General features: G+C 38.9%; 1 protein-coding gene across 1 annotated transcript; it reads left to right on the top strand.

Moving 5' to 3' along the window:
* The first annotated feature begins 303 nt into the window (after nt 1-303).
* On the top strand, nt 304-23,725 carry LOC128735269 (putative aminopeptidase W07G4.4). Its single transcript, XM_053829766.1, has 4 exons — nt 304-445; nt 3,991-4,087; nt 21,995-23,363; nt 23,423-23,725. The coding sequence occupies exons 2-4, from the start codon at nt 4,077-4,079 to the stop codon at nt 23,591-23,593; spliced, it is 1,551 nt and encodes a 516-aa protein (XP_053685741.1). The 5' UTR covers nt 304-445; nt 3,991-4,076; the 3' UTR covers nt 23,594-23,725.
* The last annotated feature ends 37,223 nt before the right edge of the window (nt 23,726-60,948 follow it).

The raw sequence follows: 60,948 nt of genomic DNA, 5'->3' as shown, positions 1-60,948 counted from the left end.
GATCATTATAAATTTGCAGATATTTGCAGTTTTTCTGACTTTTATTGTTTTGGTGCAGATTTTTGTTCGAAGCTCTTTAAACTTTCACAGACTTCCTAAAAAAGTGTGCAGATTTTCGCAGATTATTTCCAAACCAGAAAATTCGAGTAGCCGGAAAACTGCTCGATTTTTTCGGTTTTCGAGCAGTTCCAGACTCCAGTTTTTTTTAGAAAATATGGCATCTCTGCGTACGCTCATAAAGTAAACATTGTCTTGTCAAATCAGACTTCAGAGTTCAGACTGCAACTGCAACGCAACGACTTTATCACTGAGAGACTGCCCACTGCCGTCGAGTGTTTCTGATTGAGGTGTTTTTGCTAGCGTATATATATTTTCCTTGAAGGAAAAAAATAAAAATACTGCCGAGCATAGTGCTGATCTGGCCGAAACACGAAGCTAGGGCAAGGTGAGTGCTGTTTTTGTTTGGCTGGCATTTGTTGTTAAAGTTTAATATAATTTCTAAATGTTTTCATTCTGAAGTGTTCCTGTACAACGGATAACTGCAGCAGACTTATGACTCAGCTGATGCAATATAACCTAATATGTGACCTGCAATATTTTTCTGACGATTTTAGCCCTATTCTGAAGAATTTTTCAAATATAGATAAAGTGCTGTTTGGTGACGGCACTATGATATCTGAAGCCGTGATAAATCAGTATTGCCCAAGCAGCCTCTTCTGGAATTTTTCAGTTCACCGCATGATTTAAAACAAAAGCTATTATCACTTTAAATATTTGCTGTAATAACCCGGAAAATACCTATGCATTTCATAAAGACTCTGCTTGCCTATTCATAATAATTTGGATCGGTGCCTTTGGCGGGGTTTTTAGACCCGAATGATTTAGTAAATTTAAATGCTTTAAAAATGGGGGACTTATTAATGCCTCTAGGAGCTGTAGGATTACGTTTTTGTTTATTGGCAAGATGGACCAACGATGGTCTTAGCCGTCTCAGTGACAACACAAAGCGTTTTTGTTTACTATACATAGCACTTTGTAAAAACCAAAACGAAACTGTAACGCTTCAATGTACACATCAATAACTTATTTATCACTGCATGGGATTTCATCGTAAATATGTCGTAGGTCACCGGCTGCGAAGTCTGTAAAGATAAGTCAAGTTTTAAAGACACTTATGATCCAAGGCCTTGCTTATACAAAGTCGTTGGATAGAAAAAATCTGGCTTTAGTTTTCAAAAGATCGCATAATCAAACCTTTTGCATGGATTATGCGACCTTCTGAAAACTAAAGCCAGAAATGTCTAGCAATTTTTGTAATGTAACCATTGTAACTAATACGCAATTACAGCTTAATTTCGAATTTGGCAACAAATGCGTGTCGCCTATGTTGCCAAAATCGAGAGCCTTTTTTGATATGAAAAATTGAATGCAAATGCGTTAGAAATTGACTAAATGTTAATAATCAACGATTGCAACCTTTTTATGTTCACAAAATCCGCCGAGAGCTATCCGTGTGGTGCAAGTAAGCTTTTGGCGACATGCGGTAAGATGTAGTCCTACGGCAATCAAAATATTGTTCGAAACATTCTATCACCGCAAATTTTTTTTCATGAACACACTTAAGGCAATATTTTTTCGTATTTTTATGTATATTTTATGTATGCGGAAACTGACTGATATTTAAGAATATTTTTGGAAATAAAATATTTTGTGTTGCCAAAAACGAATACAGTGGACTCGCGGAAAAGTTAATCGATTGGGGAATGGGTCGATTAACTTTTGCTAAATATTAACTTTTCTGAGTAGTCCTAAATAGTGACTGAAAATGATAAATACAAAAGCGAAAAATACACATTTTCAAGTATCTGGAACTTGTAATGTAATGAAATATGTAGCATTCCATTCAGTAAATTTAAAATGGTCGGTTATTCTAGTTTACTTTTGATTTTTCGTAGTCTACGACAACATTTTGACAATGTTCGCACTTATTTTTTATTTCATACTGTCCCTTCTCTTGCATTTAAAATTCAATCTGAGTTTGCGCTTTTCCAATTTGTTATCAAAAATCCAGAAGCAACTATGTGCCCTTATTGAACTATTGCTGTCCGGTACAAGAATTTAATTTAATCCTAGTTATGATGAGACTCTGTATGAAATTGTGAAAAGGCGATAATAAACCGAAAAATGAGAAATAATGATAGAAGGAAAACACACGTGTGTAAATGAACGCTTTGGACAACCAACAGCTTCAAACTCTCAGAAAAATTAAGCCAACAATTAACTTTTTAGAGCGTTGCATGAGAGCTAATATTCGCTTAACTTTTCTGAAATATTAACTTTTCAGAGAGTTAACTTTTCCGAGAGTCCACTGTACTTTTGTTGCCAAAATCGAACCATGCCAAATTCGAAATCCTAGTGTACTATATGGTCAAAATTTCTCTGAGGTTTCTCTGAGCTCAGATTGTTTTTCTATGTGTCTGTTTATAGGCTCATAGTATAAACCTGAAATCACCATTTCGTATATCTCTTGTGGATGCGTACCTTGAAGTTTTTTAACCATTCTTTCAATCGAAGTACATTCTAAGAATGAAACAAAGGTAATAACAAATTTTATGAAAAAACTGTGAAGCTTTATGAAATAAATTTGCCCCGCTGTTGATACCGTTCATCGGCCCCCGCTCACCATCTTCAGTTACGGTCTTGGCCAGCTGCTTCCACCAATTTTTCATCTGATCAATGTCACTGGTGCTTTCATCTTCAGCTTTCGCTTTATTATCACCCAATACGTCTCTATTGCAGGGAACTTGGGACAGTTTGCTGGAACTATTCTCACAGTAACCCCACTCACGTCACTTCACTCACGTGCCCTATTCTGGCAGTCACGCTGATTCACCTTGCAGTCCTATTTTGATTTGTATAGTCATCCAGGTGACCGGAGTCATGTACATGACGGTGAGAATAAAGTCGCTGGATTGCATTGTCATTACTCCATTGTAGCCCTTAATGTCTTGGCAACTGACTAGATCTAGCCAAAACGCAACTGGACTATCTTAGTACTTAAATGAGCGGCATGGAACAGAACGGTGATAGGGGCATAATGAGTATGAGCATACGGGGACAAATGGGCCACCGTTCATTTGGGCATATTAGGCAATCAATTTCGCCTATATGTTAAATGAACTTGTTGATAAAGTTCTAAATAAGCATCTCAATTAAATGGTAGCCCATTATGCCTCGTATGCAAAAAGAATCATTTTTTAAACATTTAAATTTGATGGCTGTTCATAGTCTATTTATTTTTTACTACGTCTTCAGAATTAGTACTATACAGACTGAAATCTATAAGTCAATCAATATTCTATACATTGTTAATTTATCAAAGACATACCAAATCGTAAGTTTATAGCAATTATTAGAATTATGATAAGGCACCACATGTTTTATGACGCGTTTGCTTAGGTGGCCCGTATTGAGCCTACCACCCCTAAATAAGTTTTACGACTTTTTCTATAAATAAGGCTTTTTGTTCTTAAAAACCGGTTCTTATGAATTTTAAATTCTTAAGTACCGGCTCCGGTGCATTCAGTACCGAAACCCATCCGAATAGAGCTCCGCCCAAGCCGGTCATCGTATGTTCGAATCACGAGCGACACTGTTAGATTCAGTAGGGTTTTGTGCTAGCCCCGTAGTTGTCCTGTACTCAAATAACCAGCTGCGAAGCTTATATAGAATTTTAATCATGATTAAGTCTTTGTTTAACTTGTCGTGACACAAAATCAAACTCAACGAGCATAGTCTTCGTATAAAGCACCGAAATCTATTTGATGATAATGAGTGTTTTTGCAGCTCTCTTACATCGATCATTGCTTCTGTGGCAGTCAAAGAGAGTGGGATTATACGTGCCTATTTCAACATTGTTCACTGATAGCGTCACTTTGGCCAATGAACTGATAACAAAAGCCAATTCAATATTTTCTTTTTCGATTACAGAGCCAATCGTGCTTCAACAAGGACGGAAGGAATTCATAAAATTGTGAAACACTTCTTTTCTAACTCTTGAGGTGGCATTTTCCAAAATGACGAACAGGTAAGTGACATTTAAGTTACAGTTTAGCACATTCAGTTACGCTTGTGTTGAGAGTAGTGACAAAATCCTTCCATTCTTGCTTGTGGTTGCATGTGTCTCTTATAATAAGTTATAATGTTCTGAATAAAGTTAAGCTAATTAAACAATACAACTGTGACAATAAATCATAATTTTGTATGTGCTTTCAAAGAAGGTCTCTATTAGGAATTATTGTTGAAACAAGTGCATTCAACTAAAAAAAAAATGTAATTTTGCATTAATTTACCTCTAAATAAATTGGTAAATTCTTTATATACTGCAGAACCAATTTAGCAAATAAACCATTCAATATGTCCTGCTGTCGTTGACAGAGCCGGGGTGGCTCGTGCTGTTTCAAGCTGTCGTCTCCATTGAACTTGAACTTGATCCACTTGTCGCCAATTTCTCATGCGTCTGAGAAGTCACGAGTCGCTTTTAACCTGGTCAAGCCTACAGGTCGTGATTTATACGCCTTCGCTACTCTGCACTTTCAGTCTTTTCTCCGCCAAATATCTTCCGCTCGAACGAGGCGAGGGCAGGGATGTCCTCCGTGAGGCGCGTCACAACTTCATGTCCATAAAGAACTATTGGTTTCATATGACGGTGCATGCTTTTGTAATGGTAGTTGTTTCAATCGACGGAGGGACAGTAGAAGAAAGCAATGAAATGGTGCTTATAGTATGCAAACAGATTGGGACAAGACGTGAAAGGGAAAGAGTGAAAAAATGTGTAAGGGAGGATCATGGATGCTACACTTGTTAAGAAGTTTACCGTTCCTCTTTACCCAAGCTGGGGGATCCACTGATCGAACCATGCTATAGTGCAGTGATATAGCCCGCTTTATGCTTATACCGCGGCCACCACTGCTATAATGGAAGCCAATTGTAACCGGATTCGAACTTAACTTCTCCTCTCAGGCCACAGATATTGGTGAACCTTCAAACCACAACGGATTGGATAAAAAGGAGACTCCACAACCCACTTATTAAGTGTGCGACGTATTTCAAACTCCGCCAACACTGGGGTGTTAAGTTATTTTTAAACACAAATTGTGCTTCTTGCTCCACACCCATTTCTATAGATTTACTGACAAAGGCCACATTTGTTTTTAAAATCAGAAATTAACTATTTCCTCAGTGTGCTTCCGGAAACTGTCCTACGGCCATGAAATGGGCATTATCACTTTATTGAGCTGATTTGTAGCCTATTAGCATAGTCATAAAAATCTGAAAACTTTATAAGTTGTTGGTTGGAATCGGCCATTTCCTATAACAAGTTTTTGGCACAACGGAAGCTCTACCCGGAAGTTCATGCACACTAATTTTTTGACGTACGACTACACCTTACGGCAGTATTTAGGATAGGGTGTCATTCCAAAAAATTGAAAAATGTGACGCTCGCAAAATGATTTTGAGCGCTAAAGTTTAACGGTTTCCTGATCGATTTTAAATATTTTTGTGAGAATATATCGGAAAATCTTCTACGCATCAACCCCAATAATGAAACCTATCTAATCTAATCTAATCTCACACTAACGCAGCCAATTCTTGAAGGCATCCTGGAAAATGACGATTACTTGAATCAATCATTTTTCTTTTCAACGGCCAGGCCAACTGCGCAGCATGTACCGCAGAGAGAATTCCAAGGAATCAAGTGGAACCAGAAAAAATATCTAATTCCATTTAACTCCTTGAAATCAAGGGGAAGGAAGAAAGCGTGGACCTCCCGTACCAAACGCTTCCCGTACACATAGATAATGATTTATTTACAATCGTTGGGAGTATCTTTGCTAATAACGGTTAAGTGATACTCCGGACCCTCAGGGATGAACTAATGGTATTTAGACCAGAAGCCAGGCTGCAATTGGCCAAGGATATAGCGCCTTATTTCGCTCTCTGAAAATAGATTAGTTTGCCAAAAATATTAGTTTAAATCATATAATACTTGAAAATAAAGTCGTGTGGTTTAATGGTTGCCTAAAACTACATTTGTAAGGTTAGGAACTGAAAACCGCACGACCCCGCACCTCCTAGCTTGGCTACTCAATTATACAAATTGAAGTATTTCCAGGTATGGCCACGTGGAGGCGCTAGGTAGGGGCTTGGGATGGCTAGAGCTATGTTGGGCGCTTCTTCCTAGTTGCCTTACCCATTTCATACCCCAACCCCAATAATGAAACCTATCGATTTCAAAGTACGCACTATTGAAAAATTGGAAATAATGTAGCATTGTCCAACTGGAAATCCGCGCTTCGTGATTGGTTGCAAAAGATGCCATCATAGTTTTAATGCATTCTTGGAAAAAAAGCGAGAAAATCTCCCCGTTCCAACAGGTCGAAGTTTATTTGCGACGATTGAACCTAGACCAATTTGAAATTTGTGCTTGGGAAGTATGCCGGAAATAGTGACAAAGTCTCCTCGTCCCAACAAAACTCCTTACGAACGCAATTAAACCTAGTCCAATTTAATATCTGTGCTTGGAAAGCACGCCAGAGTGCAAAACCACCCCTTCTTCTTTAACCAATGTTATCGTTTGAACATTGAACCTAGTCCAATTTTAAAGTAGATTGGGACACTATTAACATTCATTTAAAAATAATCGAATTTTCTGAACCCGCAGTTTGTCCCAACAAAAGCTGCATATATACATGAAAAATCGTATTATTACATGCATAGATACATGCTACTGTCGCTACAAAGAGACTTACGTAGTCCTGCGTCTCCTTTGCGATCGTGTCTTGTACACAACCCCTCTGAATTTTTGGTTCTTATTCAAACCAACAACTTTGCTGAACGTTGTTTAATACTGTTGTGTCGTTCAAGCTATATAAAAAAAACCCGGTATAATTTGTATTTGACTAATAGTTATTCTAACTTATACCAGAATCTCTCAAAACTTACATTAAATTGTTCATATCAGAGCTGCCATAAATACAGATTTTTGTGCATGCATAAATTTGGGACCATACCGTTTTCTCCGGAGTATTTTATTTTCTCGATTAAATACCATAAATATTTGAATATCACATAATGTCACTCACATTAGAATTAAGGTACTTAATTAGAAATAACTACCGCTTGATAGTAAGCCTGTTGAGTAAAACAAATTTAACGTACACGACGACATATTTTGCGCATGTTTCGGATGTTAAGAACATAAACTTGACATATAGAGCAGTAGAAATTGATGTATACGCAACTGTCCTGCAGAGTTTGTCAAATATAAAAATAATTCTCTTTGTAGAACGAGTTATTACAGATTTTTATGACTGTGTTACGTACAGCATCTAGAATACCGAATGAAGAGTCGTAACGGTACTGTAGTGCAATTGATTGCCGCTTTCATATCGTAATTTTACACGATTCGATCAGAACACAAGAGCATGGTTGCTTTCTTGCCGGCTGCATCAATCTTTGCTACGACCCGCTAGAATTATTCAATCACAGTTGGACCGGCGGTTCAATTATCAATACAGCTGATCCCGTTTCCCGGGAAGCGGTTCCTTTCTTTCAGCCGGTTATGAAATTGCTTCACTCCGCGCCCATCGCGCCTGGTGGTTGAGCGCGAAAGCAGTGTATTTGCCATTATCCATCGGATTACGTTGCCAGCGTGCGAAATAGATGGCCATTTCTCTTCATTATTTTCTCGTACGAGGCCCGAAATCTTTCCGGCAGGTCTGGTAATGGGAAATGATTTGATTTCCTATTTCCTTCATTTCTCCAACTTATTTGATACTAGGAATGTTTATTGTTGTCGTACTATAACAAAGGTATGAAAATCGATCTAAAAATGTGTAAACCAACGAACGAGGCCGAATTCTATATCGAGCTTAGAAAATCAAAATTTATCAAAATTAGTAACAAAAATTAGCATTTAGAACGACGAACAAGTCTATAAAGTAGGAATAGGTCTAAAAAGTATTTTCGGAAAATAGAGGTACCGTTTTGATTCATACTTCGGACAACTTCAATCTTCGGACACTTAATTATGAAATGGACATTAGCATAATTAATTTAATCAAATCATGTGCTTATTAAACATAATAGTATTTGCTAGAATGACCTTCACCTATGAAGAATATTATACTATGAAGAATATTATTTTAAGGCAAAATTGGTGCACTCAAATATGCTCACCTACACTCTATTGAATGTATTATTGTCAATTGCAAGGAAAATTGTACCATCCAAAGTGCGATATCGCTCATAAAAGTGCTATTTTGCATTAAATCGTTTCGGTATCGAAACGAAAATGTACGCCGAAGATACCGAAACGATTTAATGCAAAATAGCACTTTTATGAACGATATCGCACTTTGGATGGTACAATTTTCCTTGCAATTGACAATAACTTATTTACTTATACATATAAGCAAACTTGCTGATTGCCCAATATCTTACCCGGGCCCCCTATGTCTCTCAGTAACTTGTACATCGGTTATTGTAACCAGGGATGGTCCGATCACTTTGACTAGATTTTGATTCATTTAAGAGTAACGCCTCAGTCGAGGAAAGTTTGACAAAGTAATATATGGAACATTTGTAAAACTAGTTATTATCTGCAATGTTGCTGAATAAAGTTTTGCTGTATCTTTTGTAGTTACGGCGCTACATTGCTAGTAACTCTTTAGTGACTAAATGAACGTTCATAGCTTCTAAAGGGAAAAAGATAGAGCTCTACTATTTTCGACAAAAATGTGCACTTTGATTAGATTAGCAATTTCTTAGAACATTTGCAAGGCATACAAAGCGTTATTAAAGAGCTAGATCGAAAAACAACTATTTTTAGGGTGTCCCTAAGAGTTTGGCTCTATTACTCTTTTCATGTAAGGAATAGAAATCTTCAATATTCAACAAAGTTTCTTAAAATTAGTTATTTTACAAATTTGCTGTACACAACAATCATTTCTGACTTAAAATAGAGAAAATATCTTCTGTATCTGCTTGAAGACACCCTAATGTCCGAATATTTTTTCACAACTAGAAAGTGCTTTTTAAATTAAGAAACTTTTCTGAAGCAACTATTATGGTATGTCTTGAGGTTTTGATGCATTTGATTTTGATACAAGTTACACAATTCAAGATCGATTCATATTGAAGTGTAATCGATGTTGATTGTAATCTTAATCGGATTACAGCATTCAATAAAAGGAAAATTTTCAACATTTTCCGTGCACACCCTCATATATCAAATTATATGGATCCGAACTTCCCATTTATAAGTGCTGCTAAGGAGAAAGAAGCGCCCGTAACATATGAAAATAATTATCAGACGGCACTCGCCAAATGACTCTACGCTAAGCCTGGCCGGTATCGAGTTGAATAGATAGACCGGCAGACCGGCGGGCATGATGTTAATTAACGGGAGTTGTGTTGCGCAATCCTCTCGGTGACTGTGTATGGAAGCGGAAAAGTAGGCAAATGTTGGCCATTCGCACGAAAAAGAGAGCCGCCGGGCAATGACCGACGAAAAATGGCCGAGACATTCAGGCGGAATTAAAATCATTCACGAATAACGGGTTAGAAGCATTACAGCAAAAAGTTAAAGGCGAACAGCAAGTTCTGAGAAGTTTCGTAAGATGGAAAGGTAGCTTCTTCAACTTTTAGTAGACTAGTCGGTTTAAACTTTTTTTTAGGCGTGTAAGGCGCTATATCTCTGCATGTTAGCGTTGATAAGAGGAAATGCTTATCAACTTAGGGATATTGGCTCGTTTCATTATGCCTGATTTTTGTTTTAAAGTATAATAAGTTCAAGTTGTGATACGGTTTTCGCCGTAAATCTCGCATTTGCATAGTATTTTTTGAATATAAATTAACAAATCATGGTTGTTTATGAGTACCATTGGCATTCTATTAGGTTTATAATAAAAAGGATATATTTTATATCTCAATTTTCGTAATTGCCGGCTCTACAAGAAGTTTTTCAAATATCCAGGTTAGTGTTCGACATCGGAACGAAAATTGAGGTCCGGGTTCCGGTCCGGTCCGGTCCGGTAAAAATCGGCACGAATTTTCTTATTTCTTTTTTCCTTTTTTTCGGGTTATCCAACTGGTCGCTTAATAGCGTATAAAACTCTGCGCTGGGCCCTTTTGTGTTGTCAACAAAGTGTCAGGGAGACCTCAAACATCAGTTCTACCTGACGAGACAGGCACTGGCGCCCACTAAAACACAGGTAGAGCCCCAAGCATAGCCGTCACGCCTATACCCGCAGGCGGAGGCGTTTCGGCCCTGCGCGGACTCCACGAACTGACTCTAAGATCTCTCTGCCAAAGGCCGGAATGTCATATTTTAAATATAATGATGATGATGACGATGATGATGATAATGATGATGATGACGATGTTGATGATAATGATGATGATGAGAAGAAAAATAATAGATCGAATTTGTAAATGTGCTTTGGACTTTTTGTACCACTCGAGTTGCAATACGCGGTATAGTGAAGAAGTGGAGAATTCGTCAGCCCCGCCTGACACTGGTCTTCCCGCGCGCCCGCCTTTAATTTTCCAACACAAACAACCACAAATGAACCAATAGATAAGACAAATTTCGGAGCAACTCGGATCAACTTATCAGGGCAAATTTAATCTTTCATCCCCTTCACAATGCATTCCCACGATACAAAGTAAATTGAGCGCAGCACAAGCTGGACGTTCGCGGTAGTCGACAGAAGCTTCAAAATATAGAGACTCGCCCGCCGAGACCAAAGTGCTGTAAAGCTCTGGGCTTAAACGTCTCTTTAAGACTCGACCCCTTCCCATAGACAGAGCCCGCAGGCAGCCATCAGAGCTCAGGACAGCCACGGGGCCAGTGCAAAAATCCTACTCTATCTAGCAGCACCGCCTAGCCGAAACTTGAACACGCGACACGAATTGACCTAATTTTCCCATCTGCTACCTAAGAAGTGCTATTACCCGTAATCATTACAGAGTGGTCCCTCGGCATCCAATCGGATCTGGTATCCCGCTTACATCCCCTTACTAACCCTAAGCCCCCGACCAACTGAATCAATCCGACATTTTTCGGAGATATTTGTGACAGTTGCTATAAATAGGGATGAATCCCAGAAAACTTCATCTATTGTCAGAGATCCCCATACTGGCCTTATTCTTAAACGGAATAAAAGCACTTTCTGAACAACGCAACAATCACATTTGGTAAATTTTTACCCCGAGTCCCACTTGAAATTACAAAAGTATTTTGATATATACCCACATTCAGAAGTAAACGTGACCGCTGTTCATTTACTGATTAGTTAAAAAGCCCTACACCACGACAAGGTTCAGTTTTATCGTAGGGAAAAATCGGCACGAATTTTCTTATTCTGACTTTATTCCGGTCCGATATGGCTCTGTTCCGGTTCCGGAACCTGAACAGAGCCATATCGGACCGGATTATTAGTCTTTATAGTCGGAATAACAAAGTTCGTGCCGCCTTTTAACTGGACCGGACCGGACCGGAACCCGGACTTCAATTTTCGTTCCGATGTCGAACACTAATGCAGGTTAGTTGCATATAACTGGTGCTTACATACTTACATTATCCATCTAGCTCCCCCCATCTACTAACAATTCCTTTGCCGAAATACTTGTGAAGATGGAGAGGATTCCCTGGTCTTTAGTAGGAACAAGTATTGGACAAACATTCCTTCCCATCCCACCAGGACCCGCATTCGAACGTGGCCGGTGTCGGTATTGATCAGTATGCAGGGACCTGATAAGGATGCACAATGAGGAATAGCATGCTGTCCCAAGCCTGCTTTTTCCAGCCATCATTTTGCAATTTTCCTTGGTACTGGTCAATAACGGAGTAGCAGCATACGGGCGGTATCCTATGCTTATGCTAATGCTTACTTCGCTGGCGCGCGCTTTGTTTCAATGGATCATATCATCTACCAAGATGAACCCTGATCTGTACCTTCCCCTACTAACACAAATCCTATCCTGTGATACTTGTGGAGATGCAGTGGTACCCGCGGTCTCTTGCAACAACAAGTATCGGACTAATATTTCTTCCTTTTCCCATGTAGTACAGCCTTTTGGTTGTAGCCGGCGTCGTTATTGGTCAATTTTCAAAGTATTGAATCAGTAGAAGTTGCACAATGAGAATGTCATGCATCATGCTACTCCCAAGCAATCTTACTGGTTCGGCCAATCACGGAGTGCAACTACGGGCAGTCTACCTAAGCTAAGCTAAGCTTTTATGGTATACTTCCCAAGCACAGATATCAAATTAGTATAATTCTAAACGTCGTAAAGAATCTTCGACCTGTTGGGACGGGAAAACTCTGTCACTTTTTTTCCAAACGGAAAGTATTCGAAATCGCAGTAAACAGATGGTGTATTTAACTGTCGTCCCTGCCTGTGAAGCAAGACGATCACGAAGAAAATGTATGGTGATGTTTGACCTTGAAACTTTTCGTTAATTTTTACTAATTAGTGATTGAAAAAGAAAGTCATAACAGTAATCACATAATTGCTACATCTATTATGACTCGATCGGTATCTAAACCATGAAAATTCATTCATAATTGGCATAGCTATGAACGTTCAAACTCTTTCATTTTTTCGTCCCTTCGTGACGCTCACATTTTTTGATTTTTTGGAATGACACCCTATCCCAAACCTTACCGTAAGACGTAGTTCTAGGTCAAAATGGTTATATTAAAATGGCTTGGCTTTAAATATTAAAATTAAATTTATTAAAATGGCTGCTGCAGGTTGAGAAGTTCGAATTTTTGCAAGTCGAAATATTTTTTGCCAACGTTTTGTCCATTTTTATGATTGAAAACTACTATATTAGCAAGTTAGCTTGTTTGCAATAAGTTTTGTGCAATTTAATGCTTTATACTGGGTTAGCGGTCAAATAAACATGGGCGTCCCTACCGGTTGCTATTGACTTGTTTTGCTCATTATTTTCGAAAAAAATGGTCTAAATTTAATGCTTGATGTTCAAAAAATACCACATGTACACATGATAGAATGGATTCTGTTTTCATTATTGTAAAACCGAAAAATTTCTCAACCTGCAGCAACAATTTTTTTATTTCGCAAATTTATGTTCAGAACCATCACGGAAATGGCCATAATTTCGTTATTTTTCGAAAATCAAATATTTTACAATTTTTTCTGTATATATAATAGAAATACCTTTCCAATGATATATTACAGTCATAATTAAACATTCTGAATAAGTTTTATGGACCGAAAACAAAATTGATCTCAGCCTGCAGCAGGCTCCCCTAATTATATAAAGTGACATGTAAAGATTGGATATCGTAAAATAGACAAAAACTTTATCTTAAAAATCTCAGCATGAAAATCTATAATTGCCTAAAAACAATCATGAAATAATAACAGTAACAGATTATATAGAAGATTGCAGTTTTCACTGTATAAGTTTCCTAAACCTAATACTTTCAAACCTTCTTTGGGATAAGAATAAGATCAGAAATGTGTATTTTTTCTTCAGTTGCCTTGGCAAAAATGTGCATTTGTAAACAATTTACAAAACAATTAATGCAAACAAACAATCAAGAACAGAACATTCAGTGACAACAGTGACTCGTCCAATGAAATGACAAACACGCGCATACATAAATATGAACATACAGAAATATATCCAACCGAACCGTACAGCTGTAACATTCCTCCGCTACACAGATATTAAACTGGTCTAGGTTTAATCGCCGTAAAAAGACATAGACTTTGAGATAGAGATTTTGTCACTTTTTCTGGTGCAATTTTCCAACACAGACATCAAATTCGTGTAGGTTCAATCGCCACAGAAAAAGATCATCAATTTGCTGGAACGAACAACGAGCAGACCAGGAGACTTTATCTTTGTTTTTGACGTACTTCCCAAGCACAGATATCAACGAGAAACTAGCTGTCATTAACTTTTCGTCGGAAAGCCCAATTTCGGAAGCAGTTTTTGGGTCCAAAAGCGGGGTTCTATTTATAGAATAGAAATGTATTCACTGCATTCTTCTAGCCAATCTGAACACAGCGAATATATTTTCATGAACAACAAACAAAAAACTGCTTTTGAAAATTTGAAATTTGTAGAATCAATGACGACTAATTTCACCCTAAGAATCTTTGGCCTGTTGAGACCTGTTTTTATGTAAAAGGAAAACACTAAGCAGATGATGTGTTTTACTGTCGTCCCTGCCTATGAAGCAAGGTAATAACGAAGAAAACGTATGGGGAAATTTGACCTTGAAACTTTTCTTTAAGTTTTACTATTTAGCGATTGAAAATTATAATGAAAACCACATAATTGCTACATATATTATGAAGCGATCGGTATTCAAACCATCAAAATCTATTCATAATTGACAGAGTTATTAGCGTTCAAAATCTTTCATTTTTTCGTGACGCTCGCATTTTTTTATTTATTGAAATTGCTCCCTGTACTAACTACCTTCTTAAGAGAGGTAGTCCTACGTCAAAACAGCACCTCAGGCTTTGTTCATATTAATAATGCGTCAGATTTCACGCGAATATTGGGCTTCTGCACTCAAAATTATGATTATTTAAATGGCCCGACCTGTACCTACGCTAAGCGCTTTTGTAGCATTTCGTCTAACCCTATCCAAACACGTTACGTTTAGCCGCTGAATTCGAAACACGTGTTTTGTGTACAAGATTAAATTCCATGAAACTACAAGATTGTGAATTGTGATAATTGTGAAAAGTTAGCTTTCACAGAAAAAACAGTGGTACGAGTTAATAAAACTGAAAAATCGTGGTAGTCCTACTCTCGTGATATTCCCCTACAACTGCAAATCATAACGACAGCATACTACTCAATTTCCTCAAATAAAGCTATTTACAATCCAGCTTAAGTTAGTTTATGTTCATGGCAAACAAGTACAATTATCGTTCTGCGGGCTACCGTAGTCCGAGAAGAAGATCGATCAGCAGACTACTTTGTAAAAAAGAAACAGCATCTCGAAAGATAACTGTTCTCGCGATCGTCTGACCTACTTTTGAAGCAGTGGTTCTTGCAAATCACGTCTCTTTCATCCTTCTGGAGTGAGCTGGAGCTGGAAGCTAACTGCTTGTGCGAAAGGTGTAGAGGGTACAAAACGAAAGACAAGAATCAGCTTCATACATACATACATATACTCTCACATAGCCTAATGCCCCGTTAAGAGCAATGGTCAGACATCCAGTTGTACTAAACATCGACTGAATAATAACAAGAATTACCACCGGTTCGTCGTACTTCTTTGGTGCAAAGGAACTACCATCGTAATAATAAATGCGCGTAAAAGTCAACAAACTCTGAATATCTGACCAAACCTTCGCTACCCGCAACAAGCTGGCGTTTCTTCGCTGAGCAGTGCTCGTGTAAGTTTCTTGTTGGTTGAGCAGCTCACTCGCTTTCAGGAAGAACGAACCACGAAATGTAGGTTAATTAGCATTAAATCGTTTTTTACATTAGTGTATGTGCTGACTTTAGACATTGAATAGACAGATTGACGGTAACTACAGTCCCAAACAGGATTGTGTGTCCGGAAAAAATCAACAGTTCTCATACGGACAGAGTAAAATAGGCGGTTGAGCACATTGTCAAATTAATAATGACTCTAGCATAGATGCCACCGTTCAATCAGGTACCTGTCCAATATAAAAAAATATTGATTCTCAAGATTCCGTAATACAATCAATTTTCTAATTCTGAAAGATCAAAAATTTACAAGATCAAATATGTGTGTCGTTTGATCTTGTCGTTAATTATCTTCGTGAAGATTGTTTAGACGTTGTTTTATTCTAAATAAAAATTTATTTGCACATTTCATGATTTCATTGGTGAGGCATTGCCGTTATTCTACAGCCAGGAAAACTTGCCTGACCTGCAGAAAATTTGCAGAATAACATTTGTCATGCCGTCCTACACAAATACATGCGCGTTAGATTCATAAACATTGTTGTGCTTTTTAGTTCGGACAATGAAAAATTTTGATGGACGGATTTTAAAATGGGACGACGAATTTAAGAAATAAAGTCAGTTGCGTAATTTCAATAATATGCTTTAATAATCGATTTTCAGTGATTTCAAAGTTCACGGATCGGAAGGTAAGTGTGTTTTAGTCAAATCAGTACAAGAACTTTTGGAGTATTCTTTAAATCCATCCAACAAATGGTGAAAATTAGGACGGCTTTACTTACTACGACGAGAATTAGAAATAAACCCTATAAGATTGCCGTTTCGGGCCCGGGAAGAAAAAGCGTGCTTATGCAGTGTGTAAAATAAGCTAATTCATAATTGTGTAGCATGTAAAAGCATCAAACATAGTCACATCCAATAAAATCAAGCGATTATCCGCGATCTCATTCCACATGTGAGAAATCACGGGTTTCTCTTAAGTTTTTACCACTAGTCGGTATGCAAATTTCATAATAAATACAATCTATCTAATTGATATACTGTCATACTCGATGATTCATCACAAAAACGGCATTAACTAAACATGTTTTTCACATAAATTGCAAAAAAAAACTTCAAAATACAAAACAGGGGTAGAATGCATCACAGCGGGATTTAACAGTTCTAAAATATTTTTAATTTGCAATACATCTTTGGTTTCGGATTATTTATTAAAAATGTAGCAATATTATGTATTGTATAGGGCTTAGAATTAGCCTTAAACCTAATTGTACATTGTTTAACTTACAATATTTCATCACACATCAGTTGGAGAAAAGTAGATGATTAAATTTTATTGCCAATTATGTTGAGATATGAACCTATTATATCCCAGCAAACAAGCGTATGTAACAAACGCTATAACGAACGCTTCCGCCATTTCGGCAGCCTAGTTTTAGGAGTTTATGATATTTTGCTTAAGCGGTGCGTTCTGCACCACTTTACCCTACTAATGACGATTACTCGGATTAAAGTAATAACTAATATAATTTGATTACCCCTGCATACTCCAATATCCTTACCCTGATGATATCATACAGTTACACTTCTCATTCACGCACACCTTAGCGATAGAAAAATTTATCTGTAGCTATGTTGATTAACTATCGGAAAATAAAAAGTAAACAAAAACGTTTTGGTCTTTTGGTCAATTCCGGTGTAGTTTTTTCCGGAATTCGATTTTCTTCCAGTAGCAGCAGCGTGAAAGGGCTAAATACAATAGAAGTTACGTCAATATTGGATACCAATATTAGAATATTTCTATGATATCTAAGCAATGGGGGGAAAATCTGCAGAAATTCCGAGGGCAATTGTTTGCAACGTGAAAAAACGTCAGCTAGCATAAAACAGTAGAAAAATATAATATTTTCGCCGGAGCGATTTTGCAAATAATGTAAAAGTATAATACACTTGGCATAGTAAAGCAAAAGTCCGGAAATGAAAGGCTTCGTAAAACCTCAGTTCATACCGATCGCGCTATTTGACGTGCAGCTTGGTCAGATCCCGACAAATCTTGCAGAGAAATCCAGGAATACTTAAATCTCAACAACACCAGCATAACTGTAAGCAACCGAGTTCAAGAAGCGGGGTTACAAAACTGCTTCGAAAGAAGGAACATCTGCTAAGAAACGTCAACAGGCCTTCCGTATGAATAAAACAGTTTTTCCCGTTTAAATCGTATGGGAGCATTTGCTCTAACTCTTTTATTCATACGGCTTAATATCAGAAAACGCCAGGATTTCGCTGAAAAGTATGCTTCCCTCCCTCAGTTCCCTTTCCTTCCCTCAGTTTGAACTGAAAAACACTATGAGGCGTCAGCGAACATGTTATCTGATGAAGTCTGAACGTCTGCGATCCAAATTTACTCAAACAACAGTTAAGCACTACTTGCTTCTCCTGAAGCGGGCTTGGTAATATTGTTAGGATTGATGTAGAGATGACTGGTGAATCATACGTGAAGATCTTGGAAGAACACTTGAAGCCATCACTCAGAAAAATGAATTTGAGTAAGTATACATTCCAACAAAATAACGACCGTAAACACACGTCGAGGGTTGCAAGCGCTATTTCTAGCATAGCATAGCATAGCTTAGCATAGACAACCGTACACATCATGGGTTGCTGATATGATGTACCCGTAAGTACACCATACACCTGGCTATGTCCTTACGATTGTAGAAATGGGTAGGGGAACTGTGGGTAAGACGAACAGGGTGGGTAAGACGGACAGGTGGTTGATTCTACCAGTTAAGCATCAAAATTCGTAAATATTTTGATGGGCATCCAATCATCTTGCTATCTCATGATGTCTGAACGTTTCCATCATCATTTAGAGTTTTCCAATTTTGATAAAGAACAGAAAAACTAAAAATTGGAAATATTCTGCGTCTGGATGTAACTTTTTTTCCATCGAAATTAAGCTTTTTGAGTGGTTTAATTTCAAAATGTTGCTCATAGTATGAAGTATTTCGATTTAATACCTTTTCAAGTAACGTCTGCAATGAAATAATACGTAATTTCATTTGGGAATGAAACATTTTGAACGCTTTAAAAAAATGTATAATGATGGGGTGAAATGGACAACTGCTAGTGTGGGTAAGATGGTCAGTGAACTTATTATAATTAAATTGTTGATTTTTCTTCTTAGTGATATCTCAAGCATATAAATGAAAATTTAACCGGCAAACGTGAACTTCAAACAAATTAGCAGCGGCCGGGTATGAAACAGTTTTTGTAATGCTTAGTCATATTGCCGGTGTCAAACAATTTTCTATTGACTGCCTCTAGTGGGAGGGGGTGGACTGCCCCCTTCATATTTTGCACGCTACACCATCATATTTTACGTATTCAATTTGTTAAGGGTCAAAAATAATAATATGCTCTCAGTTGGGGCGATTTACAATACCTGTCCATCTTACCCCCACACATTGTCCGTTTCACCCGCACCACTAAAAAAGTTCACTTTTTCGGACCATTTTTAATACTCAAACTACACATTGAAAAACATGTTTTGCTAAATATTTCACTAGCTGCTTTTGAAAACAATATATTAAACTGAAGTAAACTGTATTTAGGTTTTATAAATCATAAGCTCTCTGTATTATATTAGCTGTTCTTCTTAACCTGTTCGTCTTACCCACAGTTCCCCTACGTCAGTTTACCACCTACTAGAGAATGCGCAAAAACTCATGCAATCTTCATAGGTGTTCTTGTACCCAGTATATACGATATGAATAAAATATTAAAAATAAAATTAAATGAAGCATATATGGGAAAAACAGGACAATCTCACCTTCAATCCTTCGAATGAAAAAACTACTAAGAGTTGTACGAAAGGGTGACGTAGGACTATATTAGATCATTAGATCAAAGACTAATGCAAATTGGATTTCTGGCATTTGTTTAAGTGAATGTTTGAAAGAGAAGAGCGAAATATTCAGATTCAATTCTTCATTGAACACAATGGTGACTTTGAAAATACGTGGACGGGGGTTCATAAGTACAACGGCTGCATCCTGCAACCATTGAGACTTAGAGATTCCTTTTAAGGTGAGGGGTGAGGGGTCTCAAATCATCATAAAATAAATTCATGCCTCCACATGCGAAATTTGGTTCCATTTGCTTGATTAATTCTGATTAGTTCTGAGTTTTGAGGAAATTTGTGTTTGATTTGTATAGGAGCCCCTCCTCTTACGCCCTCCATGAAATGGCTCTCTTACCCCGTCCATAAAATTGCTGGAAATTTTATCTATCCTACGACACATAAATTGTTCAGTTTCGCTCAGTAATTTAGTAGTAATATTACCATTTGAAATCTTTCATTCAAACGTTACACTTCTATTTTCGATTTCACAAAGTGCTACCCAGTCTCAGTATAGTAAACAAAGACGTAGTCCTACGTCAAAAAATTGCGTCAGTTTCCATCATCTAATATTCAATAATTAATTTAATTTTTCCTTACGATATCCATGTGCATTATTTAAGCTTGTTTCGGTTAGAGTCTTAATTGCACAATAGGAGGTGCTTGAGCTAAAACGAAACAAATAATTAAAATAACATATTATACTTACCTGCTACCAAGGCCGTGTGGCTCAGCCGTCTGCATATGGGAACCACGCGGCATCGCAACTCCCAGCGTAGCTACTCAATAGAGTATTACCGGGTATGGTCACGTGGAGGCGCTAGGTAGGAGCATGGGCTGGCAAAAGCTATGTTAGTCGCTTTCTCGTTTGCCTTCCCCATTTCATACCCGAGGGTTGCAAGCGCTATTTCTTATCCTAAAAAAAGAAAATGCTCGATTGGCCCCCCCAGTCATTAGATCTCAACTCCATTGAGAATCCGTGGGTAATACTGGATAACAAGAACCTGTGGATTCGCGGAGAAACCTGAACGATTTCTAGCAGGGTATCCAAGCAGCATGGGATGTGATTCCTCCACAAATGTTGCAAAAATCCGTATACTTTATACCTAAACAGCTCATGGAAGTTATGGAGAATCATGGAGAGCATACGAAATACTGAAGTACATTATCCACGAGCACTGGTACGCTTGCAATAGTTCATTTTTAATACTGTTTACTTTTTTATTTCCTAAGTAAATCTTTGTTGACTCACACAAAAATGAATTAGTACGAAATAAACAAGCAATGGATGTGAAACGAGACTTTTATTAATTCTTCACATTACAAAGTTTTTATGAAAGTTTTATGAAACATTCTTTCAGGTTGTTCTGTTTGCTTTTTTATTTCCAACACTGTATGTGATTGGTTGATTCGTTTATATTTGACAGTGCCTAATATTTATGCTTATTTTAGTTCCTCGATAATGTTTTATTATATTTTTATATCAAACAATGCATAGAAAAATTTCTATTCAATCGATTGAAAAATGCGATTGAAATGAGTTGTAAGCGTTTCGTAACCACTTTTCGTTACATGTCCATTTCTCGTACTTCTAAAGTGCACCCAAATATAGTAAATAAAAACGGAACTCTACGTTAATAAGTCTACCTTGAAATTAGTCTAATTTTCTTTTTCGTTTAGCTTCTTAGTAGAATCTGAAAAATGAGAAACATTTTCTTTTAATTTTTATATTTCATATGTACCCTCTTTTCAATTATGTATTGCTAACTTTCCGGTGTACCTATAATGTTGTGGAACGAGTTTAATTGATAAACAATCAATCGATCGCAATATGCTTGCATGCACATACCGCGTAAAAATTCCGGTGTAGCGTACATGTTTACAAGTTTGTACATGTTTACAACTTTCCAGTTGACCGATTTGAAACCGGCATAACAAATTCTTTTGTCCATCTCTTTTGCTAGTTTCTACCGTGGGGACCTGCCAGTATGTAGAAAAACAGCAGGGTAGCAACAATAAAAATCATCCAATTTACCGTTACTTGTGAGGTATTCCTGACCTATTTCCAACCTGATCTACACGCTGGCATGCACAGAGCGTTTATGTGTGGGGGTCTTCTCTTCACCACTAGCCTTTCGTTATGCTGCTTGTATACGTTTGCGGTATATCCCCGCGGGCAGCAGTAACTTCTTTTGCGCAGGTTGTTTTTTATTTTATTATTTCATAAAGCGCTTCTTTTTTGTTGTAAGGTGGTCAGTGCCTTTTGGATTCTGGGTTAAGTGTAGAGAATGGATAGTTGGTTTCAAGTTGTCAGCGATGGGAAGAAAATTGTTTTTCTTTGCTTGGTACGATGAACTAAGTTATCACCATCAGACACCAAAAAATGTAGAATAATAGCTCTTCCTTTGCTTTTACTGTGATTGCTGACGCTGACGATTTGTTGAGGGTAGGTAAATAACAGAAGATTCGATTGAAAGGAAGAAATGCGTTAAGGTGATTTTTGATTTCTCTTGTTTTGACCCACTTTCCAGCAGTATGAACTGAACCTGTTATTCTGTATTCTTCTTTTGCTTTACTCTCGATATTCGCAGATTCCTGCCTTGCAAGGCGGTGCTACCAGTGACGTCACTTAACCGCAGCTTCCTCAAGGACAACAACTACGATACGGTCTGTGTGATCGATGGTTCGCAAGTCCCGGAAGAATTGAAATCATGCTTCGCTGCTTGCAAAGAAGTTGACGCGGCATTCGACACCGAAGTTTGCTGCTTCAAATCGAGTGTTCTGGATTGTCGCATAATTTATGCTCCTATCGGAAAGTTAACCGATTTTGACGACGTTCGGCGATATGCAGAAGCGGTGGGCCGTGCATTTGCTAGAGCAATCAAAGCTGGGGCCAAGCAACCGTTACTATTGATTCCGAGTAGTGCAGATTTCGTAGCCGCAGAGTTGGTTACGGTACTTGGCGCCTTGGCTGAAGTGTATGTTCCTTTGCAACTACGAGAGGATATTCCGACTAAAAAGTATCGATTCGAGCAAATCGGATTTTATTGTTCGGAGAGTTGCAGATTAAGTTCGATTTTGAAGGAAGCGACTGTTCTTGAGGCTGGTCGCTTTGTTGCCCGTGATATCGGCGGTGGCGATCCGGAGCGTATGTCTCCACCACAAGTTGAGAATTACTTGAAAAATGGTGTCTTTGATCAAAATCTCCTCACCATGTGGGTTAAATCGGACACAGAAATTTTGTTGAAAGAATTTCCCTTATTTGCAGCCGTCAATCGTGCCGCTGCGGTTGTGCCACGTCACAACGGACGATTGATATTTCTGGAGTACAAACCCAACAACCAACCGAAGAAGACATTGATATTGGTAGGAAAAGGTGTAACATACGATACCGGAGGTGCAGATATTAAAGCTGGAGGTATTATGGCTGGAATGAGTCGTGACAAATGTGGTGCGGCTGCTGTTGCCGGTTTTATGAAAGTTGTTGAGCAGTTGCAACCTCAAGGAGTCCACGTGATTGGTGTGCTATGTATGGTTCGTAATTCCGTCGGTGAAGAATGCTACGTTTCGGATGAAATTATTACATCGAGAGCTGGTGTTCGAGTGCGTGTCGGGAATACTGATGCTGAAGGACGTATGGCTATGGCTGATGCTTTATGTTTGATGAAGGAGCGTGTTATTGCTGAAAACATGCCGGATGCACATTTGTTTACAATTGCTACGCTGACAGGACACGCGGTATTGGCCGTGGGCAACCACTCTATTGTGATGGACAATGGACCAGCCAGAGCCGCCGGCCATGGTCAGCGACTACAGGAGGAAGGGGAAAAGATAGGTGATCCTTTTGAGATATCCATTCTTAGGAAGGAAGACTTTGATTTCCACGCAGGTGAATGCTATGGAGAAGACGTTGTGCAAGCTAACAATTTACCGTCCAGCAAAACAGTTCGAGGTCACCAGGTAATTACAATTAGCTAGTAGAATTCTAATTTATCTCCTACTGGTTTTTGTTTTTTCAGAGTCCTGCTGCCTTTATTATGCTTTCTACCGGATTGGACAAGCATGGCCTAAAATCGGATTGCCCCATAAAGTATTCGCATCTTGATATCGCTGGCAGTTCAGGAAATTTGCCAGAACCTCCAACTGGTGCTCCGATTTTGGCACTGGCAAGAACACATTTGCATATATAATTCTTCGAATCATCGCATAAGCGTATATACACCACGTATTTAAAGGCATTCGAACTTTATTGCTTTGCAAATTTTTACATCACAACGGTACTTATATAGATAAAAATACAACACAAAATGTTTCCAAAACTCGAATGCATTCGTTTGTTTCATTCCGAATCCGAATTGTCCAACGAGTGAGTTGAATGAACTTCTCCCAAATGATACCGAAACAGTAGCCATAATACTAGTCCGCTGCTGCGCCATCGGGAAAGAGAGCATTGAACTTCAAACCAAACTGCACTGTTATTGCCGTTGCTTCGGTGGGCAGGTACTAATGCAAAGAGAAAGAGTCACTTTCACCGGCACCAGCGTTCGATTCATTTCCGCTATATATTTTATTTTTCGAGCAGTTCACACGAGCAGCTTGCGATGTAACGGTTCCCTCTCACCACTCCTTCTTGCCGAGCTGAACAAACAGTACTAGTAGGCGGACAGTGAAAAATACCAACCGACGGACGGGTCGTGTGGTGTTCGCGTGGAAGAAACAGTTCCGGTTTGCGAATTTATAAAAACAGTAACTGGGTGGACAAATATTACTCATCTAGCCTATTGTGCTATTAAGCATATCGAGTGACTGCAAATGACAATTTACTTCTATACTGCCGCTTAATTTATTATTATTTATTTATTTATTTAATATACATAGTTTCCTTGTGTCTGACTGAAACACTAGATCCAAGCAAATTGTTAAATAAAACTTTTTCTAGACTCCACCAACTGTAGTGAAGGTAAATGTTATCAGCAGTGGGTGGTGGGTGAAATCGGTAATTTGACGGGTTGCCACACAATGCGATGCTGATTCCAAGTCCTACGGTTGAACAAAAAAAATGGTTTTAATACAATATTTGAAGCAAACGTCAAAATAAAGCGCGAAAACGTATATCCCGTTGAGTATCGGAGTTCCTTACGAGAATGGTAGGTAAATCTCTTCCCGAGTCAGGTGTGAGATGATATCTGAATCACACAGAGGTGATGTAGCGTGTGTTCTTAAACAATCCGATGTTTTATCAAGGATACGTTCAAACTTTAATAATGACAAAGCCAGTATTCATCAAAATGTGGTTTATGTGGAACATGTTGTTCCATGATTTTGTTGCTAAGTTGATTTACGAACGCGATCTTAAATAGGGTAAAGAACTAGTTTTAAGCAGTCTAAGCGGGTCACTGATTGTTTTACCTTATTACAAGCGATGGGTTGACTAAGTGGGGGATATCAGCATACCAATCTTCTTGCTATCTTTAGTTCTTCAAGCTGTTACCATTGGAAGACACTATTGTTGAGCTAAACTTTTGATTTTTCGCTTTAAAAGTTGGAGCGGCGGAACTAATTTTGAACAGACCGAACCCATTTTCACCCGCAAGGTGCTTTTTTAAGCAATCCTGAAATCTGAATTTTTTTACGTCCCCTTAAAAAATCCCTCGAACTTTTCCCCCTATTCAGTAAGTTCGCGTTCCTATCCGCGACCTACTAATCGGCATCTGATGCGTAATCGACGTAGCTTATCGGCATAGATGCGTAAAATGCCATCTGTCTAAATTGTTTATCGGGGCATACACTCACCGCACCGTTCGGCAAACGGTCCCAAGGAACAAAACGGCAGCACCTAAACAAGCAGGTGTGGAATAAGAGTTGTTTGATAGCATTCGGTGCTGAATAGGCGAATTTGCTGAATTGTCTGTTGTTTAAACGTCATAACCTATATTTTTTCTAGCTTCTAATCAACATCTATACGTTGTTATATAAATGCGGAATAAGAGTCGAATAAACGTTATGCAAACGTATCGGCAGTACGGCTAAGAGCAGGTGTGGAATAATGGTCGCTTAAATGCTACCATGAAAATGCATGTCGAATAGACGTTGTGCAAACGTGTCAGTCAAGGGCAATTGTGGAGTAAAAGTGGAATAAGAGTGGAATGAGCATTGCGCAAACGTAACAGCAGCATTACGGAGATCAAATGTGGAATAATAGTGGAATAAGTGTGGAATGAGCGTTGCGCAAATGTATCAGCAGCATTGCTGAGAGCAAGTGCAGAATAAAAGTGGAATAACAGTGGAATAAATGTTGTACAAACGAATTCGCAGCATTGCTGAAAGCAAGTGTGGAATAACAGTGGAATAAATGTTGCGCAGCATTACTGCGAGAAGGTGTGGAATAAAAGTGGAATAAGTGTGGAATGAGCGTTGCGCAAACTTATCAGCAGCATTGCTGAGAGCGAGTGTGGAATAAGAGTGGAATGAAAGTTGCCCAAATGCATCAGCTGCATTGCTAAGAGGAATTGTGGAATATGTGTCGAATAATCGTCGTACAAACGTATCAGTAGCACCACCAAGAGCAGGTGTGGAATAAAAGGTGCTTGATGGCAGCCAATAACTTGAATGACACTTTATACTTTACACTTTATAATTTATGCTTTAAATTTATGTTAGGTACACTTTATTTTTATTTTATTTTGTTTTTGGTACATTAAGAATAGAAAACATTTGCATAACCACTTTTAGCCGCCGCAAATCTTTGCTGGTCGTGGAAATCCTTTTAAGTGTTGCCTGTACGGTGTGTATCTTTTCCCTCGGTGTGTCGTTGTCCCTCGTCGTACCGAAATTTAACTTTAACAAACTTATATCCAAAAGCAGCCGGCTGCTTGACGCTTTGCGAGTTACTCACAATGGATTTACTCAGCGAGATGAATTCCGTCGGGCTAAAGCCGCCAGAATTGTTATGATCGGGTGGCATAGTGGCGATACCACCACTGCTCCCGCTGCCGGTGCGCGAAAACACCACTGCTTCTCGTGCCATCCGCTGCTCTTTTTTGTTTTCTGGAAGCTCAGGACTATCTGCGTAAACTAATGACGGGGTGACAAAAGCACTCCTCCTCTGTGGTACTAACACGAATCACTCCTGCTGCTAACTAATCACTGCTGCTGCTAGTCACATCACTGCTAACTAAATGAACAATCGCTAACCGAACATTCTAGATTTCTGGTTTCCAGTTAATTTTATTCAGTAGCACCGCTCACCGTCATCAATATTCAAAAGAAAAAAGTCCTCTGCGTTGCGACTGTGTTATGTTGCTGGTGGTACAAGCGAAATGCTTTATGTTAGTAAAAAAAGTTTATTAAATGTGCGGAATAAATACTTCTAAAGTAATCTTGTACAGCAAATGCCAAACATGATTTAAGAAACTACTCTTCAGCGCTTAAATGTATTTTAGCCAATTTTTGTTCCACACTTGACAAACTTAAGCTGGTAAATCTACATCGGCTGAAAACTCGGCGCCTGTCATATGTCAGATTATCTCAGATGTGTTCGTTGACGGCTTCCGACCGATAGGATGTAAGTTCGAACCCGGGTGACGACGTCTCACTCGCTGTTCATAAGGATGGTGGGAGAACAAAAGAGGTAAACATATAGCAGTACAAACGATCCGACTCAGAACAGTGTTGTCAAAGAAAATAACATTGAAACACATCGTTGCATTATTAAATCACTGAGAAAATCTTCGAAAATTATTAAAAAAGCTGTCTTTTGTGTTGTTTTTAATAAAGAAAAATTAATTATGAACATACATTTCTCTTGAAAGTATTGAACCACGTTTTCACCATAGGAGGTTTCAGTTAATTTCAAACTTAAAATTCTTATTTCCAGAACCGAAACAATGTCTTGGCAACACGATAGTTCATCAGTTGTGCTGCAGCTGCTGCTAGTGGTGAACAGGTTCCGTCAATTCAGAGTTTGTTTTCAGTTTTGTTAGAAAATAATAAAGCTTTCGGCTAGTGACAAAGCCTTAGATAATAGAAAAAAAGAGACTGAATAATATGGTATGTAACAATTGTGTGCTTGACTTTTAGAGTGGTTGTAATCAGTGCTGAAAAATGTGATGGATTCGTTAGTAGCGAATTCAGCAGCTGAAAAATGTACGTTTTTGGACAACAATTTTTAATTCATCATATTTCTTGTCGGAAACCCAATAAATTGTGTTTGTGTGAATCAAATGTATGGCTAAGTGATTTGTGAAGATGATCCTATCAAAAGATTTTGAAAATATGAATAAAAAAGTGCATTTTCGGCTCATTTATGTTCAACTGATTAAAATAGGTGACACTGCTTAACTCTCTCAATATCTCAATCTCAATCTCAATATAATCTCAATATAAAGTAACATAAGTATTGAAGTCCGCAAATTTAGGTTCTAACTTTAAGAATTTAGTAGAAGTAAACTAATTTCTTAAGCATGCGTCTGCCCGTTATAAACAATATTTTCTGCAATCATAGTTTTGGCGAGACCGTAGATTACACGTGTTTTAATGAATAGAAAGTAGCATTGGGCGATACTGCGAAAAGCATCGATATTCGAATATCGATACAATTTTTGTAAAGGTATCGATCCCGTTGAAATATCGGGCGGCAAGTATCGATACCAGTTGTATCGATATCGGTATCGATACACTGACAGGGTGCAACGAAAACCACACTTTTGTTTATTATTAAGCTTAATTTTTTAGAAAATTATATGCGTGTGCTTTTACTACTGTTGATTCTCTTTCGTACTCATACGAAATCTCGTTAGGAACGAAATAATAGCTGAGTCGGACTGGTCAGGCCTGCGGTTTTAAACTCTTTTGACCGGAAACTGCAACGAATTGCTCAGGATTGCTACAAAATTTATTAGAAAATCTAGTGGAATGATGGAAATGAAAAATAAATTTTAAAAATCGGACAAAAAGTACAAATCCGTTTTTTTAAGTTGGTAAACCGACTTTTTGCCAGATTGATCGGTCACCGGCTTTGCAAGTGAAAAACCGGCCGGGCTGACCAGAAATCGACCACTCAGCCAAGCGCTATCAAATGCTTTTATATTTTGCATACGGTTTATGCTCCTTGATCGAAATGACTTACGAAGGGAAAAGTAGACCTGACTTAGCTAGAATGCGTCGTTGAATCTGCTTACTCGTATGATTGACGGCGGTTGCCAGAGATCCCTAATTTATGAATTCATCAACCCCTTCCAGTTCATCTCCGTCAAAAGTTATTTCATGCACTCAGGGTTTCTTCACTTAACAACGCAGTTGCGGCTTCATTGACGGTCTAGCGTATCCAACCACATCCATCTTCGAGTGCCAAGACAGCTACCTCCATTGAGGAAAGCAGAGCTTCACTCAGCAACTTGTGAGTTGTCTAATTGCATTTGAAATTAATTTTAAAATCGGAGCTGGAATTGCACTTGAAATTTTACTTAAAATTGAACCTGAAATTAAACTTGATATTGAACTTGAAATGGGAACTGAAATTTAACTTAGAATTGAGCATGGCATTATGCTTAAAATTGAACTTCAAATTGATATTGATGAACAAATGATATTGGACTTCAGTTTGAATCAATTTCAACTTGAATCTTTACTTTAAATTGAGCTGGAAGTAAGACTTTAAATTTAACTTAAAATTAAACTTGAAGTGGAACTTGAATTTGGACTTCAAATCACACTTAAAATTGGACGCGAAGTTAAACTCAAGTTTGGACCAATTCAGACTAGAATATATAAATTGGACTTGAAATTACACATGAAATAGGACTTATAATGAGACATGAAATTGAACTTGAAATAGGACATAATAAAGAACTTAAAATTTTACTAGTAACTAATAGTGAATTGGATGTAAAATTTGACTAGAAATTATACTTACAACTTTGCCAGAAATTGGAGTTAAATCGGACTTATACTTGAACTTGAAATAGGATTTGAAATTGAATTTGATTTTTTTACATCACCCAAGAAATCCGACTTTAAATTAGATTTCAAATTGAAATTAAAGTTTTACTTAAAATTTGATTTAAGACTGGAACTGGGAATGCATCTATTTTTACAGAGTTTATTTATCGAAGAAAAAATTAGCTGCCGCATTAATTAGGTACACCTCTTATTTTAATTTCTACGAGTTCGAGATGGTCGGATAACATCTGCAGCAGAGAAATACGCAGAGGTATTCTTGCCGGAAGTCGTGCTTACTACGGATTCTACAAGACCCTAAAATCTGGCAAGCTTCATCCCTGTACCAAATGTACCATGTACAAAGCGCAAATAAGACCGATAGTCTACGGGCACGAAACGTGGACAATGCTCGACGGAGACTGATCACTTTTGGACGTCGTGTGTTTAGGATCATCTTTGGTGGTGTATGTGAGTACGGTCTATGGAGGAAAAACATGAACCACAAGCTGGCGCAGCTTTTCGGCCAACCCAGCATTCAGAAAGTTGCTGAGGCTGGAAGAGTACAATGGCCGGGACATGTTGTGAGAATGCCAGAAAACAATCCCGTAAAAATGATGTTTGCCTCGAATTCGGTTGGTACCAGGCGTGGGTTGGGCAGCGTGCTTGACGGTTAGACCATATGGAGCAAATCCTGGAAAGTGTGGGACATTCGAGAAATTGAAGGCGGACAGCCATGGATCGAGTTTGTTGGCCGAACATTGTTATGCAGGTGAAATCCTAATGGACATCGCATTAGGATAAGTAAAGTATTTTAGTTTCTCTAGCATTTACTATAAAGGTATCGATACAAATATCGTCGTTTTAGCATCGATACTGGCCGGTATCGGGACGCTCAGTATCGATCCAAAATATCGATGTATCGGCTCAAAAGTATCGATTTTTTCGATACAGATACAGTATCGCCCAATGCTAGAATAGAAAGCATGCCAATTTTTCACTGATAAGTTTTAGTGCGTGCTATTACATTGCAAATCATAATACATTTTAAAGGATTTGGTATCGTGGTTAGCCACGTCGGATTCAGCGATGCTATGAAGCGTGAGTGTATGTGGCTCATTGTTATAGGCGAATTGAACCCTCGCGTCGCAGTTTTCTCATGATAAAACCGTTTGCCGATGCTCGGCATATATACCGTGAAAGCACCTAATTCCGATCACCTAAGGCATGATTCATCTTTGAGTCCCCACTGAAAAATGTAGCTTTGACATATATTTACATGGAATGTGTTTTTAGCAAGTATTTTCAATTATGTTTCGTGGAAAAATACTAAAATGCCTAAATTATTTACCGAAAGTTACAAAAAATGCATGCAAGAATGATGTATCAGTGCACCTAATTCCGATCATCAATTTTAAGGGGTGATTCTAATTCCGATCACAGGTGTATGTAATTCCGATCACGTCATGATGAGCTGTTAAAGTATAAAACTATTGTCAACGATTGTATGCCATTCCCCCGAAAACTATTCCCCAGAATTACCCATTCCCCAGAAAACTATTTCCCAGAATATACCATTCCCTAGAAAACCATTCCTCAGAAAGTCATTATCCCGAAAATACCATTCCCCAGAAAGCCACTTCCCAGAACCTACCATTCCCTAGAAAATTTTGTCCCAGAATGAGCCACTTAGAAAGTTATGATAGATCATTCGGGCGAACGTTACTGGGCCGAATATCAGTAGCTCTAATAACACTAGCCCGACTGTAATTCTAGCGGTTTGGAGGATCTCACCGTTTCAGTTGTGAATCGTTACGAGGACTAAAGGTTTGTAACTAACGGTCAGTAAACCTACACACCATATTTTTACCAGTGTTAAATCGGAGTATTTCAGTATAGAAATCTGCCTCACGCATCCAGCTATTAACAAACTTCTAGGAGAAAACTTAAGTCCTCAAAATAATATGTTATTGTTACGTTAAAAGAACAGGCTTTAATAAGATAGTTTGTAACTGCACTGTTGCTGTCGCTTGTTTGCAACGTTAGAAAAGCAAAACGTCTGAGCCTCTCAGTTGACCTCGAGGTACGGCACTGGTCTAATAACACGATCAAATGAAAATATCAAATTTATAACAGGATGAGTTCCAAATAACAAGTATTTTATAACAAAATCTCCTTTGCATTTTGTCATAAACTTGGTTGGCAGTTAAAATAACAAAAATTAAAATTAAGTAATAAAATTTGCTCTAGGCATATCACAAATATAGTAACTTATGATATAATTTAATCTAGTTCATATCAATATGAGTAACAAAAATCAGTATTCTGTCTTGCTATACAGTGGACCCCCGTTCGTTTGAACGATTCCTCATGCAAACTAACGGGGTTAGTTTTTAATTTGAACAACTGGCAACTCTACACATGCTGGAACTTGTGTGATCTGGTCGCCCTACTCTTACAGCTGGCTGCGAAGTCTGTCGTATAAAAACAGAAGGTCAAAATTCTAAATCGGAATGTAGCACTTAGGCTATACTGTGCTTTGTAGTAAACAAAAAACGCGCAAGTTTATTTTGCTTATTTGTCTTGAAGCAGCAGCAGCCACAAGCTTGGTGTGTGTAATGGTTGTCCGTGCCTGGGAAGCAAGACTATCATACGGAAAATACATGGACAAATTTTAGCTTGAAAGCTTTCGTTAATTTTCATTATTTAGCGATTGGCAAACAATCTTTTCAAGAAAGCCATACAATTTCTGTATCGTTTATGATCAATATACATTTTAAATTGGTAGAGCTATTGGCGTTCAAAATCTTTCATTCTTTCGTGCTGCTGTCTTGACTCCAAATTTTGCATTGACACTCTGAAGTAAGACGTCTACGTCAAAAGATTTCAATAATCTTACCATGTTTTTATATTGCGAATAATCCTAAAATCCAGATAGCAACTTCGTTAGCACGCATTTTGCGAGTTTATAACTTTGATATAGTGATCGAAATTAAAAGCAGAAAAAAAGTTATGTTCATAATTCCGATCAATCACTTTAACGGAATAAATTCCGCAAATTTAGCATATTTTCAGCCAAATTTGATATAGAACGATTATATATGTTTGTATCTATTTGTCATCATTGAATACCGAAGAAGGTAATATGTTTCCGCGCTGCTACCGTGACCGCTCCTAATTCTGCGCAGCTCCTAATTCTGCGCATTTTTCTTTACATAAGTATTTTTTAACATTGTGCATAACTATGATCATTGCGTTATTTTTTTATAAATGTCTGTTGACCATTATTCACAAACGGGCCATAATATTTGAGAGCGAAATAATTTAACGTGAAACTGAAAGTATTTTATATGGCAGAAAGCATCGTCGTTAGCACCAACGCTAAGATTGCCCTTCTAGAAAATTAACAAATTTATGATCGAAATTCATTGCAATGATCAAATTACCCAGCATAATTAGAAAGAGTAATTAGTTTTAGTCATATTTTACACAAAAAGAGTGATTGCATGCATTGCGTTCCTTACAAAAATGCGATACAATAATGCGCAGATTTAGGCACAAATTTTTTATTCATGCTCCAAATTCTGCGCAGTAATGTATCCTACGAAGAAATCGCGAAAGAATACGCGACCCCACCCATAGAGGTATAGAGGCATGAAAATTCAAGTAGAATCTTTAACTTGCATTGATTGGAGTCCTGTGCTGTGTCTCGGGGTCCGAACCTACGAGCGCCAATTCATAAAACCATGTCTTCTATTTTTTTCAATGTTCAACCTCATGGGGCTGTCAGAGAGTGGGGCAGTGGTTCCTGTATGAAAACACAATTTTAGTATTAGTCTAAAGTGTAATGTTTAGTATGCAGAAAACCCGAATCAATTCGCCCTTCACGTAATCGAGAATAAACTATTTAAAAAGAGGTCATCAAAATGATAACAATATTCCTTTGCCACCCGGACAGCACAAGAAGGCCGGATCATGGATTTAATTATGGTAATGTCTAATGCCAGATTTTTTGATGTGCTTTCAGCGTATAAAGACATAAACAGCATGGCAGGAGTATTTATTTTCACTTTTTGGGTGCGCAGAATTAGGAGCAAGCATGCGCAGAATTAGGAACATGGGCAAGAAAGTGCGCAGAATTAGGCACCGTGGATAAGTTTACAAAACGAAAAATATACTCAATTGCTGGTCGATTTATAATTCCCATATTTTTTACCAGATATTATAGACCGTAACACTACACATTGCTGCTATCCACGTTGTTAATTTATATCTAGAATACTTAGAATAGCGGAAGAATCAGAAAAATGTCTTAACTGCGCAGAATATGATACGTTCACGGTATGATCTTTGATGACATTTTTTGCTACTGCCTGTCGAATTTAATTTATTGTGAAGGACATGGTGCGCCAAAGGCAGTCATTTTTCAACAACTGACACGTAAACACATAGCACAATAACTGAGGATGCTCATTTACTACAGATTTTGGCTGAATTTCCTAAAATTTGACAATTTAGGTTGAGTGATCGGAATTAGGAGCTGATCGCGGTCGCGGTATTCATTTTGCGAGTTTTCCAACCTTTGATATCCACAGAAATTCGTGAACGTAGGTGGAAGTGGATCGGACACACCTTAAGGAAAGGTGCGAACGAGGTTCGCAGAGAAGCACTCGACTGGAATCCACAAGGATAGCGTAGAAGAGGCAGACCCAGACGCAGCTTAGCCAACGACATCCGGGCTGTAGACGAGAACCTGTCCTGGCGACAGGTAAAAGCCATGGCGGGTAACCGTCCGCAGTGAAGATTTTTGATTTCATCCCTTTGTTCTGCCGGACCGGCGAACATGGACACATAAGTAAGTAAGTAAGTAAGCCGGAATGAGCAATTATACCAAATTAGGTTATAATCGGAGGTGGTCGATTACAACGACTAAGATCACTTGAGAGGGAATGACCCCTATATAAACTTAAAAGTTGAATTTTCCAAAAAAACAGAGATAGAATATTTTAAGACCTTTTTTAAATTAATCGTTTTGACTAATACTAACATCCTGTGAAGATAAAACTGAGGTGCATGAGAGTTAACCCGAATCAGCCCAGAATTACCCCGTAAAATCAGGCAAATTTTCAACTTTGAAATGCTATTGCATCAAGGTACAGAGCTTAAATATTTAATGTGATTAGGGTTGCCAAGTGACCGGTTTTTGGCCGGCCCGACCGGTTTTTCACTTGCAAAGCCGGTGGCCGGTCAATCCTGCAAAAAGGCCGGTTTTCCGACATACGGAGCCGGATTTGTTTGCCTGATTTGTTAAATTTTATAATGAATTTATTAGCAATCCTGAGCAGTGGATCATTATTACTAATTTATATATATTACACGACTTTTATTAATTTAACTAACATCGAAACCTATTGTAATGGATAAAATGCTTTACAGTTTATTAATTTTAAAATTAACAGCGGCACTTTATTTGGAATTATGGATCAGCAAAAGTTCGAGTAGTTTGACAATAAATTATAAAGTATAACTAGCGTTTCTCGATGGGTCGGTTAGCGATTTAGCGAATTAGCGATGCCCAACACTGGAGGTCTGCGATATATTTGACGCGCAAACAAAATAATTCTACATGTACCAAAACACAAATTTTTAACTCAAACATTAAAGCAATACTGCTGTACGCCTGCAAAACGTAATGCGTTTCAGCGAAGACAATGCAAAAACTATAAGTAGGTATTTATTTATCAATAGCATCCTGGAATATCTCATTCGTGCGTAGTGGCCTGACAACTGGATAATCTACAAAGAACTCCATCGACAAAATGCTGGATGTTAAGCATAAGCATAAGCATAAGCATAGGATACCGCCCGTGTGCTGCTACTCCGTTATTGACCAGGACCGATGAAAATTGCAAAATGATGGCTGGAAAAAACATACTTGGGATAGCACGCTATTTCTCATTGTGCAACCTTATCAGGTCCCTGCATGCTGATCAATACCGACGCCGGCCACGTCCGAATGCGGGTCCTGGTGGGATGGGAAGGAATATTAGTCCAATACTTGTTGCTACTAAAGACCAGGGAATCCTCTGCATCTTCACAAGTATTTCGGGAAAGAAATTATTGTTAGTAGATAGGGGGAGCTAGATGGATAATGTAAGTATGTAAGCACTAGTTATATAAGACTAATCTGGATATTCGAAAATTTTGTGACAGATCGGTAAAACATTGGGAAACCGAAATTCTACCGACTGCAAAAGATAAGTTTGATGTTCCTGAGAACCTCCGAAAACAGAAAATGTCGAACTTTGCCAAGAAATTCTTCATTTGGCAAGCAATTTGTTCATGCGGAAAGCGGAGTACACCTTTCGCGACCTCAGGTACCATAAACATAGACATGTGTGTTTGAAAGAGTGTCTCCAAAGGCGATTTCTTCCTCTTCTGAAGTCTCACAACTGTCCTACGAGCTTCTGGTAGGATCTGACTCCGTGCCATTGTGCAAAGGCCGTGGTTGAAAATAATGTTGATTTCGTGCCGAAAGACCATAACACTTCAAATACACCGGTGCTGTGGCCAATAGAGAAATACTAGGCTATTATGAAGTTGAATCTTCTGAAACATCCGAAAGTACTCAAAAACAGTTGAAGAAATGAAGAAAGTATGGGTAAATATGCAAACCATGTCGATTTTGAGGTGGCGCAAGATCTCATGGATGGTGTTAAGGCCAAAGTAGCGGCATTCGGATACGGAGGCGAAATTTAATAAAATAAAAATGCTAAAACTAAGTTTAATCGTTTCATTTGATGCCCTGAAATTTTGATGACAATCGGATAAAAATTCGAATTTTGCGAATTAATTTTGTGTGTTGCAATTTTACCGTGGACACCCTTTATGTTACAAATAGTGTGTAGTTGTTCAAAAGTACAGTCGAATTTCGCTGGTTGGGCCTCTAATACTTGGGCTTCGTTTTAGTGGGGTCTTCGCTAGTTGGGCTATGGCCCAACTAAAACGAAACTGGATGCTAAAAATGGTTGTCAAATTTAAACTGACAATCAGTCGTTAATTCTTTCAAGGGGTAAGCAAAAGCGTATAAATTTGTAATTCGAGTTAATTTACTACATTTTTTTGAAATTTTCACAGTTTATTTAAAAAAGGAAAATATCCGCACATTACCCGTTTCACTTCACGAAACTTCGATTAGCTCAAAGAATTGAAATCGCCTAGCTTCCGATACATTATTGTTCTCAACGTATTGAACGATTAAATTTAGTTAAGACTAAGGCTAAGTCTAGCAAACGCGCTTTAATACATCAGCTTACTTAGGTCTTTTCGAAAAAGTAGCTTTTTTATACGGTAGACACCGCAGCGAGAGTACAGAACTATTGCGGTGCTTCTTAGTGCATTCCTTATTTACATATCTGACGTGGCAATATATTCAACTCAATAATATATACGTATATTGTTGCGCATTTTACACCTGTTCTCAAAACAAACACCTCATTTTATGCTTCAAACAAACAAAAATCCGAGATTAGCTCAATATCGATTTAACGTTTTACAAAATTATAACACCAACAAAAATCGATGCATGCACCCCTCATGAAATATTGCCCTTCTGTCAGTTGGCCCAACTAACGAATCACTTTCACTAGTTGGGCCGAGGTGGTGGCCCAACCAGCGAAATGCGACTGTATCTCTCGCCCCAAAGTGTATTAATGGGTGCGCTGGAATCCTTGAAACTTTGAGACCCTTCGGCTCATTTCAAGCGAAAATTTTGAAAAATCCCCAAAATGACATAAAAATTGCCAGCATGGCATATAATAGATAAATTATAGCTGAGCGTCTTAGTAGAATATTAAAATGAGTAAAAGGAGCTTTTTCCCCTTAACGCTACTACTATAATAAATGGCAGTGAAATTGAATGGAGGAAATCTTTTTTACTCACATAAGCTTTTTATTCCTGTTTATGCATTCTGTTTGTAGTCGGCATTTTTTGCTTGTAAATTTGTACTCGGTTGTGGGACCAGCGTGTTTCCTCGCTGTACCTAGCGGTAGGTTGTAATGTTGATTGAAAAGTAGAGTTTGCCGTGAAACCTAAAAAGATTACGCTGCGAAAATGCGGCTCCGCTGTCAGTGCCAGCCAGCCGCCGCCCACTTATTACCGTTATAGCTCGATCAAGCGGTGCCGGCCAGCGGATCTTTGTGTGGTTTTCGTCACTGGAAACCGTTAGCGTTCGTATGTGATTGTTTTATAGCTTATAACCATCAGCTGGTTAGTGCAGCTGTTTTATGTCGATGTAGTAGTAGTAGAGAATGAATGGTAAGCGGGACCAAGAACTTGTATACAATGCGGAAGTAAAGTTAAATTTGCCTACTCTCTGCCGCCAAGCTGCTGGTCGACTTCTGAACAGCATATGCATATCCAACGATAGCTTGATGATGGCACAGAGAATGTTCTTGCAAATTGTGATGTAAATTGAGCCCTATAATTTTGATTTTAGTTTGCTATTTGCGCTATTAGCGCTATTAGGGGAACTGTGGGTAAAATGCTCAGGGGGGGGGGGGGGGGGGTAAAATGAACAGGCAGCCAAATTCCCAGTAAACCGATTAAAATCTATTCCAGATCAATAGGTATCTTCTCCTAGAAGTACTTCAAGCTGTTTGAGACAATATGTGGTGATCTATTCACCCTAAATAGTGGTGATCACTATTAGTAAATAAGCTATTTTGGCGAAGCAAATTAAATTTCGACTATTGGTATCATTTAGTGTTGTTTGCTTATCACTATCCTGCGGATCTGTCGAAAATTCCAAATATTTTTATCAACTGTTTGTTTATAATAAGCACTTGAAAAAAATTGGTGTTTTGGGGGTAAAATGAACACTTTACTATGGGGGATGAACAGTGTGTATAATGATGTTTTTTTTTTTCATTTATAAGCAGCCACGAAATATTTACAATTTAAGCAATAAAACCTTTGTTATAGTATAACAAAGGTAAAAATGATCGAGTCTCTCGAAAAATGATGTAAAATGACCGACTGCTGGAAAACCATGCGAGTTAAAAGTCAAGCATTGTATGAACGTAGCGAAGATACATTATGTTAACTTTGTGGAGTCCCATTTTAATTCCAACAGCCCTATTGAATATTATTATTATTATTATTATTATTATTATTATTATTATTTATTGAATAAAATTCTTCTGACAAAATATTGTCTTAATGAAAAATAAAACGAACACAGGATCATGATAGTCTTCTCATAAAAACATGCAATGGAACGTTAAAGTCAAAAATGCTGTAAGCGAGATTGAATGCACTGGCAATGGCACGGATTGGCTCATTTTGTCCGTATTGTCGACTACGAGCTGCGAGGTGTAAAAAGTTGCGTTGCCGTATAACTCTCTCTGGAGCATAGAAGTAAAACTGCCGGAGTAGTTCAGGCGAATCGACTTCCGAAGTGATGATCTTAGCAGCAAAGAGAGCTTGTGCGATGAATCTTCTCCGTTCTAGGGTATCAATTCCAAGTAGCCGACAGCGATCAGTGTAGGAAGGCAGGTTCGTAGCATCACGCCATGGTAGCCAACGAAGTGCGTAGCGAACAAACCTTTTTTGTTCTCGTTCGAATCTAGCAATCCAACACGCTTAGTATGGACACCATACCACACTACTAAACTCAAGAACTGAGCGGACTAGTGCACAATACAACGCCCATAGGCACAGCGGGTCGCGAAAGCCTTCGGAGATTTTGAATATAAAACCAAGTTGTCTGTTTGCTTTCGTCAGAATGTCGTTGTAGTGAGGTTTGAAGGTCAACTCACAGTCAAGAGTAACTCCCAAGTCTCTAATTTGGTAGACCCGTTGAAGTCTGTGTCCAGCAATTGAATAAGTAAACATGATCGGTTTCTGTCTACGGTGAAAGGTTATCACATTGCATTTGTTGATACTAAGTGTCAAAAAATTCCGGGAGCACCAACTCTGCATACGATCTACACTTAGTTGCAAATAGCCGCAATCATTACTACTGTTGATGATGTTATATATTTTGACATCGTCGGCGTAAAACAGGCGGCATCCAGATGGCAGTATGACAGAAAGTTCGTTGATAAATAACGAGAACAAAAGTGGCCCAAGGTTACTACCCTGGGGGACACCCGAAACATTCGTAAACACTTCGGAACTAGAAGCTCCGATCTTAACGCGAAGCGATCAGTTTATCAGATAGGATCTGAACCAGGCGACTAAGAATCTGTTGATTCCAAGTTTTTCTAGTTTCCTTAACAGTATTTCGTGATCCATTTGATCAAATGCTGCCTTGAGATCAGTGTAGACAGCATCAACTTGTCCACCGTTGTCCATTGTGCGAACGCATAGTGATGCAAATTCGGTCAAATTTGTCGCAACAGACCGCTTGGGATAGAATCCATGCTGAGCAGTTGAAATGTAATTCTTACATGAGCAGAAAAGCGCCTCATTGATAATAATCTCAAAAACTTTAGAACAGCAGCATAAGGAGGTGATGCCTCTGTAATTCCGAACGTCTCTCTTATCGCCTTTCTTGTGAACAGGGAACATAAATGAGGATTTCCATAGTTCAAGAAATTTGTTCTCTTGCAGTGACCTGTTAAACAGTTTTGTAAGTGGAGTAATTAACACCTCCGAGCACAACTTTAGAATGGACGCTGGAATGCCATCGGGACCAGCAGCATAAGAAAGCTTTAACTTTTGGAGTGCAGACATTACGATTTGTTCACTAATGTGAAATGGACGGAACTCAAAAGTATCACTAGGACAGTCGTTGATGGCAATGGCGACTTGTGCAGGTGAGGCAGAACGTTCGTTGAACGAATTCCTAAAGTGTTGGACGAAAAGATCGTACTTCTCAAGTTCAGAGTTAGCAACTTGTTCCCCAAGGTGAACCGACATTCGCAGACCAGCCTCTTTTTTCTTGGAATTTACGAAATGTCAAAATCGCAACGGATTCCTGCACAGAGATGCCTGTGTGCGGAGAACATAGCGTTGGTACAGAAATCTATTCAGTTTCTTGTAGTCGTTACTCGCACGGTTGAATTCCTGTTTTGTGGGCGACGGGTACAAATTCACTAATTAGGTTTACGATTGTTCGCTGGAAATAATCGACGGCGTCGTCAATACATGTAGCAAAGTTTATTGTCTGCCAGTCAATGCGAGAGATAGCGGATCTGATTCCATCATGATCAGCTCGGCGAAAGTCCGGTGTACCATCATTCCCGAAGGCAGCCTCAAAAATGATCGGTGTTGGGAAATTCAACAGGACGTCCAAAGCAGGATGGTCTGCGTCGAGAGTGATCAAAGGCTCAATTGCTTCCGAAACGGTGCAGACTGGTGTTGCGGCCTCGTTACTCAAGACTAAATCAAGAAATCTGGCGTTTTTGTTGGCAATACCATTGACTTGCATCAACCCATGTAGGGCAAAACCTTCGATAAGTATAGAGCTGACAGCAGATAAAGCCATTAGGGAGTCGACCTGGAAAGACCCGTCGCTCGACTTGCACCACCGGAGCTGAGGTTGATTATAGTCCCCAAACTGCAGAGCATAGTCACTGAGGTCCAAGTTGGAGAAAACAGCACCGATAGAGTCCACGTGCTCATGAATGCTGTTAATATCGTTACGTCGATCCGGGGGCAAATAGATGACACCCACACTCACAACTCGACGAGGCGTAGCGATTCTGACCCATAGCTGCTCTATAGCATTGGTCACAGGCGTTGGATCGATATAACTGTTCCATCGAGTTGAAACAGCAATCAGAACACCCCCGCCATGGGTTTTTCTACTGTTCAAGGGGTTACGATCGGTGCGATGGACAGCAAAGCCATTGCCGAACAGTTGCGCACTGTACAAACATTCGTCCAGCCATGTCTCGGTCAACACAATAACATCGTAGTCGCACTCACTAGCAGCCAATAAGAACGGGTCTACCTTTGTCCGTAATCCTCGCACGTTCTGATAGTAACAACGCATGGGACGGTTATCGTCCACATGGCTAGATGCAACAGCTGCATTGTTCGGCTCTAACGTTGAGGTACCAGTTCTGCGTCGTCCATGGAAGGCAGGAGCGTTCTAGTAGCCTAGAAGCGCAGAGCGGATCAGTGGTGCGATGCGGGCTTGAAAGTTCGTACTTGCCATGAATGCAATGTTGGAAACTCCGTTCCCCGCCGTTATCTACGGCTTATGTAGAACACTGATAATGTAAAATAATGTTTAATTTATTCAAACTGCATGTTAATTGTAGCTTTCTATCGCATGCTCATTTTGCCCTCATTGCATGTTCATTTTACTCACACGAAAAAAATCAGGCTCGAATGTGACGCTTTAAAAAAAAGGAATTTTTCATGACAAATCGTTCTTTTTTAAACATCTTTATATATGGCTACGTGGAATATGAATCCAGCTTTCAATTCATGTAGTGCGTTCAGCATTTGGTTGGTTTCTAGGGGAGAAAATGGCGAAATTGCTAAGGGTGTTCATTTTACCCCCAGCTCCCCTAGTAGATAATAATATAATAGGGTTTATTTCTAATTCCCGTCGTAGTAAGGAGAGCCACTCTAATTTTCATCATTTCTTAGGTGGATTTAATGAATACTCCAAAAGATCTACTGCTGATTTGACCCAAACATAATTACCTTCCGATCCATGCCCTTTGAATTCACTAAAAAGCGATTTATAAAGCATTCGATTGAAATTACGCAACTGACTTTATATCTTAAATCCGTCGTACCGTTTTCAAATCCGTCCATCAAAATTTTTCATCGTCCGAATTAAAACTCACAATAATGTTTACGAAGCTAGCGTGCATGTATTTGTGTAGGACAGCATGACAAATGTTATTCTGCAAAATTTCTGTAGATTATGCAAGTTTTCCCGGCTGCAGAATAACAACAATGCGTTGCGTGAGTTATTTTCATTTTATGAATGATGGAAATTGAAACGATTAGTCAATATTTTTTTCTTCGTCGCACGAAAAAACGTTGGAAATTTGGCTATTAGGAATTCTTTAGTGAAAAAAAACATTTAAATAGATCTCAGCCTACTTTGATTGATCGCGTCTGAGAGGCAACAAACTAAAATATTAGGGAATAACTAATTTTGCATTGTGTGTCATAAAAATCGCTGATATTTTTAATAATTTGTGTTGGATAGGACGGGAATAGGCAATTACGACAAAGCAGCAACATACTCTAAATAAATAATTATTAATGTTTTAACTTTGATTATTTATTTTACTGAACTTAACTTGACATATTTTATTTTTATTTATTTAGGCCATTGCAAATTATTTTTAAAGTTTTTATCACCCTCCCCCCCTTGTAATTTATTCTTGCTTTTCATACACAAGTTAATATTTTCCATGCAAAAACCTTTTAAAATAGAGTCAGAATTGAAAAAAATTTTTTTGTCGATTTTCGAAAATTGCATCATTTGTCCTTCCACTTTTGTTTCGTGCTACAAGCGTCAACACTCAGGAAACTCCTTTTCGAGTTCAGTAGGTTGTAAAACCCACAAATAATAGATTTAATACAAAAAATGTTTAGGGTAGATGATCCATTAGTTGCGCCACTAAGCACGATATAACTTCATCTTGCTTGTTTATTGAGGTATATGCTTCAATTAATGCTTGTGGGATATACATTTATCAAATACAAGGTATTTGTCACAAGGCAAGCTAATTGCTTTCGTTGTACGAGAAGCTTTATAAAGAAAAAATGAATTTTCCGATTCAATTATATTGTACCAACAGTTGCGCTAATGTTTCCTTAGTTAAGTTTGATGTTCCTTTAATTGTGTTATTCCATATACATTGCTAGGTTGCTAAGTGAAAAAACATCGTAGCAAAATTATAGATGAGCGCCTATAGTTGTGCGCTCCAACTGCGCGTTAGATTTTGGAAAATTGGCATTTTAGCAAATAATGCTTTAATTTTAAATGGTGTAGTCTAACTAGCAATACTTCTAAAAACCTGTTTTATATAAGGAATGTAATTGTTTTATCTAGAATGCTACGGTGACGAAAATATGCATTGATAATGAATAGTAGCGCAACTATTGGTACTACCACAACTATTGGATCAACTACCCTACTCACGTTTGACAAAATTTTCTTTTGCCCCCCGATTTTTAGAGCCAATTTTGAAGGGCGGGGGGACATAAACTTTAAAAATAATTTGCAATGGCCTTATTGCCAGTGGGTTTTATAGCCTAAAGAACTCGAAAAATAAGTGTAGAGAATTAAGTGTAACGTACGAAAGAGAGGTGGAGGTTCAAACAATTTAATTTCCGAAAATCGGCAAAAAAATTCTTTCGACTTCTTTTGCTTATTTAGTAAGTTAATACTATAACCCCCTAAATATATAGTCCATAATAACGTATAGACAAAAAGTAGCAATAGATTTAGTTTTCACAATTAAAACTCTTAATATTTTTTGTGTGATTAAAAAATCTCATGTCCCTTCGGTTGGTCAACAACAACTTTAAAAACCCGATTTCATCCACCTATTGGTGAAAGGAACCTTTGTTATACCATCTCATTTGTCATTTGAGTTAGAATTCGACACGCCTTCGGAACATAATTCAGCTTTTTGATAACACTATGGTAGTTACCATCAATACATACGCATGTCTATGTAATATACTGGTTATATTATACAAATATATTTCAAAGCAATCCAAAAATGTTTTCCTTTTATTTGTAATTTGTTATTTTGAGTTCGCGAGTTGAGTCGCATTCTGGGGTTTGGTTTAAGTTAGAAACTAGCCATTTTCCTGGAAGTATTCGGAACGCTCCTAGAACGTGTCCGGCTGTAGCCAATGTAATCCTGGACACTTTATATGACGACAAATGAACTACTTTTGCAACTTAAGAGTACTTAAAGATGTCACAAGTTTTATTTTAGTTCAATTCAGAAATTGATCCCCGATCCGGAACGTTCCCGGACGTATTCAAACGTGGTCGATGTTGTCTTGAACATTTTATACGACTACCAATGGTCTAGTTTTGCAATATCGTGTACTTGGAGGTGTCGCATGACGGGTTTGTTATGATTCAATGTGCTTCTATGTTCAAGCTTCATATATTCCGGAACTTGTTCCAGACATATCTTCGGAACCGTACATCCGTTCCAAATTCTGTTCAATAGAATTATGCTAGACTACAAAACTTTGCTTTTGGTAGTTATTCAGTCAAATCGGTCCAGGCATTTCTTAAAAGCAGATATTTATTGCTATATTTTCACTACTAAGACTGTTATGCGTTTATTTGTAACTTGTGACTGACATAGTTTGATATTATTTTCAAAATTTTAGGAACAAACATAACATTACTGTTTGAAATATTGAAAGCATGAACAATTTAAAAATGATCCCCAGGCTTATCCCCAAAGTGGTGAAAATACATGGGACTGTTATGTATTTATGGGCAGTAATGGTCATCAACACATGTGCATGTGTATGTAATCTACTGATAAATTTGTAGAATATTTGAAATCAATCAAAAAATCGTGTGCAAAGTTCTTGGGCAGGATTAATATTTAAGGGGGGACCCTCACTGGAAAGTCGAAAACTTGTTTAGCTCAAACACATGTTATGCATGTTTAGGAGCCTTTTACCTTCAGAAATGTTGAGCCCAAAGTATTTTTCGGTACGTGGTCTCGTTGAGAATTTGCAGTAAAACTGTGGGATCACTTGAAGAGAAGTGCAGTGCTGTACAATAGTTGAAACATATGTTTTCATCGACGGTGCGTGTATTTCAGTATCTAGAGGATTGTTTTGACTGATTTTTTTTACGTGTGAAAATTGATTATCTACATTGTGACGTAGCCGCTTTTCAATATCTCAATTTTTCAATTTTCGCTGCATTTAAAAAAAATCGTTACACTTCGCAACCAGCAAGAGGTAGATAGTTACTATGTACAGCAAAGTTGCTTATTTTACTGTGTTCTACAACTTTTGTGGAGACACTGTCTTTTTTTGGACGTATTAAAAAAAACAAAAATTTGTAACATCCTAATAGGTAGATTTACGGTCACCCTAACACTGTAGAAAGTTGCGCCATATTTTTTAAATAAACTCTTCTAAAGACACACCACCTGGAAAGTTGAGCATTTTTGCGCAAGAGCACATGATCGCGTTTTTTTTCTATTTGGTTCATATCAGTAAAGTTTACTTAAATAATTTCATCAAAGTTTTTCAAATAACTTTTGACTGGTAAGGCCAATTCTAATAAGATTTAGCCAAATCTTAAATTAAATCCAAATTAAACATCCAATCAAAAAACAAATCAATAGTGATCTATGAGGCTATATTACCTACCAAATGAGACTAATAGCGCATGAATCGGTTTGGCCATTTCTGAGAAACGTTCGACTAATTGACACCTTGAAAAAGCACATTTTGAAGCATAACTTTCAACACCTTTCAAATAATAAAAAAAAATACAAATAACTTTCAACACCTTTCAAATAAGCGTAATAGCAAACGAATCGGTTGAGCCATCTCCGAGAAACAGACGACTAAAGTCAAGCGTCACACGCACACACACACACACACACACACACACACACACACACACACACACACACACACACACACACACACACACACACACACACACACACACACACACACACACACACACACACACACACACACACACACACACACACACACACACACACACACACACACACACACACACACACACACACACACACACACACACACACACACACACACACACACACACACACACACACACACACACACACACACACACACACACACACACACACACACACACACACACACACACACACAGACGTTGCTCAATTCGTCGAACCTTATCGATTGGTATATGTTACTCGGATCAACTTCGTGTTTTTCGACCAATTTTTAAACCTTTGTTATAGTATAACAAAGGTAAAAACACGTTGTTTTTTGAAAAAATTTCCGACATTCCGTTGAATGTCAATTTTTTGCAATTGTGATTTATGATAAACGCTGTTATTTTTACGATTCCATAAATTATGTGACTTTGTTCGGCTGATTGATAGTTTTCAATTTCGACTATGAAACAGAAGTTGTTGAGTCATCGACCATGACAATTATCCAACAGAAATGAAAACAGCTTAAACGATTAGAAAAAACGTCAAGCGTAAAGAGAAAAACAACTATTGTTTTGACTTTTTTTTCAAAACCAATTTTTGCAATCTTGCACAAATAATGAGGGCGAGAAAGGGTTAATTTTCCGGGAATAAAATTAATCCACACCAATTTCATATTAAAAAGATAACTAATTCTGTAAAATAGATTGAGATAGATTGGATTTAACATGTTTTACGACACTTTTTCAGCAGTGTGGCCAAAATAGGAACACAGAGTGGCGAATGCAAGCACGAGATTTTTCATTCGACAAAAATTAAAACAAAAAAGCATACTTCCCTCAAATAAACTTATCTATATATAAAATGCGTTATTAAGATTACCTTTAAAATCATCTGTTGCTGATATTAAACATAGGAGCCATCCATATACCACGTGAAGCCGGTTTTGAGCGATAATTGGACGGTCCAGCGCACACCGCAAACGAACGAAAACGGCCTAAGACTTGTCGACTTCGCCACCTCCAAGAACATGGCCATACGTAGTATTTTCTTCCAGCATAACCTCTACCATCGGTATACCACTCCAGGAGATCACCCAACCAGACGGAATCAGAAATCGACCACGTTCCGATAGATGGTCGGCACTTTTCAGACATTATCGACATCAGAACCTATCCGGGCGCTAACATTGATTCGGATCACTACCTAGTGATGGTAAGGACGTCAAAAATTGTCTTTTGTGAACAACATACGATACCGGCACCCGCCACGGTATAATCTACCTCGACTGAAGCAACCTGATGTCGCCGAAAACTACGCGTTAACTCTCGAAACCTCTCGAAACCGCGCTGGCGGAAACAGGTGAACTGGATGAAGCCCCTCTTGAGGACTAAGGCTTGTTCGCGACAAAATCTGGACACCTCAATTTTGCAATAAAACAAATTTGCTAGAAGTTTAATCCATGAAACAATTTTATATCATTTATGTGTGTATCGTTAATAATTATCAACCAAATTAACACTACTTATTTGGTCTGCATGAAAAATTGGCGAACTTTGGAGTTTATCGTTTCTGCAGACATTCTTCACGGTATATTTCCTTGTTAACCGTTCCCGTAGTGATGTAACTTTTGCTTGCCCGACCACAGCTGTATATGACCTGCCATACTAAATATTTTTTGGGGAACTTGGCTTTTTCTTTGTGCAACGCCATTCCGTTTCATGGCAGAGTAAAAAGACATACCAGGAAGCTGTTTAAAGTCTTCTAGGACATACGTTTCATCGTCCATTATAACACATGGAAACTTTGTTATAAAGATTCGCGATAAAGCTTACGAGCGCGTGTTTTGGCCGTCGTATTTTGCTTATCATTACGGTTTGGCACAGTCCTCACCTTGAAAGACTTCATGCCTTGTCGTTGCTTAGAAGTGTGCACGAATGTTGGCGACATTTTTATTTTACGAGCAAAGGTACGTACAGAAAGATCTGGTGTCCTCCGTAATATTTGTTTTACCTTCGCGTCCTTGTGGTGGTTCCTCAGATATGTTTTTATTCCACTTCCCTTCTTCCTAGCTGTTGTCAAGCGAGTATCGAACGATTTTAAAACACGGTGAACAGTGCTTGGAGGAAATCCAAGCTTTTTAGCAAGTTTTCTTAACGCGAGATCCGGATTTTCATTGCGACCGCACACAATTGCTTTTCGCACCTGCTCTTCTTTCGACGCCATTTTACGCTGAGAGCTTGTAAAATAAACAAGTGTTATATTTTCAAAAAGAACAGACATACGTCTACCACTCTGCAAAATAGTTCACTCATTGTTAATGTATTTCCGAAGCTGTGTGTGTTTAGGGGTGTCCAAATTTTGTCGCAAACAAGCCTTATTCGAATGCCGTGAAAACAGCCATTAACAGCGTAGCGAAGAACGTCCTGGGCCGTGTAGCACCTAATCGACGTAACGAATGGTTTGGCGAGGAATGCCAGCAGATATTAACTGAGAAGAACGCAGCGCGGGTACAAATTTCACGACACACGGAAGTTCCATCTCAACGAATCTCGCAAAGGCTTTGTACCGCGAGCCGAAATGTGCAGAGATAAAGATGGAGGAATCGTGACTGACGCCCGTGCGGTAATCGATAGATGGAAGCAGCACTACGATGAACACTTGAATGGCATGCAGGCGGAAGATTATGATAGCGGAGAAAGTGACCACATTGGTGTAACAAGCAACGAAGATGTGCCACCCCCCATCGATAAGGGAAGTTAAAAAAGCCATCCAGCGGCTGAAGAACAATAAAGCAGCGGGAAAGGATGGCATTGGAGCGGAACTTATTAAAATGGGCCCGAACAAGCTGGCCGGCTGTTTGCATCAACTGGCTGTCAAGATTTGGGATACGGAACGACTACCAGAGGAGTGGAAAGACGAAGTTATCTGCCCTATCTACAAGAAAGGTGATAAGCTGTATTGTGAGAACTACCAAGCGATCACTATCCTAAATGCCACCTACAAAGTGCTGTCCCAAGACATCTTCCATCAACTATCGCCAACAGTCAATAGATTTGTAGAAAGTTTCCAGGCTGGCTTCATGGAGGGTCGGTCTACAACGGACTAAATCTTCACTCTGCAGCAGATCCTCCAGAAGTGCCGCGAATTCCGAGTCCCTACGCATCACCTGTTCATCGATTTCAAAGTCGCATATGATAGTGTAAACCGACAAGAGCCATGGAAAATTTTGGACGAAAACGGCTTCCCGGATAAGCTTACTAGAGTTATCATGGCTATGATGGATAGGATCCAGTGCTGTGTGATAATCTCGGGCCAATTGTCGGACCCTTTCGAATTTCGCAGGGGACTTCGATGAGTTAGTTATAAGAGGAACGGCAATCGAAATGTAAGGCACGATTTTCAATAAATCCAGTCAATTTATCTTCTTTGCTGACAACGTGGATGCTGTTGGCATAACATTTGAGGAGGCGGTGAAAGATCAGTACACCAGACTAAAATGCGGAGCAGAGAAGATTGGATTGAAGATAAATACGTCCAAACTCAAGTACATGCTGGCGGGTGGGACCGCGCGACAGGGCCCGCTTGGGCAGTACCGCGGTAATGAGGGACGGGGATGAGTTTGAGGCAGTCGACGAGTTCGTTACCCTTGGCTCACTGGCAACAGAGGACAACAATACCAGCCGTGAGATAAAAAGGCGTATTATCAGCGGAAGCCGGGCCTACTACGGGCTCCACAAACACTTGCGGTCGAACAATTTGAGCCCCCGTACAAAGTGCACACTGTACAAAACGCTACTTAGACCGGTTGTCCTCTACGGGTACGAAACGTGGACACTGCTAGAAGAGGACCTACGAGCACTCGGAGTTTTCGAACGGCGGATGCTAAGAACCATCTTTGGCGGAGTGCAAGAGAACGGTGTATGGAGGCGAAGAATGAACCACGAGCTCGCGCGTCTCTACGGTGAACCCAGTTATCAGAAAGTGGTTAAAGCTGGACGGATACGTTGGGCAGGACACTTTGCTAGAATGCCGAACCGCTATCTTGCAAAAATGGTTTTTGCATCGAATCCAGTAGGAACAAGACGAAGAGGGGCACAGCGAGGTGGCAAGACCAGGTGGAGCGAGTTCTGGTGAGCACTGGGTGCCCGTGGAATTGGAAACCAGCTGCCATGGACCGACATAGATGGAGAAATTATTCTGCGCAGGACTTGTCGTAAGACGTTAAGTAAAAAGTAAGTTAGTTTAAGCATTGTTCTAGTCAAAATTACTATGCGTTAACTTGAGTGTTACCCCTATGCATAACAAAAATAACAGAACCGGAGTCAAAATTACTAGACATTACCATGAAAGGTGGTAAAATTATCTGAGAACATGTTGCTTGGTAAATTTGAATAGCTTTTTCATGTTACTTTCAAAAAGCAAGTGTTTTCAGGAAAATGGTATGAGATACCATGGTTTTCGTTTCAGTGTACGCTTGTCCACGGAAGGCGGGAAGGAAATATGAAAAATGTTCACGTGGACAAGTTTTATCTTCCATTCCAAAAAAAAAAGAATTTAGAAAGCGTGAATGTTGAAGTAATGCAATCTATTAGGCCATTACAAATATTTTATAAAGTTTTTGTCCTTCCGGTGTTGGGCCACTGAAGGGGGGGGGGGCGAAAAAAAAACAAAGAGATTTTTTTAATCGAGTAAAAGAAAATTGATTTTAGGCATTTTTATTTAAAGTTTAAACGTGAAAACCAAATCTATTCTGGCTTTTGAAATATACGTTATTATTTTCCATGTAAAAATCTACGAAAAAAGACACAAACGAAAGAAAAATTTTTCGGCCGATTTTCGGAAATTTCGTTGTTCGAATTTCCATTTCTGTTTCATGCTAGAAGCATTAACTCAACTCGTACACTCATTTTTCGAGTTTTTCAGGCAAGGGGGGGGGGGGGGGGTGACAAAAACTTTTAAAATTATTTGCAAAGGCCTTATTATTATTTCACAACCCTTTGCATCCTTTGGTAAATGACAAACCCAAACAGGACAATTTTAGCTTTTTAGCTTTTTTAGAATTAAACCCATGCACATTTACCAGTCACGTGACTAATTTATCATCGCGCTTGCACTAAATACGGATTGCATTTTACCTCAAAATCAAACTCAGCTCACCACAAAAAGGCAAACGTATTTTCAATACGTTTCAATACGCTTCAAAAATTTTACGAATCTCGTGGGAAAGGTCTTGTGTTGTGTTGAAGTCAACGGCTAAGCTGAGGCACTCTGGTTCACTCTGGACAAGGAAACTCTTGACCGAGATGAGTTTTCAAGCGAAAGTCAAACTGAAATGAGTAGTCGATAATATTTCGTAGTAGACAAGATCACTATGAACAGAAGAATAAGATTATAGTCCTATTATAGCGTCCTTTTACGTAAGCTTTTTCCTTAATTTTTAATTACTGAATAAATCAAGTTGAATACAGAATTTAGCATAGTTCAGGTATGTTTGTTGAATTTTACACCAGAAAAAAGTCTTCGTGAACAAATATGGGAGAAGGGATGAGAGTTGAGTCAATGTTCACAGTTGTCCCCACACTTCGAAAAAATCTTGTAAATTTACGTCTTTTGTCATGCTCCATGCATCGTAAATCGTCTAAAATTACGTGTTATTTCACTTATAGGCTTACTTATAACATTAAGCTTGATAAATATCTTTAAACACGGGTTACGCTATTTACGGTTTATTTCACGGAAAAATATATCTGATTTTTGTTTGCGTCGAATATGAGATTTATTTTTTCGTTCTGGAGGACGGGGAGGTTATTTTTCTCTCCACGTGGTATCTGGATGGCCGTCGTTTAGACGTTTTTTTATGAAATATTTCGTTTTTTATGAAATATGATTGATATCGTTGATAGTTTGGTAAACTATGGCCAAAACTGGTGCGTTTATCCTATCTTGAATGTATATTACGCATGGTTATATTATATAAACTCAATATCCAACAAATATTTTTGTTGTAAATTGCGTTTTTTGTTGTGGATACTAGCTACATAATATGTAGTGGAATAAACTCCTACTCAAACAAAATGTCAGTTGGCTACAATGTATTCAAATAAAATGTGTGTTGGGTACTGCTTCCTGGAAATGGTGGGCCAATTTCCCAAAAAGAATTTTCCGGCAGATGTGTGACACACACACTTCGGAGTTTGTGCACCTCCGCGCACTCAAAGGCTGTAGACTAGTAGATAATGGCCTGTATGGTTACCTTAAAGCGTTGTTATTTTGTACCTTTGCAACGTTTGCAACCTTAGACCGGGTATATATATTGTGCACTCTTTTTTGCCAGTGGCAAACACTTAAAATGGATGTTTTTTCAATGTCACTGGTAGCAAAAAGGGTGTGCCAAACACTGAGGTTTGTTTAGCTTGGCTTTGGCCATAACCTAGTTCTTCTTTGGTCATCATGCCAGAGTGGCGTGGTTTATTCAGGAATGAGTAATGGCAACCCAAGTAATATTTTGGTTGTATAATAGTTTATCAATCACTTGTTCCACGGGAATTGATTAACTGAACTGATGAGGTTCACATTAATCGTAGTAGATTGACTAGCTAAAAATCCGACAAAATTTTTATTGATAATACAGTTTTTATAAAAACGTTACAATTTACGTCAATTTGTACATATTTAGAGGGTCTACAGACTTTTGATATTTGGATATTTCAAAAAGTACAGTCAGAAACTGCAGCTCGAAAAAAATTAGATGGGTGCATTTGTATCCGGTTGATCAATTGACGGTTAATCGGGGTGGCATCAATCGATTTCTTAATTTTGAACCACGCTTTGGTGTGATACGATATGTCCTGATAATTTCAATTTATAGGTAAAACAGTCGTGAGTTGGGCACTGTGGTTTAAACTAAACGGTAATTATTTGTAGGGATTGTTATTAAATGATGATTAAGTCCATTACAAGAGATAACTGTTCTAATTACACTAATTTGCAGTTCCATTTGCATTTCTTCTAAGACGTGTATTAGTTTTTCTTACTAAAATGCCTTTTATCAATCATTCCAGCTAGCTCTGAGTTTGCTACACTTTCGTGCCAACGTAAGAGTACCACAATCACAAGATACACCTTGTAACTCTGACTATGTCAGTATTTGAAAAAAAAAAAACATTGTTGACACTGCCTGTTGTATTTAAACGGGTTTCAAACTAGTAGTTCTGTATTACCCATTTGATATATGTAAACTTACAACCATGACTGGTTATTCATGAGTATCCATTATCCATTCTATGTATGTTATGATTGCTGGACTGAGCTGATAAACCATTGACTACTAAACATATAGACAAAGTTGTATCGAGAAAAAATAATGGTTCTCATCCGCGATCCTTCGTATCATCAATAACACCTACATGTGCAGCAATCAACAGCCAGCAACAATGTCTATAATCATATCTTGTTTCGCCATAAATTTATTGGTATTAACCACCAGTATGGGAGAAAGAGTCATAGAGTAGGTAAGTTGCCCTGCACGGACGCTGATGACGATAGTTATCTGTTCGCTTCTTGAAATCAACTCAGCAGAAGTCGAAGACGATGCAGTTTGTCCCATGAAAGCGACCATTAGCTTCCGCATGCAATATTTTATCTTTCATTCTTTCCATGATAGGTTCCCGCTCACTCCTGTATGGCTTGAAATATTTTCTAATTAAAGTTACACATATTTGTAATGGGCAGAGCCATGAAGCGGCAGGGAGAGGTAGAACATTGCCATCATGGATCACGACACAGGGCAACCATGGATCGGCTTGACTATCCGTTAGATCCCAGGAATCGACGTACTGCCGTTTGTGTAGACTTTATTTGCGCCTTCTTTGTATGTACCATGTTATTACATAATTCTAATGGTGAAGATTTCTCAATATGGTTAGCAATAGATGCTGCACACGTAAGTCTGGTACTGGTTACTAGATTCTTTATTTACCTATACGATGAAATTCCTTGAACTCTGTAACGGAGCAAAAATTAGAGTTAGGTGTATTTTAAATTTGGGTATTCGTTAGACTACTTTTGCAAGCTTCTCGAATTTTGCTCTCCTTATGTTTTTCTGACAGAATACCAATCACTGTTATATCTTCTGAAATTTAGGCAAGTACTATTTTACTTTGTATATATGTATATACAAGATGGCAAACAACGTATAATCATATTTATCGAGAACAAGACTACAAACACATACTAGATATCGAAACTCTTGAGAAAAGCATAGTCCCGATAAAATGCTCGCAAATGTGGAGGCCAAAAGGTAGATGACCGGTACCAGAAGTGACCTACTAACATGAGCTCAGTGCATTAACCTCTTCTGTTCATTTCCAATCTCTCCCTCTCTATCTTTGCGTTGTGTGTTTATTCTTTCTCTCTTTGGTTGTATTGTTACGTCACCCAATCACATGGTCGCGACAGCATGTTCTCCTCTTCGATTCTTTTTCCATATTTTCTTCGCGCCAAACTCGATCGCTGCTTTCGATCAGAGCTTTTCTACGCCACTTTGCCCATGCATGATTGTTACCGCGATCCGCACCGACTGTAAGGAGCACTCGATCAAGTAATATGTGTTTTTGTTAGGTTTAGCTTCCTTTAGCGGTTAAAGCGCACATGAAAACGTGGATGTGCAGCAACGCGTGCAGCATGAGTAGACTATGAAACGGGGAAAATCACAGTGCTTTCGGTACTGGCAGGATAAAGAGCATTGACCTCATGCATTAAAAACAAGGCAGGTAGAAACTAGACTACTGAGGTTGTGGGTCAGTAAAGGTAGATGAGGAAGTTATGGTCCAATAAATCGTGGATACCGTTTGCAGCGAAAAATAAACCCTCAAATGAGCACTACATATTTCGTCATGAAATTAACAAAATAATATTAAGTAATTAATATATTTGGTTAGCGAATGAAAATTAAAAAGTAGGAGGACGCAAGAGGAAAGCGAAAGGGAAAAAATAATGAACACGCTTAAAATATAATCAAAACGGGAAGGCAAAATTAACAACGATGAAGAGAAAAAGTAAAGTAAAAAATGAAATGAGAGAAGAAATGGAAGAGAAAAACGAAAGCGAGAAATTAACAACAATATGAATGAAAAACTCTGGTGATTGGCCCTATGGGTTAAAACCACATTAAAACAAAAACTATCGCGGTAAAACGCTTCACGAAAATGGTAACAGGTATTAAATAGGAAAGTCGTATAGCGTTGCAAGCTGTAGAAAAAAATGGAATAAAAGAAATGGAGACAGAGAATATTAAACAATGAAAAGGAAACCGGAAAACTGATACTAGAAGAAGGAAATTAGGAGGGGGAGGAGGAAATATATTATAATAAAATAGGGTTTGTGTGGGTATTTTATTAAGCGGTAGCCTGAATAATATTCATGAATTACGTTGAAACTATGAGCCCTATTCTGTAAGTCACGTCGAGTGTCACGTCGAGTGTCACTTTGCTCGATAAGTCGACTTTTGGTATTACGTAAGTCATACGCGACCTGATTTTGTCGAGTAACTCGGCAGAGTCCACCGCCAAAAAGCTAGTGACTAAACGGTTAGCAAGTGACGCCTGAGCTAGCTTTGTTTTGGTCGGGCATTGAGCCGCTATACTGCCCGTTCTTCTTGCACTCGATACTCGACAGTGACTGAGTCGAGCCAAGTTGCTCGACGTGACTTATAGAATAGGGCCCTATGTTTATTCGAGACATTCCCCTTCTAGGGGGTGACATTGTGCTATAGCCATAAAGTTAAGCTAAATACCTAATAAATAAACAGTAGCGTATCTATGAACAATGAACATGTAGAACAATATGAACTAGTCCATATGGGGCCGACCATGAACCACGTGGGCTATTAGAAGTCGGGGGACGACGAAAAACAACGCACCTTACAAAATATAATAAAACGTATGGACAAAAACTACTCGGGGGGTCTACAACAACCAATAATAAGTACGCAGTTTATAAACAGCTACTAAATATGTAGTAGCATCTCCAGGCTTCAGAAAGGGGAAATGGAAGGGGTGTAAAATCTCAGAAGACTTATCTATTTGATCATTCAACAAAGCTAATAATTTACTTCGTTCAAGATACTCCAGCCAGAGGACTCGCAATCAGTCTCACCTTTAAAACTGATAATATACATATAAGGTAAAGCGTATTTGTCTGTGATTAAAGTGTTTATTCAAAGCATCTAAAGTTTCTAGAGAAAAAGTAAACATGAATTTTAATTATTTAGCAGACTTACGATACTGTTTGCTCTTCAAAATATAATGCAATCTAAATTATCAAAATATTGTGTTCTCTAGTAAGCAATGCAAGTGTATTGATGTACACTGACGCATTTTTGTTTTGTATGCAAATTTCACACGCCGAACCGATCGTTATAGTTCGGCACAATCTCACCTCGTGGAGCTCGGAAAGTGCAAAATTTAGAAACAATATATTTTCGTAATGAAAACCCGTCCAACGCATAATATCCTTTCAATATATTGTAAATGAATACTTTATCTATCTTCAGAATGGCAAGATGATGCGATTTCTTGTTTGTGTTTGTTTACCTGGGACATTTATTGGCAACATTTTTTCCCGGTATTTTTAATCCCAGAGTTTGAAACCCTTTTTAAGCCAAAGTGTTTGCGAATATTATTAGCGCTTCATTCCACGTTATGAATAAATATGTTATGTTTCAAATTATCTTGAATTTGCGCCATCAGTTTGCATAGATCTAATCTATATTTTTAAACAAACATTGTTGGTTTTTGGTACAATGTCACCCCCGTGGCCCAATGTCACCCCGGATAGCGGTACCAAAAACTAGCTATCTATTTGAAGAAACCCGAGAAATTGCGATGAGCAAACAGCACCTCCCCTATTCGGTAGATTGTTGTACTTCAACAGCAGACCAAAAGAGAGTCAAATGGTTTATGTGTAGGTGTTTTCCAAGTGTTGCCTACATGCCGGCAATATTTGTAATGGATCGTTGAAGATAACTAGTTTTGGAGTAGCCATGTAGTTAATAGCAGCGGTGGGTATGAAATGGGGAAGGCAAATGAGGAGCGTCCAATACAGCTCTAGCCATCCCAAGCCCCTACCTAGCGCCTCCACGTGGTCATACCTGGTAATGCTCTATTGAGTAGCCAAGCTAGGAGGTGCGATACTGGGTGGTTCCCGGCTGCCTGATCTCAAAACCGTGGTTTTGGGCAACTGGCGGAGCCACACGGCCCCAGTCGCAGACTTTGCTGGCCCATCGGGAGGCTGACTCGGTTAATAATACAGTGTACAATTTTATACAATTGAATGTACTTTTGAAATATAGTTTATTAATTAGTATATGACTGCGATACATAAACAAGTGAAGAATCATTGCCACTATAATACATATCTTTATATATATTGTATATTCATATTACTCATTATTTAATACATTTACATATACATCATTAAAAGGGAGGGAAGGGAGCATCAGGGTATCGAATGAATCAAAGACTGGATGAGGGATGTGGTAACCAGCCCAAGTCATATAAGGTCGGAGAGGATTTTGACGCGCCCTTCTAGGACACGAATCATCACGCAAGATAAGTTTGCACGGCGAAGTTATGTATCTAGAAACCGGAGGTCTATGCTGGAAGGAGTGTCTTATATTCCCGTGGAATCTTACTTACTTTAGTGGCAACGGTCCGTTACCGATCCTGCGCCGAACGAATTATAGTCCTCCAGTACCGTCGGTCCTGGGCTGCCGTTCTCCAATCCCCACGAACACCAGCTGAACGTGCATCGTCTTCGACAGCACACACCCACCGGGTGCGGGGTCTGCCTCGGAGTCTACGGCCTCTTCCTGGTTCTCTGCTGAAAATAGTTTTGGCTACTCTTTCATCGGGCATTCTGGCCACGTGTCCAGCCCACCGCAGCCTGCCACATTGCACTACCGTCACTATATCAGCATATTTGTATACTTGGTACAGCTCGTGATTCATGCGTCTGCGCCACACTCCATTTTCCATTTTGCCACCAAGTATAGATCGCAGAATTTTACGCTCAAAAACCCCAAGCACTCGCCGATCAGCTTCCTTTAGCGTCCATGATTCGTGTCCGTAAAAGGGCCACCGGGAGGATTAGTGTTCTGTAGAGCGCCAGTTTTGTGCGAATTTGCAAACTACGGGACTTCAGCTGGCTACGTAATCCGTAGAAAGCCCGATTCGCGGCTGCAACTCGTCGTTTCACTTCGCGGCTTACATCGTTGTCACATGTCACGAGTGTACCAAGGTATATAAATTCCTCCACTACTTCATATCGTTCCCCATCTAACTCCACCTCGGCACCAACACCACTTGAGCTCCCACGTTCCCTACCAGCAACCATGTACTTCGTTTTGGCGGTATTAATGGTAAGTCCCAATCTCGCAGCTTCCCTTTTAAAGGGCCTAAAGACCTCTTCTACTGCTCTACGGTTGATTCCGATGATATCGACGTCATCCGCAAAACCAAGAAGCATGTGAGATTTCGTGATGATAGTTCCATTCCTTTCCACGTTTGCTCTTCGTAATGCACCTTCCAAGGCAATGTTGAATAGCAGGTTAGAGAGTGCGTCCCCTTGCTTCAGTCCATCCAACGTCACGAAAGCAGCTGAGGTCTCACCCGCTATTCTAACGCATGATTTGGATCCATCCAGCGTCGCACGAATCAGCGTAACTAGTTTCGTCGGAAAACCATGTTCTAGCATTATCTGCCACAGCTCATTTCGTTTAACTGAATCGTACGCCGCTTTAAAGTCCACAAACAGATGGTGTGTCTGCAAGTTGTACTCCCGGAACTTGTCTAGCAACTGGCGCAGGGTAAACATCTGATCCGTCGTGGAGCGACCCTCACGAAAACCAGCTTGATACTCGCCGACGAAGGACTCCGCTAACGGTCTCAGTCTGCAGAACAGGATACGGGAAAGCACCTTGTAGGCAGAATTGAGCAATGTAATTCCTCGATAGTTTTTACACTCCATTCGATGTCCCTTTTTGAAAATTGGGCAAATGAGGCCATCCAACCACTCCTCCGGCATTTGTTCTTCCTCCCAGATCCTGACAATGATCCGGTGGATTGCTTCGTACAGCCGCTCGCTCCCCGCTTTTAGAAGTTCAGCCGGGATACCGTCCTTCCCAGCAGCCTTACCGTTTTTCAGCTCACTGATTGCCTTCTTAACCTCCTCCTGTGTTGGTGGCTCCACAGCTTGACCATCGCTTACAATTTCTATCCTGTCCCTGCTGATCTCCTCATTTACCTCTCCATTCAATAGTGTCTGGAAGTGCTCCTTCCACCTGGCTGCTACCGCCGTTTTGTCGGTAAGCAGGTTGCCAGCACTATCATTGCACATCACAGGCATGGCAAAATTCCTGCTTCTCACCGTTTTATAGAAACTCCGTGTGTCGTTGCTGGCGTATCGCTCCTCTGCGCCGGCAAGCACGTGCTCCTCGTACTCGCGTTTCTTTAGACGATGGATTCTTTTTTCCGCAGCTCTAGTCTCTCTGTATCTCTCTCTGTTTTGACGCGTTGCCGCAGTGAGCATGCGACTCCTGGCCTGGTTCTTTTCGTCTGTCACTCTCTGGCATTCGGCATCGAACCAGCTGTTACGCTGTCTTCCACGCGTCGTGCCTACCACCTCTCTCGCTGTTGTTTGGATGGCACCATGGATGTTCCTCCACAGCCCATTTATATCTTCTTCCCGTGGAATCATATAAGCGATATTGCTTATAGATCCACCCAACCCCTTTTGGTCCTTCACGAACAGCATTGACATGAAAGTTACTGGGTAGATAAATTCGATACTGCAGTAATTCTACTTGCATACAATTGGAAACCCTTGAGGTGATGGTGGCTATCCCCATACATACATACACATACACTGGCGGAGCCACACGGCCTTGCTAATAGGCAAGCCTAATATAGGCTATTTTCATTATTTTTTCGTTTTAGCTTATGAAGCAGCTCCTGCAATATAGTGAATACTTTGGCCAAAACGAGTTTTAATACTGGATACCAGAAAAAAAAAATTAATTAATTATTGGAAGCACTTATGGAAACTCAAGGGATGCATCTCTATTCCATTCGAAGGACTGCTGGTAAAATTGTTCTATATTTGCCCATATCTACCACATTTCATCATAATATCATATTTTTAATATCATATATGAGTGGGTCAGAAGGAAAGGGGTGTAAGTGACAAAAAGTAAATTTCGAGAAAATCAGATCCAAAGTTAACATCGTCTAGAAAATTCGTCAGACTATATAATACAAAACTAATGACGCACTGATTGTGTTAACTTTATTTTATTAAATTCTATTGAAATCTTGGAAAAGCACTTTGATTTTCGGGATTTATAAGACAGTTTTGAAAATGTTATTTGCACTTACACCCCTTTCCTTCTCAGTTATGCACTTGTACCCCTTTCATTCCAAGCGATTATAGGGAATTACTACTTGGAATAAAAAAGGTGCAAGTGCATATCTTGGAATTATATTACAATCGTCTTCATTAAAAGGTAGGTTAGCGGGCAGGCAGCAGTAGTTCTGGATTTTCTCGCTACCTGCAGATGTAATATTCTTGTATAGGCTGTATCTTACGCTACTGACTATTTAGAAAGTCCCAGTCTTCGGGAAGATTGTTCAAATGACTGACATCTCGGAGATGACGATGAAAATAGTTCACAATATTCTCAACGTGTAGCGCTAGTGTAAATACAGCCTCGTTTTATTTGCTACTAGCTGACCCGACAAACTTCTTATTGCCACAAATTAAACTGTGTTGTACATAAATCGTGAATCTAGGATGACGTTTGTCATAATCTCGGGTTTTGCAAGTTTCTGGGGAGCTCATGGGTGTTTTAATATATAAATTTTCCTCTAGTAAAGTAGAAAACAACTCCTCCCATTGCTTAGCCTGATAAAATAAA

This window comes from Sabethes cyaneus, chromosome 1, assembly GCF_943734655.1.
Source record: "Sabethes cyaneus chromosome 1, idSabCyanKW18_F2, whole genome shotgun sequence".
Classification (NCBI taxonomy): Eukaryota; Metazoa; Arthropoda; class Insecta; order Diptera; family Culicidae; genus Sabethes; species Sabethes cyaneus.
Note: the sequence above shows the minus strand (reverse complement) of the source record. Positions and strands in the feature narration are given on the sequence as shown.

What these genes read in the sequence shown, in the direction of transcription:
- LOC128735269 (XM_053829766.1), top strand. An exon ending in AAACAGTTCGAGGTCACCAG is followed by an intron (nt 23,364 to 23,422) that starts GTAATTACAATT and finishes TTGTTTTTTCAG; the next exon opens with AGTCCTGCTGCCTTTATTAT.